The sequence below is a fragment of the Haliotis asinina genome, chromosome 14 (assembly GCF_037392515.1).
Source record: "Haliotis asinina isolate JCU_RB_2024 chromosome 14, JCU_Hal_asi_v2, whole genome shotgun sequence".
Taxonomy (NCBI): Eukaryota; Metazoa; Mollusca; class Gastropoda; order Lepetellida; family Haliotidae; genus Haliotis; species Haliotis asinina.
In genome coordinates, this window is record NC_090293.1 from 48,372,631 (window position 1) to 48,427,113 (window position 54,483).

General features: G+C 39.8%; 2 protein-coding genes and 1 long non-coding RNA gene across 3 annotated transcripts; 2 read left to right on the forward strand and 1 right to left on the reverse strand.

Moving 5' to 3' along the window:
- Positions 1-8,918: 8,918 nt before the first annotated feature.
- LOC137262256 (uncharacterized) lies at positions 8,919-15,153 on the reverse strand. The gene is made up of 2 exons (XR_010954906.1): positions 15,062-15,153; positions 8,919-9,207 (listed from the first exon to the last, which is right to left on the reverse strand). It is a non-coding gene; the product is annotated as an uncharacterized lncRNA (long non-coding RNA).
- Positions 15,154-28,018: 12,865 nt separating this feature from the next.
- LOC137260593 (uncharacterized) lies at positions 28,019-30,089 on the forward strand. The gene is made up of 3 exons (XM_067798186.1): positions 28,019-28,343; positions 28,653-28,772; positions 29,827-30,089. The coding sequence occupies exons 1-3, from the start codon at positions 28,019-28,021 to the stop codon at positions 30,087-30,089; spliced, it is 708 nt and encodes a 235-aa protein (XP_067654287.1).
- Positions 30,090-36,019: 5,930 nt separating this feature from the next.
- On the forward strand, positions 36,020-39,566 carry LOC137260598 (uncharacterized). The gene is made up of 3 exons (XM_067798192.1): positions 36,020-36,344; positions 36,794-36,913; positions 39,304-39,566. The coding sequence occupies exons 1-3, from the start codon at positions 36,020-36,022 to the stop codon at positions 39,564-39,566; spliced, it is 708 nt and encodes a 235-aa protein (XP_067654293.1).
- Positions 39,567-54,483: the final 14,917 nt, after the last annotated feature.

Sequence of the window (54,483 nt, forward strand, 5' to 3'; positions counted from 1 at the left end):
TATTTACAAATGAATTTTAATTTTAAACTTTAATTGCACCGTCATTCACTACTTTAGGTCCAGGTTGAGGCAGCATACCTTAACGATGGAATCACAGATTGCCCCTGTCTGATGAGGTCGTAAAACGATTTACAATCCATCTGGCTCACTGGTTAAACCTGTTATGTGTTGTTTTGCGCTTATTGAGCGTAGTTCTGTAACGCCCAATGAGGTTGATGTAATATCAGTTCCGTCAGAGACCGCTACACTTTTCTAGCAGCAGAACCTCGTTTTGATATTTCCACGGTTTCCAGGTTTCTGTTTATCAGAGCTCGCTATACGACATAGCACTCCGTACGACGTATTTACTAGGATTAGAAGGAGCTTAGTGTTGCTATATACTACTGCGTAGGCTTATCAAATCACACTGATTAATATTTACGCATCCAGTTAAATGACACAGTCTTATAATACTGGAATGATTATCGCATTAAGCTGCGCAATAGGACAGAACCAAGTAAACAGGAAAGGAAACTGTTCTGTAATCAATGTTTTGATATGGTCCTAGGTCGGAAATCTTCAGAACAAGGGGAACAACTCCTGTGTACTTATTTTTTCAACATCACATCGCGTCTCGTCACAACACTCACCACCAATCGTAGCTGCAACATTGCATTGCCGCACTGAGTACTATTTACTCGCTCACTCTCTCTACAATCAGCTTTTCCCTTGGTTGTTTTTCATGGCAATAAACATTCGCGTTATATGGAGTGAAAGGGCAATACTTGGTGTCTGACTTCACAACTGATAATGTAATATCGAATCCTTTGAAACTTTCAAACTTTCCCATACGAATGTCGCACAAAATGTGATTGATCGGGGTTACGTCATTGACGGCCTCACTGACGCTTTCAAAATGTTATGGCAGACGTGTCAAGGTCACATCCAAGTATAACTAATAATGATGAAGAATATGTCTGATTCAATTCAATATTATCACGTCAGTATTTTACTTCAATTTAGTTGTGTTTGTAACACCTGCAATTGTCGAGTCAGGGCATGTTTCCTTCCTTGCGAACACCTTGTAAAATCTCTGTTCTATAATGAGCTGAGGGTCGCTTTGTGGTTAAAGCGTTTGCTCGTCACGCCAAAGACCCGGGTTTGATTTCCCACAAGGGTACAATGTGTGGAGCTATTTCTGGTGATATTGCTGAAATATTACTTAAAGAAGTGGAAAACAAAACTTCTCACTTCAAAACATTATCGTGATTATAGATGTTTCGAATAAGAAATCTGTTTTGAAGCAATACCTGATTGTAGTTTAAATGATGTCTTTGTGGACACACTTGACAACAATTCACTAACGATAATGTATCATAAACAACAAGATTATTCGTCTTATCAAAATACCCTTTAAGAAAACAGATTTTGGGATTATTTAGTGAATCTTGTCTCTTGTATTTATAGACAGTTATTTATAGATAGTAAGTAGACTTGTTATGAAGTACAGACATGTACATTTCCTGTCTTGATGTGACAGGTCTTGGTTTGTGTGACAAATAGAGTATGACAGTTAGTAAACAATCCCTCTTTATTACATTTACACATATAGTTTACTTGGATGACTACACTGTAATCTTGACTGAGTTAGACGATCGCAAAATGTGATATATTGGAACAGTTTCTGTGGTTTTGATTTTTTCTGAACAAATGATTTTTGAGTGTATGATATTTTCTTTTAAGAAAAATACCATCAATAAAATTAAAATTAATAATAATAATAATAAATTTCATAAGGTAATGTTCATATGTTGCTTCTTGTGTCATACGGGGTAGCCTAGTGGGCAAGGCGTTCGTTCGTCCTGCTGAAAACCCGGGTTCTCTTCCTCACACAATGTGTGAAGCCACTTTCCCGACGCGATATTGCTTGAATGTTGCTAAAAGCGCCGTAAAACTAAATTCACTCACTCATTCCGCAAATACCATACAGGTTGGTTACAGGATAGTTTTATGTCCTAACTGGGTCTAATACTTTAGCCGAGATCGCGGTATCACGAAAACTAACCAAACAGTCCCATTTAATAACTCACTAGTATCATTTTAAGCGTAAGTCTCGCCACTTCAATGGTCGTGTCGTTGAAATGATCACAGCCAAAGACAGTTAGACTGTGATCCACTACAAGATTATACATGTCCAAGGGACGCTACTCATACCGTCCCTGACGAATCAAACCGAGGAACTAATGACGTTTAGTCAACTTATAGTAAGTATGAAAATTTGCATATCATATAATCACACGGTCAAAGCCAACCTATCCGGTACATTGTTGAGTCTTCAAAAAGACATGTTTATTTTAAGGACTGTGGTACCTGATGGACTCGCTGACTTGACTGATGGATAATTATTAACGTATCCCAACGATGTGAATTGATGCTCATTGCATCAACCACAGGATGGTCTGTTCCATTCCCAATTGTTCACCTACAGTCGTTGTTCTGTGCTAGACTTGTATGAGCGGTATTAGGTTAAGACAGTTGTCTCTGAATAATGTTTTTAAATAATTACACTACATCAACTTATGCTGTTCCTTCCAGATAATGATGGGAGATAGATAAAACATAGTGGGTAGGACAAACGATTGTGGAGGAGACAGACCCAAGAGGCGTGTTTTAATGCATACTGCCTTTGGTACAATCCCCTTTCTGCAAGAAGATGTCATATATATTGCTTAAAAAATTTAAATGTGGTTATGATTATATAGTGTCTAGAGGTTCCCGGTGCTCGTACATATATTAATCATACCACGTAACTGCTCCCATTTCAGTACTGTCTGTGGCAGGTAAATAACACCTGCATTACTGCGTATCCCCGACCTCATTTACAATCACCATGGCTACACCAGCACATTGTCCGGGTTACGAGTGATCTTCAGTAACCCATGCTTGTCGAAAGAGGCGACTAACGGGATCGGGTGGTCAGGCTTGCTGACATGGTTGACATGTGTCATCTTATCCCAGTTCCGTAGAGCGATGCTCATGATGTTGATCACTGGGTTGTCTGATCTCGATCATTTACAGCCCGTCTTTATTTAGATCGAATATTGCTCAGTGGGGCGTAAACCAACAAACAAATTCTTTGCTACATCACATCATAATATTACAGCAGAAATAAAACCGTTTTCCCAAGCTGACAACGTTGGCTCCACATAAACACAACAGTTAATCGAACAGGGCTAATCCTGTTTATGTGAAACGCATGGTGACACCTGCATACAAATTAACCGAGTTTGCGGTCACGTGATCACGATGCGGCGACGTCTTCCGCAGAATTTGTACTCGGTAGATTTGAGAACAGCGGAAAAAGCTAGCAAATACGCATCACTCCCGACTCTTCCCCATAAAGATGACACGAGCAGTTGATGGATAGTGTCATTTCATACTTCCTTACAAAGGCAGACGACAATTTAGCGCCGCCTAGCGGCATGATGAACAGTAATGGCGGAAAGCGAAACAGACCATATATCATGGCTGTCATACTTCGTCACATCTGTCACGCTTTGCCCTATACTCAACAGCACCTCTGTTTTGACGAGGGCATCTTGCATATTTGACTTATTAGCCAGGTAATTTATAATCCGAACGCCCATGTCGCTTCATCTACCTGGAAGCTGTAAGCTGATTGATTGATATGGGCACCGACAGCAGTTGCTATGGTAACGTTTCAAATTGATATGCAATAAACACGAAAAAAAATAAACCGTTAAATGAAAATATTTTGTTATGATGATCATAAATAACTATAAAATATGATCTGTATTGACATATGTTTCTCAATTATAAATCCCGCAGATTAAAATCCCATTTTCATAAAAGTGAATGAATGAGTATGTTTTTACGCCGCCTATAATCCCCCAATAACATGGCGGGGGACACCTGAATTGGGCATCACACATTGTATCCGTGTTGGAAATCGAACCGGGCTATTGGGCTAACCCACCATCCATTCTATGAGAGAGAGGGGTATTGGGCTAACCCACCATCCATTCTATGAGAGAGAGGGCTATTGGGCTAACCCACCATCCGTTCTATGAGAGAGAGGGCTATTGACTCTGTCTTGTAAGACACACTGTTTTGGGATCATATATGTTTCATACAAACGTTCAGACGTTCACACCGAAAACAAAGTTTATTTCCCCCTTACCGGCTTCTCTTCCTTATAACCGCTATTCATTTCGCATAATACGATAGGAAAAGAGTGAACCTGGTGCAGCATATCCACGGGTATTGATCCTTCTAGATTCCATTTGGTGCAAAGGGCAAATGGCTGTGAAAATTATTTAAATACATAACTGAAACCCAGCGATGAAACCACGGATTCACGAAAATGGAAAGCATGCCCTATCATCCACAATTCACACAGCTTATCCAAAATGTATTAACGATCCAAAGAGGTACAACAGTTCTCGACAAACTAGACAAACGAGTGATCGGGAGACCAGATTGAAGAGCTTATCTTTGAATCACGACTTCTGGATGGAGATGCTGAGATTCCAGAAATTGTTGTGATGGTGATGCATCTGATACTGATGTCCTGGACGTATTTTGACATTACGCTGGCAGTGTTTCGGCTACCGTTTCCTGTCCTGTAACGTTTGGTATAATTTGTAATATTTTGGTCAAAGCGACTCCCCAGTTGTTTAAACGCGTTCGCCTGGCAGTTTATTCCTTAATGTAGCCTGTGTTATTTTGAATAGTGATTTAATCATTAAATATTATTTTCAGAGCCATCATCTAAATAATCATCCTATGTACATATGTGTTGAAAGGTGTGGAGAGTGAGAACGGTTTTTCTCTGCCCGAAGATGTTTTATGTCCTGCGACCGTTTTACAGGCGACCACCCCGTTGTCTCATACAGACCCCATGCATGCATTAAATACAACATACACCCTCCTTGATCCTTCATCCCTTCCCACTACGTGTAGCCTTTAAACTAAACTCTTTGAGTCTCGTTCTCAAGTAAGAGAGTTAATTACCTTGGTTTACCACCGTTTTGAACAATTTATCGGTTACTTCACAGAGCGTCAACATGACTGGGTGAATATGTATGGTTTTATGCCGCTTTTAGCAATATTCCAGCGGGAGACACCAATAATAGGCTTCACATCTTGTATTGATGCGGGGAATCGAACCCGGGTCTTCGGCGTGACGAGCGAACGCTTTAACCACTAGGCTACCCAACCGCCCTGTGGCAACGTAATGTGAGCCCGACGCGAAGCATGCCTCAGATTTACAACTAGCTTAACTTGTTATCGTGCAGTGTGTACGTTTGATTTTGTACTTATGCTGACGTACGTACGTACATACACACACACGCGCGCGCGCGGGCGGGAGCGCGCACCAGCACTCACACACACGACGGACCTCTATCTCGCAAGACGTGGATACCTGACACAACTCTAAAAATGGCAAGACGTGGGTGCCTAACGAAACTCTACCTAACACAACGTGTATACCTGACGCAACTGTAATTAGCATGACATGGGTACCTACCACAACTCTACCTTATAAGACGTGGATACCTGACACAACTCTAAATGGCAAGACGTGGGTACCTGACGCAACACATATCTGATGCAACCGTAACTAGCAAGACATGGGTACCTGACTCTATCTAACAAGGCGTGGGTACCTGACGCAACTCTATGTAACAAGACGTGGGTCTGAAGCCACTCTAAATGACAAGCTGCCTACTCAGAAAAACAGATCTAGACCTGTGAGACAGACAGATAAATCGACTTTACTTAGCAAGCAGCAACAAAATTGAGACGCTGTGCAACTTGCCCACATCAGCCATAGGAAACACGTCAGGTGAGCGACATACAATGTTTAAACATGTAAACACCCCCATGTGTCATGGTTGTCCTTTACCTACATGTCTTTAATCATGCATGTGTGCCTCATTTTGTATGTCCTTTACCTGGCAATATCATATTTGTCATCACGAATACCTACACTGATTTGTTTGAAAGGAGACAAAGGTCAAAATGATATGTCATGACCACGCCCTTTATGTACATTGATATTTCTGCAAAATGTCAATGTGGTTTACGATGCTTAACATTACCTGTCCCCATATGCTCTCTTTAAATGTATCTCTGATACAATTATGAATACAAATATATAATAAATATATACATTACGTGCAATCATAAATAAATACATCGCGTAGTTCTAAGATTTGCTTGCATTAAACCAAGTGTTTATGAACATGCATACCCTAGCTGTCTGCCTACGCATTATGCATTAACAGTCTTTTTTGTTGGACCAACAATGGTGCTATACTTTGATCTTAGCTGGAATTGTCAACATACAAGTCAGCGTCTTAAAGGCACGTTATCATTTGTAAAACAAGAAATACAAGCGAAACATACCGGCAAACAATCACGTAAGTGTGTGATACCCAGTACCCTTTACGGTTTCATGATCATTTACGTCATTACTATAAGGCCGGATGCGCTATCTTATTGCAGTAACGTGGTATGATCACCGTTTTGCTTTGATGATCAATAGATCTCATCTTACAGTCGGAAAATTCCGATCGGTTTCAGTTGAAATGTGATTATTGAAATGAAAAGGCACAAGTAACAGCAATATTTGGAATTGAACAAGCGTCTGCGTATAAATATATATTTTTTAAAATTCTTTTGACGCCTTCTATAGACACTTTAGATCCATCTCCAGTTCGTTCATTCGTTCATGTTGTGTACGCTTTATGCAGAGGATACTATTGGCATAAAATTAATATCTGGAAAAAAAACGACTGTGCTTGAGTCCATACGGCTTAAGACAAAATATTAACATAAGTCACTGTTCAGGTATATTTTTTTATCTTAAATATAATAAGTGTATAGATTAAAATATTTAGCAATAAAATATAAACCCTCAGCACGGGAATTAAACGAAAGTGTATGCATGCACTCAGTCGACCATGAATACTTCGAAAAGTGGGATTCGTTTCACACGAAATTTTTACAGATATTTTGTGGTTATGATACCTTTATATTCATATCACGTTATATCTACGCAAAGACAAGAGAGAAAAAAGAGCCACAAACGACTGGGAAACTATTTCGCCGCGGGCTTATTGATAGCTTCAGCGGAGAGAAGTGACAAGTCTTGCGGAGTAATATGTCTGTTTGCTTCCACGCATGCCCAGAGGCAAATAAAATACCGGTCCCAGTGTATAAGCATTCATCATGGGTAAGGTCGGCTTAGCTTTATGTCACCCTGTGACTGTGTAGAGGATAAGTTGGTAGACTTTATTGCCAGAACAGGACTTAAACGTGTCGTTTAATCTTGTAACCTATAAAACCGTGTATTCATAATTTTATGACGCTAACCTGTCCCACAAACATAAACTGTTGTCGTTTGTTGTCAACAAAGACAGCATTGTTGAAATTACAGTCTGGTATTGTGTCAAAACAGATTTCTTATTCGAAACATTTTTAATGTCTTAGAGTGGGCGAGTGAGTATGGTTTTATGCCGTATTTCTCATTTAAGCGGCAATACTACGACGAGAGACATCAGAAATAGGCTTCGCATCTGGTACCCATGTGAGGAATCGAACTCAGGTCTTCGGGGAGAGGGGCGACCGCTTTAAACATTGGTCTACCCCAGCGCCCCCTTAATGTTTTAATGGCTGTTAGACATTGCAAGCATAGGGCTCAAATTCTCTTTGAAGATTTTAGAACAGCGTTATTGAAGATGAAGGGAATTTAGTTTAAGTACTAGTTATAAAGACTCACCACTGGCGTAAGCTAAAAAAGAGGAAGAGACATTTAGTCACTGTGCAGTGGATTAATGTAAATGTTAAAACTGTGCAGTATTTTAGTATGTAGTTTCTCTCTATATTGATGTTGGCGGCGCTATTGCGATCACGGATCTTGGGAAATCCACATTAGAATGTAAGTGTGGCGTTCTCATGGTCCGCGCCCACAACCACCGGCCATCTTCATCTGTGACGTCACTTCCGCTATTGGGGTCTCCGTGATAGGTTTTGAAGACACATACATGCAAGTGAAATCGTGCAGAGTGTTCACATGCTACTTGTAGGAACGTGAATTTTAAACTTGTGCCATTTTTAAAGAAGTTATTCTTGAATGTGCGGGACGTCGGAAATGTGCTGCTTAATTGGATAACTACGGAGTACATAATTTACATATTTAATAAAATGACGAACTGTGATGATCTTCAATTAAGTTGTAAAATTATAAGCTATGACAATCCTGCTTTACTAGTAAATTTGACAAGTGGCTAAACTGAAACTTCAAAATCAACGTGCACGTGCGGTCATTCATTGTTGAACAAATGTGTGTAACAAAGGGTGCGTTCTTGAGCCAAGATGCAATGGCCAAGGAAATTGTGTGTGCTAATAGCTCATGTCTTACAAACAGGGGCATCAGTGAACGGTAGCATGTACAGAGTGAATGGTAATCGAATGCTGCTTGGTGAGTGAGTGAGGGACGTTATACTCTATCACTTTAACTCAATAATGCTGTGGTGATGTTGACAGTGCAAATTATTCAAGTGTGTGAGTGGGCTTGGAAGCGGGCTGTGACATCAACGTTGTTAATATAATATAAAGATATACATAAACTCACCAAATTGTGAACCTGAATATTTCATTTTTGTTATTTTATTGTGAAAAAAAGGACGATTTGATCCTGGTCTTGAAATGTTTGACGTAGGCGGCGACATTGCGATCACGGATCTTGGGAAATCCACTGTCAAATAGATTGTGGCGCCCCCACGACCCGCGTCCACAACCACCGACCATCTTCTCAGACGTCATCATCTGTGATGTCATTCTTCTTCAATGACGTCATTTGTTTACAGACAATGCCTTACCAAAAAGCATAGTGAAAACAGCTGAGTTGATGGCGCTGTACAAGTATATTTGAAAGATCAATTACAGGAGAATAAGGTTTCCAATTTGGAAACAAATGTTTAACTCAGCTTGGGTGACCTTGAGAAAATGACATGGAACCTATGTGTCTCTGTTCGTCGTTGTCACGTTGTTGACGGATTGCACGAGCAAGTAGTTGACGTAGTCCCGGGATTATAGACAACCTGGGACCCCATCAACTTACTGCACGTAGAACCCAAACATCTCTGGAACGATGTGCCATCACAAAGGAACGATGCCATTTTATATCCACTGTTGGCCCTGAAACAGATTCATGCTCGATAACTCTTTTTGTTGCAAGCAATATCAAATATAATTAAAACCTCGCATGACAGAAACAGTTGACAATACTGGATACTGCTTGTTAACAAACTTATAAATGAATCATTAGAAGAAACACCGCAAGTTCTCAAAGTCTGACAGACATAAGGCACGTCCGACCACGTCTAACCGCACGAGAAAAGGACGCGATCTCGTAGCCTCTCGTCGAAAGACGAGATCCCGTTAATGTATGAGTGACAAGATTAATATTCTGGTTCTCGGCGCCGGAGGGAAACTGGAGGCAGTTCAAATAATAAAACCAGGCGACATTTAATGGGATGGGTTCGCGGACCTCAGGGCTGTGCACCGTGTCTCCTCGGCAACAGCGGTGTATTAATCATTTTGGAACACAAGCTGTGGACGCGAATTTGACTTTTAAATTTTGGTTAAGCTCTTAAGACAAAGACTGTTTATGAAATAATTAAACTCTATCTAAAACCTATGACTAAATGCAACAATTTAACACGTCACTTCAACATTCAATGCCGGTTTCATGTCTGACAGAGCAAATTTATTTCAAAATGTAAAATGTTTCAACTGTTTTCAGACCATTTCCAATACTGTGTTTGAAATACGTATGAGATACGCCTAGTGTAGCTTATAAATAATTTATATTTTTTTTTACAAAAGGAAGATTTTCTCTTATACGCAATATGTCTTTAGGCGATGTTACCATAGAAACAATGACATGGACTAAAAGATAAACATCTCATATACGAATATATCTTAAGGTGTCATGTGACGGTTAACGCATGGTCGCAGTTAAGTCGTCGATAAGCCTTTGGCTATGTACAACTATTCCCTCTAAGATAAAGATCCATGACTTCACGGAGTAAAGATGCTACAGTTTCAATGTTTGTGGCTCAATATACACTGTATATGCTCATTTCCGACATATCTAACACGGACTATATAAAATAAAACATATCTAACATTTTCCTAACAGAAATGGAAATGTACTTGAACACGTTTTAAACATATCTTGAGCTCGTTTGAAGTAAATACAGTTTAATCTTTCACCGACTTCGAATTTGGTGCATGTAATTGTCATTTTTAAGCATGTTTCATCTCCGTATTCTATCACTCCGAATAGCTGCACTGCTTTATATACGACTTAAAGCATCATTCACGTATATTTTAAATATAATGGGAGTAATATATTATGTTTCAACTCACCATACATGATCAAACTGTAGTAAAAGCAGCGGTAAGGGACAATATAGGAAATTCAGATTAAACGTGTCTGAAATACCTGTAGCAAACCTGCTCCTGGCTCCTGTGCTCATATCCGAATTGCTGAGAGGACTGGAGGAAGATGATGGTGAATACCGATACTCTACCCTTTTTATGCGAGACGCTCAAGTAATCCACATACCCGCCTCAAGGTATCACAGGTAAATCGACCACTGAGGATCGACCTTTTCGATCACGTTTGATCGTAATGATTGGCCATCAATCAATGGAAACATCGGTCCAGGCGATACGGTGGAGTTTAAGACATCCCCGAGGCTATCTATGTGACACAATGTAAGTAAGCGTAGGTACTGTATCTGACCCTGCCTTAAAACAATGGGATAATGGGGCTTTTGTCTTCTTAATATGCTTCCCCTTTGCAGAGTTTATTTATCATTTAAATCCCCTTGGGACTTGGAAGACTGACACTGGCGATTGTGGTGTGTTGTAAAACTGCCATTAGGTTTGGGGGCTAGGAAGTGATTATTTATATTATTTAAGAGTTTAACAGATTTTGTTTTGTTTTACTTTTATACAAATCGTGACTTCGATAATTAATTGAAACAACTTTGACATGCAGTATTTGCATTTGATATATTGTTGGTTATGCCTAATTCAGTTTCTTATTTAGACTTAGGTAGTGTTTCTTAAAGGTATCTCTCCACTATCAAATTATTGACATTTAATGATCATGAAAGACAACACTTTCATCTTTTATCAGTAATACAAATGTAAGAAGCAAGACCTCGTCAAGGACTTGACATGAATGTTTTCTGAATATTTATGCAGTTATTCCAACCGAGTATTTTGTATATGAACATTATTTCATACACTGATCGATCCAGAATATCCTGTTATAAAAGGGTAAGGGAGATCAAAATAGTTTATTGCAAAATATATTTAATAGGTCGGAATTTATTTGTTCTTGTGTTCATGGAGCATCTCATCTGTCAAAAGTTTACATCTGGTGATGTCCACATTCTGAACATGATAAATAAGCATAGCTTGCATGCCACACGGAACATCATACATCTTCGTCAGGCACATTCCAGGAATATGCCGTGAGAAAAACGATAAACACTACAAGTGCTATATAGTATGATCATAAATAAACCTACGCCATGTTGGTTGATATACTTTATCACGAAGATAATGACAACAGTGAAGAAACGGGTTATAAAGCACTGGCTTCAACTCGAGGTGACCACCAGTTTCTGTTGGTTACAACCGTAGTATGAACAAAATATGCAACAAATGTATGGGACACAAAAACAGTTTCATTTGTTTAGGAGGCAATAGTTATTGTCTTGTGTCGTCTCATTATATACAGTATGCTCGTACCTTCCTGACATATTCACTTGAAAATCCTATTTCTGGTGTCCCCCTAACATACAAGAACGTCCATATGCATGATTTATGATTTATGATTTATGATTTATGATTTATGATTTATGATTTATGATTTATGATTTATGATTTATGATTTTCAATCAAACAGTCTCATACATGAGCGTTATTATTCATTTAGTTTCATGATTACTCTCCAACAAGAATCTGAACTCTTAAATAAGTATCTGAAGTTTCCGAATCTGTACCGATTATGTAAACATGCCCACCAACGGAGGAATAGACTTAAGTCTCCAACAGCGGAATCATTTGCATAATAAAACTGCTAAAACTATCAGTCAATAAGAATCCGAACAGCAATTTGTTTTTTGTTTTTTTGTTTTTTGTTTTTGTTTTTGTTTTTGTTTTGTTTTGTGCATATACCGACAGATGTATACAAGTATACCTCATGGACTACCCTGAGTAATTATCTCTCTAGAAATTTATGAACTTGTATCAACTGGGTAATTAATGTTTTTAACACTCCTGAAATAAATATATACTGATGATATTGTCACCATTGTACAATCGACTCTGATTTTATCAGAGGTATTTAGTACTTTGTTTGTGTTGATGACATTGTTAAAAATGTTATGAGATGTATGTTTCTGAGGGATTCAGTATGAATAAACTAATATTTGTGCATAATCAATCGTAAGCATCTTAAACAGAATTGGTTTTAGTTAAGTCATACATGTTTATTTCACTTGAGGTCTCCAGTCCATTTACATTGGAGTTATTTGCGTGATACAATCACATACTGTTTGAATAGACAGATGATTTTAACAGAATATCAATCTTAGACACTGGACATTGCACTGTGAATGAATTGTGATAGTTTTAGGATGACACAGTTGCTATAAGCAGACAAGAATTGTTTAAATGCTACAGTAGGTGTCTTGGAGAGGTAACATTCAGGAATATAGTGTTTATGTAAAGCTATGTAAGATGGACAAACAAATAAAAGTGAATACAATAGATAATTTACACAACGAACACATTTCAATGCCTATAAATGGTAATACGTCTTCATTGTGATAAACATAATCTAAGTCGTATAATGAATTTCTCAACCTTTTGGATGTTAGGTGCGATAGGTACTTTCCGGGTTGAAGTTAGGGTTTTAAACATATCATGAGCTACTATCAAAACATAAATGCCAATTTTCATTAAATATATTGATAGTTGTCTCTCGGCATTAAAATCTAACGTGAAAATCACTACTGTGGTACTCCGTATCCAAGTTTTTACACATACTTTTAAACCTGAAGCGTGTTACAGCAAAAAAAATAATCGATTTATTTGAGACTTCAAGGTTGGACTAGTTGTATACTTCACACCTGCCAGTCACGACGTCATCACGGGTTGACTGATGACATCCGCTGACGGACTGTGACATATGCATATTGCATAACACATCGCCGTAAACATCAAAATATCACCACAGTAGGTACAATAGGTGATACAAGTACAGACAACGAGTTGCTGCTTTTTCCAGTAGTGTTAGGCTTGCAAACACGTAAGAAATGTAATTATGATATTGCGAAGCTGCAGCAATTTTCAAATGAGACAACTATAGCGGGCACTGAATATGTATTTTATTGTACAAGTCTCACCCAATAGCATTGTGAAATTATAATGAACAATGTACATGCTGCAAAAGAGTGAGCACTATATGCTGTTCACTATATTAAGGGATGTTACGCGTCATTAGGGGAAAATGACAAGAGCAGTGTAACTGTACCGTAATTAAAGTTAATGCCGTGGCATGAACAACATATTATCATCCTTTATTGCTGATCCAAAGATGTATGGATGGCTGAATTCCTTTGCTGAAGTGACCATGGAAAACGCATGTGTGAGAGAGAGAGAGAGAGAGTGTGTGTGTGTGTGTGTGTGTGTGTGTGTGTTTTGTTATGGCAGTTTGTTTCATAGTGCGAAGCCTTTTCTATAAAATACCAAATACACACCAATACACAAATATATACCCACACAGATATGGAGGCATGTTGGAAGTATGTGTAGCGGTTGGGTCACAAACAGAATATGTATTTCTATACATTTGCATTAAAATACAACCACTCCTTTTGGAGTGTGTGTGTGTGTTTGTGTGTGTGTGTCTGTATGTGCGTGTGTGTGTTTGTGTGTGCGTTTGTGTGTACAGACACAAACACACGAAGAGAGAGAGAGGGAGAGAGAGAGCTTGACAGGTATTGATTTGAACCAAAGTGTGCAAATTATAACAACACGTTTCTTCAAACTGTCACACGTTCGTTCATCTCCATATATGGTCTCGCTCAACTTAAATTCGTATTTTATAACATTAACATATACTGGACAAAATAAGTTAGTATTTATATGACTGATATATTCTATCAGTATGTCAGTGAAAAAATACACCATCATATATAATTTCAAAATTTACAAATACCCCTAACCATTTTTGTCCAGTGTATATAAATCATGTGCAGCTTGTAAAATATCATAAAATGAAATGTTCTCAAAATAGCATCTGTGTTGTCAGGCGGACTTGCCTAGATGGTTAGGCAGACAGTAGCCTGTACACGTCCCATTTACAAAAACGGATTTTACCTGGAGAAAATTTGTATTAAAAGTTTGCCTATTGATACTTACATATATCGACATCTAAGGAACATAAAGTTAAGTGTAATATTGCATTAAGCATTTTCTCGAAAATAAACCACGGGTTAGCACGGTACTTAACACTGTTTTGTGCATTTACTGGGATAATGTCATGATGCCTGCATAAGATTGCAGTTCTCAGGTACTGGACTATCGATACTGAACTATCCCCAGTTGATTAATTTGCACCCCCAGCCTCAAATCCCCTTCCAGGAACCAATGAAGCAATGACTCAGTTTAGTTTCGAATTGATTTGCCTAAATTAACAATTTCAGTGGTGTTTTCATGACTTTCTATGCAAATGTAGCAATATAGGGTGTATATCCTCTGTATGATTTATTTCCCTTGCACATAAATAAACAACGCCATGCTCCAAGTATTTCAAAATAAACACAGTAACTGACTCTCATTAACCTCAATATCGTCAAATCAGCTAATCAAGGGTAATTAATTAATCGCTTGAACTAATGCCCCCTGGCCATTCCAGTAATTAGAACCGGTGACCACCATGCACAGGTAAATCTGTACTTACCTGTAGATTGGATTGTACCGAACAATTGTTTTGGGACATTTAGCTTTTTCCGTCGATCCTCTGTCTGAATCTCAAAACACAAACCGGCTTCCTTTGCGATTCTCGGCGGATTCCAATCCGAGGGACTTGTGGGACTATTAATAATATGCCGTACTCTTGTCGCGGGGTTTTATGATAAGGAAATGGGTGACACTTTGGCTACATAAAATATATAAAAGTGGCAACTTGGTGACAGACCTGACGCTGGTTCTTGTGTTATTAATCATGTCATGTGATGAAATTCTTTTTATGCAAATTTTAGAATTTGCCTTTGAGAAATCGACAAAGGACAAAGAAAGGTTTTCTTAAAGTATGTCATATTTCGCTTAGCGTAAGGGCACTGTTACTTTTCGTTAACATGTTTTAGTAAAGTCACGTCATGATTTCTGAAATGCAAATATTGTGCTGATTTTGATATTATGTAATAGTACACCAAGAACTCAATTCTGTGTTTCCTGACAGAATATTGCTTATTGCAGTGATAATAATAAATTTTATAGATGACAAGATTAAGTTATTTCAAAATTAAGTTATTGCAAAAGTTCGAACCACATCGTGACAAAATAGTGTGTCTTTATTATCAGAATAATATTTAACATTTTCATTTTGAGATGTAATTGAAAGTTCAATGTTCAATGTATTTTCAACAAAAGGACAAGTTAAGGACAACCCCAGTATTTTTCAATATGAAAGTATTTTGTTAGTTTATGCGATGATCCAAATACGACATAAATATTGAATATTTGGGTGGTCCTTAATTTTTATTTTGCTGAGTATATCATATGTTCATAAACAGGTTACATATTAGATGCAGTATTTTCATTAATACTGGCAACATAAGTGTTAAATAAGGTATTCATTCAACAAAAAATGGTGGATATATGTAAAAAAAAAGATTACACGATTCTATTATTTCAGTAGTCGCATACTTAACTGTACCACCATTTGCAAATTGGTAATTGTGTATTTCATGTCACTCAGTATACATTACTTCAGTAAAAATGTTGCATGAATTAGCATATGTCTGTATTTATAATGCACACTGAGGCAGGAAGGTCAAATGCCCATATATGGCAGTACCCTTTTGGGCAAATGTCACGTGTAGATGAAGGTCAAAAAGTCAAACTGTACAAGTTGACAGGGAGATCCAACAAGCTTGGCAGGTCCGAAGGCGCACAGAAAGAACACGTTTATCACGAATTCCGAGGTGCACATGTATGCCATACCTTATGTGATTCAGTACCTTTATCGCCACGTCACTGTTTAGCGTCTACAGTTAAACATCTTTGTATAGAAGGTGAAGGAACATACTTCGACTTACCCAAGGTTCCAGATAGAAATGAGAACGGACCAATCAAACACTTTTGTGTCCATGTTGAATGTACCTATTTCGAGTTATCCAAGGTTCGACACAAAAAATAAGCGTTTAGTTCGAGACAAAAATATGTTCGACACATCGGTTAAAGTGAAGAAGGAGACCTGTATTTACAGTAAAGCTGGTCATAGATGCAGAAAGAAATTAAACAACGTGCAGCAAGTCATGTACTGTTTGGACAGTTGAAATATGCACGAATTTAAAACACAAAAGCAAAATATAAACGCATTCTTTACTCCACAATTTTGATACCTTTAAGACTATTTGGTTTTTTTGACATGTTGTTTTCCGCTGCACTCAGCAATATTCCAGTTATATGGCGGCGGTGTGTGAATAGTCGAGTCTGGACCAGACAATCCAGACATCAGTATCATGAGTTTCGATCTACGCAACTGGGATACGATGGCGTGTGTCCAAGTCAGGAGGTCTGACCACCCGACCCTGTTAGTCGCATCCTATAAGCATGAGTTCTGACGAAAAATTCTAACCCAGACCTTCACGGATCCCTTTTAGACAAAGCATACTTAGGGCCATGTTTAATATCTAATTATCTAAAAGTTGTAAATATTGTCTTTCTGATTGTGCTCAGCAGCTGGGCGTGTTCGGGACGGAACATCCTAAGGCTCTTGTCTAAAATAAAAAGATCTCTCATGAGTGTTTGTACAATATACTATGGCAAAACGATATTGCAGGTAGAGTGATATTTGAGGGAACACCTTTATGGTAAAGTACAGATTCAGGTATCTTTGGGGATAAGTTCCACCCAGATAGCAAGTACACAAAGTTAGCGTTCTAACCCACTTCGCCACCGGCTTCCACCAAAAATGAAGTAAACTCCATTTTTGGTAATGACTAATAATGAAAGAAAAAATAATAATATTCTGTGTTTCAGAGACTGTTTTCAACCTGCCATCATATTTGTGTTCGAAAATTGCGGTCAAAGCCAATCCTGTGCTTCCGATATCCCTACAGTTTACATGACGAGAACCGAGGCGGTACTATACACAGAGGCCCAAGCAAACGAATGGGTGACTGCATGAAGAACAAACCACGCAAAACCCTGCCCATCCGATCCACAATTTAGACTGATTTGCATATACATATGTTTTGTGTAAATCTCTGTATTATTTGCAGTTATCACCTGTCATCTGACAAGTGGGTTATGTAAAATGTTGTTTACAAAGTGGTATTCCTGCGTCACCGAAACAACTGAATCCGGGAGGCCAAACAGGTGGCTAATAACATGAGCATGGCACAACATGTATAGACATCCGTGGGCACAAAGTCTGACAAAGAATAGACCATCGTCTGCTTTTTTCCATATTAGTCATGGTGTTTTTTAAGAAGAAACTATGGGTCTCTGAATTGTGCAGTCATCAATCTGCGAATTATTGCCAATGACGTACTTTTAAAGCTGCAGTCTTCGTGCTGGGGGAGACACGAGCAAGATCAGAGGAGAATGACTTTAGCCATATGGGTGAATGGTGGGTGGGTGGGCGAGTGAGTGGTGAGTGAGTGGTGAGTGAGTGGTGAGTGGTGGGTGAGTGAGTGGTGAGTGGTGGGTGAGTGAGTGGTGAGTGAGTGGTGGGTGGGTGAGTGGTGAGTGGTGGGTGAGTGAGTGGTGAGTGGTGGGTGAGTGAGTGGTGAGTGCGTGGTGAGTGAGTGGTGAGTGAGTGGTGAGTGAGTGGTGAGTGAGTGAGTGGTGAGTGAGTGGTGAGTGAGTGGTGGGTGGGTGAGTGAGTGGTGAGTGAGTGGTGAGTGGGTGGTGAGTGGGTGGGTAGGTGGGCGAGTGAGTGAGTGTGTGAGTGTATGGCTGGGTGGATGAGTGAGTAGGTGGTTGGGTGGGTTAATGGGTGATGGTGGGGGGTGAGTGAGTGAGTGGATGGGCCGTTGAGCGCGTGTATGGGTTGGTTGGTGGGCGTTGGTGAGGCGAGTGACTGAGTGGTGGTTGGTTGGGTGAGTGTTGTTGGTGTGAGTGAGTGAGTGAGTGGGTGGGCGGCTAGGCGAGCGAATCGGTGGTGGGTGGGTGGTTGAGTGACTGAGTGAGTGAGTGGGTGGCTGTTGGGTTGTTGGGTGAGTGAGTGCAACTTTAGGCTTTAGATATACACAATCCCAGGATGGTTAAAATGTGACGACATTGCTTCAAATGGGAGGTAGGGTAGTCTGATGGTTAAAGCGTCATCACGCCGAAGATCCGAGTTCGATTCCTCACATAGGTAGAATATATGAAGACCATTTCATCTGATGAACTTAACGCATTATAACCATAACAATCAAACACGGGTCGTCGGCTTCAAAGTTGCACGATGACAGTAACACCAAGTATGCCTTTTACACATTGCGACCATAGTGAAATCGTACCAGTTCTCTCCCGTTTGTCCATTATACTGCCTCTTAATACGCTGAATAACCATTCAGTCAGAAAGTCAAAAACAATCAATTGATTTTATGTCGTTTCTGAGGGGTAATATTTCATCACTGTAGCTTCGGTGGACACCAGCTATCAACTTTACATAATGTCACAACATGGGAATCGACCTAGGGGGATCCGGCGTGACAACCTCTTCTGGGATAGCTAACAGCCGACAAATACAAGCAGTTAGCTTGACAATGACAGAATGGCGTATCTGTAATAAAACGTAAATAGATCACATAATCGCCTGATCGTGTAAACCTAAATTTATGCGTCACGCCCTGAAGTCAGCATTTCTGTCCGCAGATTCTTGCAGTGCATCGCAAGGTCTGGGCTTATTCTTCCCAGACCCCGTAAGTGCTTCAAGGTATGACGACATCTGTGTGCTCTGCACCTGACATACGTGGCACATTTCATTCTTTTCTTCTTGCGGGGGGTCAAAGGTTGTCTAAGCATGTCCTTATATAGTCCTCGTTTGCCATGTTTATTGCCTGAGATATTACACGAAGACAGAGAGATTTGATGACTTCCGCAACGCTCTGAAAATGTAGACTCAGTGAAGGCATCCGATTGGTAAACATTACATATTCATTGTACAGAGGTGACATCGGGCCCAATGGGTGAGCGATTAAGTTAAGATTTATAGTCGCCCAGTGGCGCAATATACACTGTATATGGTTCGTGTGGGAAGGTATCATAGGATCAGAACGGGTTGTGAATTCTGTATGTATTTATAACATGGCTTGTTTCCCAAAACGCAAAATGCAAACTGTACCAGACATCCATAGGTATTTGGCGGGATCAGGGGCGGAAACAGGGGGGTTGGAGGTGGCGGTTGCTGTTCAAGGTGTGAAAGCACCACCCACACCCCTACTCTACCTCCATCCTTCTGAAAATGAGCAATAGAGGTGGAATGTAGATTCCTCCTCCCTCTCCCCTTGAGAATTCCTGAATATCCACCTATATATGTTTACATATTCGTACAAAGTTCCGGGGTTTTATTGTCGATTTCAACGAGTGGAAAAGAAGTGTTTTACGCCCCTTTGACATAACACTGTACTACTACATCGCATATTATTATGTAAGGTAACACAAAATTCTGTCATTTGTTGAACAATGTTGCAGTATCATTTCCGTTTGTAGCTTTAAATGTGTTTTTCATTGAATTTTACTCTGCAGTGTCAGACAGAAGGGTATTGTCAAGGTCACGGAATTTGTACAATTGTCTGTTAGGGTTTGACAATGTACATCATGGCAGTTATTACATTTTGGTCATTTCGCTAGAACAGTTTAACTAGGCTGTGCCAGAGAAGGAAAATACAAGCCGCCCATAACTTAGCACGACGTCTAACTGACAGTAAGTGTCATGGTCTGTTTGTATGGTGTAATCCTCTCGGGGCAAGCGTGTCCACTCACCTATTCAAAGCCTAGAACTCTTTGATATAGGCGAGTGATTGTTCTTGCCTCAGGTAGGTCCGGCGCCGGTGCTGGCGGCTTGTGAAAGTATCCTCTCTTTAGAAATCACCAAATCAAAGGTTAAGCGTATTATGATCGCCCACGGTGGTGAGCCTTGAATCTGTTCAAGTGAGATACCGTTCCAAACACCTCAGTAATTTTATACATTACCTTGTCATGTCTTTCCAAATGTCATCGAACTTTGATAAGTAATGTATTAAATCTTGACCAGTCCTGATTTGCAAGCTAACATGCCTCAGCCTCTGTTTTACAAAATATACGGAAACCTGAAACTGCACCGCTGGTGAAGAGGACATGGTTCTGAAACATCATGCTTCAAATATTTGTAATTTCACTTTGTGTTTAAATTAAAGTCAGTCAGCGTTCTGATATGATTTTTAGCACTAAATACAGGAACCCAACCTCTCTGAGGTACCAAACACACCTTCTGTTTCAGACCACCAGAGCATGTGGATGTGTAATTCTTTCTTGCCTTCTTCACTCGGGGAGAGTTACAGCGTCATCTCAATGTCATTGAAAGCATCCCATCTAGCAAAGTGATTCAGACGATGCTGCAAAAATACAGAGTAGTTTGTTTTATGGAGCCGTATCCTCTTTTGCACAATGTATCCTATTCTTTCATAATTCACACATAATGTCAGTGTTAAGACATAGTATGAATTCATATTTCAAATTGCATCGTTTGGTGGTTTTTTATATATCAGTACATTAATTCTTACCGTGAATTGTGTAGTGATAGGGGTAGTGTAGTAGCAGAGTGGTTAAAGCCTTCGCTGGAGAACCGGGTTCGATTCCCCACGTGGTTGTAATGTGTAAAGCGCATTTCTGGTTTCCCCCACCGTGATGTTGCTTGAATATTGCTAAAAGCGGCAAAACCACACTCACTGTCTGGATGAAGATAAAAGTAAACAGAGAGAAGGGCAGGAATAAACAACAGAAGATATGACTTACCAATACATACTTTTGAAAGTAGTTAACTCGTCAAATGTAGAAATATTGGAACATCCAGTAAAGAGAAGTCGTTTGTAAATTAATCCAAAAATGGTTCACCTTCAGTTTCATAAATTGGTATTATTATGAAATAGTGGATATGTTGCTACAAATAAACACAACAGTGAAAAATCACTGTTTCTCGTAAGAGGGAGATAACAGCATCATCATTTGTCTGACCCTGGTCCTGTACTCATCTAATTTTATGTTTCAAAATAATATTAGCATCTCCTCCGTTAACGTCCCTCCGAAGAGCTCACACACAGCCACAGGTACATACCGAGCGGGTGTGAGGGAGAAGTGAGAGAGGGGGAGGGGAGAGAACAGAGAGGGAGAGAGGGTGGGAGGGAGGGATAGATAGAAGTCAGAGGGTGGAGGGGGAGAGACGGAGAGAGAGAGGCGACGAAGGGAGAGACACACGTACACGCACACGCACACGCACACGCACAAGCACACGCACACGCACACACACACGCACATGCACACGTACAGACATCTCAACTCGTGCACACACATATGCTCAACAACATGAACGCAAGAGTAACATTTCAGAGATGCGATAATCATACTCGTGTCTAAGGACGGTGGAACTAACTAACAAAATGTCATGTACTGTCAACGCCAAAGACTCATATATACTATTCCAAAAAAGAAAAGCACTGGCTAGAAATCTGTTGCGAAATGTTGTATTTTGAAACATGTATAACTCGTCCACAAATAAACTTTAGTGCATGATTTTTACACCAGTTTAGAAGGCAATGTTTATACAACCAAGTACATACTTTCAGATAACGGAGATGTTGCGCGTGATGGTGACGACGTAGCACGTCGGGATTCCTGACTCTCAGACCAATCCGCTTCAACGTGTTCCGTGCAGTTTGACCGGGTATGCTCCGAAGTAAAGGCCACCTGGCTGCTGTGTTCTCCCCATGGTAGTAGATCACGCAAATGTTATACCCCGATGTACCGATCTTCGGCTGCAGTGGTATCTCGAGATCTACGTACGGGGACGGTCTTTTCTTATACTTGTTTGGTTGCAACGAGCTGCAAGCCGTGCTATCTCGCTCAGACAAACATTCAGAGGCCTGGCAACAGAAGATTGGTAATGTCCAGCGTGCATTCTTTAAATGACGATGTTCCTTGTCGCAGAGTCAAAACGTGGTGTAGTTATTTGACCTTGAAAATCGTTAAAAGGAATGCCAATTTCCGAAAGTAATGTGGATTTTCATTGCCAGACAGTGAATGTTCTTTTCTGCACAACTTCAAGTGAAAGGTGATTTTTGATGCGTTTTGCCGATGCCTTTTTTCATCCTTGCAACAAATTTCATAAAAATTAACATTTTCAGGTAAAATCGATGTTTTACTTTTGCAGTTGTGTAAAATCATTTTATCAACGCTTTTGTTACACATTTTGACGATTGTTTGAGCACAACAGGTAATGAACAGATATTTTAAAATACAAATCGCATATGCGTTTCTTTTGGGGGATAGTGTAGTACTGTGAGTCAAAGTGAGTCGTGTGAACCTCGAACTTCATTCCCCACATCATCTGCATATCAGGAAAATGGCCATCTATGGGTTTCTGATATTGGATCGATAGTTCGCAGACGTCCGTTGTATATTGACTTGTTTAGATTCAATACAACAAACAAATATTATATGAAAGGAAACCTTGATGCGAATACAACGCAAGGTAAATTTCAGTGCTAGGCGTGTTGTGACGTCCACGGTGCTTACTGTGACCTTTGGTATCATAGACCTTTCTGTAAATGTCTTTAAAATCATTTTCAATATTTAAAGGAGATTCTCAGGCTCCATAAGTTTCAGCATATCTTACAGACTTACTGTATTACCGAAATTACTTTTACGAGTGACCCTTTGTACCACTTGCTTGATAACGTTCTTAGTACCTACGGGAGAGAGCTTATGTACTTTAAAGTGAAAGGGAGACCTGTGATTCGGGAGACTCAGAACCTGATTTTGAGTCTGACCCCGAGGAAGTTTAGACCTGTAGCATTGCAGACAGGGTTGAGTGCAAGGCAAAATTGTGTTGTATATGATTGTGAGACTGACAGTGAATCGGTATGGTTTTACACCGCGAACAGTAATATTGAAACAATATCACAGCTGGGACACCAGATATGGGCTCCAATGCTTTCACTAATCTGGGGGATCCAATCAGGATCTTCAGCATTAGGAGAACCATCAGGCTACCCCATCGCCGCTGACAGACGAAGGCAAGGTAGTTTGGTTCGGTTGATTCTGAGTCCTGATGGATTACAGAGAAGGACATCCCTTGTTTTCCAGTTTGGTGACACAACTGACAAGTGCCTTCTCCCGTGGATCGCTTCTAATACGTTCCGGAACATTGGATTTAACGAGGCACGGTTGGCCACGCTACGGCGGTACTCTGTTCAACAATATTCATCGACTCGCAGTTTCGGAAGGAAGCTGTCTGCCGCCGATGTAATGTTGAAATCAAGAGTATTTTAGGACCGCATCAACAACATGACCTGCCTGAATCTCTGTGGTGTCGTCTTAATCAATGTTGTTCAAATAAATACAATTCAGACGCTTAACAGCCACCTGTCCCGATAATGAGACGCAACATGGCGTCGAGAAACAATGGATTAATGAAAATTGACTGCAAGTGTTCGCGAAACGGGATCGGATGCCTTTCTTCACCAGGAGCGTCCTAAATGCGTTTGGATATAATTCGGGTGGTCTGTTTGATTAACGCCTCTCTCAGCAGTATTCCGGCTATATGACGGCGGTCTGTACATAATCGAATCTGGACCAGACAATCCAGAGATCAACAGCATGATGGTCGATCTGGTCAACTGGGAAACGATGACATGTGTCAATTAAATCGGCGAGAATGACCACCCGATCCCGATAATGGGCTCTTACGACAAGCATGGGTTGGTAAGCAGAAAAACTTTGAGTGCGGCGTACAACCTCACTCAATCACTCACTCACTCTAAAACTCTAAAAAGCAGATTACATTTGCCCATCGTCCTCGCACCTAACTTTACAGCAACCATGTTAGAATTCCAATCCTGCCACTAAAATCCGTACGTCCTTGAAAGTATTATCCTATTAGTAAATAAAAAGTATGCTACATTTGACTACATTCTAAATGCATACAAAGCTTTCTTCCGTAGGAGTCACGTCAATTCACTCTTGTCGGAAGGGTACACAAAGTACGTGATTGAAACCACCAGTTGTCCGGCTTTCATTTTGTAAAAGTCGCGGTAGGTGAATGGGGTTTGTGTGCTGACATGCAAGTATCTGACTCTGAGTATGTGGGTTCGAATTCCGAGTGAGTGAGTTTAGTTATACGCCGCACTCAGCAATATTTCAGCCATATGGCGCCGGTCTGTAAATAATTGAGTTTGGACCAGACAATCCAGTGACCAACAACATGAGCATCAATCTGCGCAATTGGGAACCGATGACATGTGTCAACCAAGTCAGTGAGCCTGACCACCCGATCCCTTATGGCAAGCAGGGGTTGTTGAAGGCCTATTCTACCCCGGAACCTTCACTGGTCTCGAATTCCGAATGGGACTCAACCAATCATAGTATAGAAACTTTACGTCTCTTAAAAAGTGTAATTTGATCGTCACACTGAAGACTGGTATTTCTCGCCTACATATTGTTTGAATATTATTCAACCTGGGTTAAAACCATACTTGACTTACTCACTTTAGCCTCCCATTGAAGAAAAACGATTATTATCATTGACAATTTGCCTTAACGCAATAATTGAAACTTTTAGGCCCACAGCTTTAAAACAGGACACTATATTGCCCTATAAGGAATATAAGTTATTGCTCATACATCGAAAACGTGGTGTTGCGGATGTTTGCCTACCTGGTTTCAGCCACAAGTTGTGTGTAGGATGTACGCCAAGAGCGCCCCAAGGGACATAACTCTGTTGGTTTGTTTGAAATAATGTTCGGTCGGTACAGGGCACGGGAGTTAAATTAAAGCAACGATACATTAATTTAATCAAACCATTTAATTTAATAGTGTAATCTAAATACGTAATATTTTTTTGAAAAATATTATACGGTAGCTTCCCCGAGGGCTAATAGTATTACTGACAAAAATGCATTATTTATTTTTAGAAAAGTGCCTTTTAGTCTTTTAGGTTATAACCAGCCGCAATGTACTTAGTACGTGACTAAACACGTGAACCCAACAACACGTGAGCGAGATCAGTAATCGTTATTTGGATACAATCAATAAAACCCATTACCTTCATTGGAAAATCAATATGACAAAACCCGGTATACCTGATGTTTGTCAACTTTGGGTGTGTAATCAATAAATACACCATATATAACACCCAGTATAACATTCCAGTTGGATATAAATCACGTGGTTACCTGATGTACCTGCAAGAAATGTACACATTTAGAAAACCTGGAAACTGCTTACCGAGAGAGAGCTCAGTTAACATATCGACATTTCTCGTCTTAAAAATCAACTTTACGGGAGTTTTCCTTCGCCTCTTGCTTTAGGTTCCAAGATTACTTTAAACTCGTGGAATGAATATTTTATTTGATTGCTAATTCATAAAAGATCATAGAATATGACCGCCGTGTATTTTGGTAATTCATAAAAGATAATAGAATATGAACGCCATGTGTTTCGATAAACGTTTCTGTGAATACTTTTGTTTTATTAAACAACTGGAAGTAATTTTGTAAGAACGAGCAAACAAAACTTTAAAAACCCGTGATGTAACCGTTTCATCGGTTTTATCACAGTAATTAAAACCTTTGTTTATGCCTTTTATACATTTAAATGTCATCCCTATTTCTTTGAGCACTATTGCAAACAAAACGTGCACGTCTCCAACAGAAATTTTCAGAGACGCAACTTGAATATCAATAGGGCATGCTTAGGATAACAAAGGAATATTGTTGGCAACTTGTACAGTCCTTATTTCTACCTTTGATGAAATCTACATTTTGTTTAAATATAAAACACCTGTGTGTTTTTTCGTAAAAATATCAAATATTTATTAAATGTGAAGTAGACAATGACAATCTTCTCTCATTGTAAAAGATGACCTGATGATTAAATATCGAAATTGATTTATTCCGTACAGTGTTGATACGAAATATTTGAATATTGGAACAGACTGTCGAACAAGCCTGTTCGGTGAAGACGAACTTCAAACCGTTTTATTTTTAAAGGGTTGTTTTGTTGGATTCATGTATACGCCACATGTATTTTATTGTGATAGTGGTATAGTCAATAAGTGATTTCTGATGATATCAATTCAATACATATTGTATTTATTCTTCTTTTTTAACATTCCCCGTGGTACTACGTAAACATCGGCATGTCACTCCTGCAGTACAGAGACAAGGGCGGTTGTCCCAACGGAAGAGTCACCGAAGGTCTGGACATCCGACTTTCACGTGTGACCGACTGCATGCAAGCTTCCTGGACAATGCTGCAACGTGGATAACGTCTCTGGACCAAGGGGGTCACAGGGGGTCACAACGGGGCATGAACATTAAATGAGACAGCGAGAACAAATGGGGTCGGTCTAAGTTAACACTCAACATGTGCCGCACATGCGTCTGTGTTACTGTTCCAACTACCGTGCTTTTCAGGCTGATATGTTTCCAATAACGGTTTAGATCATTGAAGTTACTGCAATTTGTTTCGTTGTTTCATTGTCACGTGTTGTCGTTCTGTTTGTTTTGGATTTTAAATAATCATTTCAATAACAGTGAACAATATGTGTATTTTATTCTCGGTCATATCCTTGATTTGTCATCAGAAATATGTATTTACCTTACATTAGACTCATTTACGACAACCACAAGCAGACAAAAGCAGTGCATCACTTTAAAATGCCCTAATCTTGAGAGCGTTTCGTGTCAAAGCCAAAACTAGTTCTCATTATATGCACCTACTTTAACAAAACAACACTTGTTGAATTTTGTTAATCCGAAGATGAAACCATTCCGGAAACTGAATTTCATACCATAAAATGTATTTAACTGATCAACTTTCTTGTTTTCAAATCTCAAATGAAGGAGCATTCATTCATCCAATGTAGTGACGTGTGTGTGTGGTTTGTACACACGCTTCAACACAGCAGCAAATAGCAGATTTTAGTAGACTGTTATTGCAGTTAAAATACAAAGATGGGATACCAAATTTCGAAAATTAGGATTTGTCTTTTCATGTGACAACTGTTGCGTAGAAGTATTGTATCGGTATGCTTTCCTGAACCTATCACTCAAATCCAATTATCCCATAGGATCGACTACAGTGAATGCTGTTTATGGGACAATTTCATGCAAACAATGAAATGATTTTCAGAATTCACGTGGTGTGGACAAAGTTGGAAAACGTGCTGCTGACGTTCAAACGGTCGATAATTCTGCTGTGGGTCCAATTCAAATGAATCAATAAAAAGTACAGTAAGTGCAATATACGGTGTGTTACGACATAATGCATGCCCGAAAGATAATATTTATTATATAATCATACACGAAGAACTGTTAAACCTTTTATCCATAAATAATACAAAGAGATTGAGCCTAATCTGAGTTTAAGCGGTAGCACTGCAAAAAATTGCAGTTTTCATTGCAAGGGAGTTGCTTGTGAGGAAAGACGTTGGTTGACAGTCATGACCAGAAGACAATTTCCACTTTTCTTCTTCATAACTTGTTGCGGGTTTGATATCGTCAGAAGTACCATCTGTGGTGCATGCCAGGTAGAGCCACTACCTCTATTCCTGAACAAGAGGGTCAGCGTCGGGGTTCACTGGACAAAGACAACGTCCAGCCGTGCAGAATGCGCTGCGCACTGCAGCCACTTTCACAGCATCAGGTCCTTTGGCTACAAGGGCAGCACTGGAGAATGTGTGGCCTACACCGAGCCTCTCACAACACCAGCGGACACAACGTACGTTGGTGAAACCGGATTCAACATGTTTTCAACATGTGCATCAGGTAACAGAAGACACATTCAATTCTGTCCTGTTACATTGTTTGTTGGACCTGACCATCTAATTCGAGCCCGGATCTCTACGGGTATCGTTGACTTGGTTGACTTGGTTGCCGTTGTGTCATGCTCATGATGTCAATCACTGGATTTTCTGGTCCATAACCGATCATTTACGTACTGCAGTCAAATAGCTGAAATATTGGGCTAATTTGAAGCTTAAACGAAACTGATGATGATACTTTTTTATGAAATTGTTTAACGTGTAACGTTATGTGTGCACGTTAGTAAGACTAACCACTTTTTGTACTTTTCAGTCAACCATTTTGGTTCTTGTGTCACCTCTGCAGACTGCACTGCTGCCCAGACTACTTGTAATGAGGGGCTGTGTGTGTGTAACATCATGCACGTGTACTCCCATGGCAGCTGTGTTCAAGGTAGGTTGATTCCTGGGTAATAAAAGCATGGAAGCATGAAACCCAACCTTACTTCAGATAATATACTCTTCAAAAAAGAAACTTGAAACGCTGTTTAGGAGTTTACTTACAGAGTGCACATAACGGATTCAAACATGGCAGCATTGTTTAAATAGAGTAAAATCATCACTTTACAAATGTCCACAACATGTTTATCCAGGAAGTGTTTGGTAAAACCACAGAGGACTATTAAAGTCACTTGGTGTGTGTGTGTGTAACATCATGCATGAGGGTGTGTGTGTGTAACATCATGCATGTGTACTCCCATGGCAGCTGTGTTCAAGGTAGGTCGATTCCCGGGTAATAAAAGCATTGAAGCATGAAACACAATGTTATTTTAGCTTATATTTGGCGCATCGTTTCGAGAATGCTGTTGGTTAACATATACGATGATAATGCTCTCAGAACTATTTCGGTGCAGTCAAAGGCACCAACCATGGGAAGATATACATCAAAAGTTAATTTAAGTACCCATTCCCCAGAACCACATGGCACATTATCATCTTTTTTAAGTCAAGAAGTCATTGCGAACATGATATTATGGCGAATATTGCAAATGACTTGAGCTCTTGAGCTCGCAAAAATATCGTGACACAATTTGCAGGTCAAACACATTAAACAATCAACAAATAACGTTTCATGATGTACAAACATCTGTTGCTCGCCACTCGCAAAAATATGGTAACGTAAAAATTTCTTTTGTATGTCACATTCATGACGTATAAAAAAACATGAGTTTTCGTGTAAGACATGTGTATTGCTCAAGGACATGTGCAACACGGCAGGCTAAGTAGTGATCTGTAAAGAAGACACTTTACTGTGAAACAAAGTATGTTTCAAATCCTAGAGTGTCATAAATGATATAAAGGCAGACACCCACTTTTCTTGATTTATCCATCATCGTTGCCCATTGAGTTTTAACACTTTCGACAAGACCAATAAAGTGATTCTAAGTCCATTTCGCCATGGTATGTGTTGGCCAAAGCTCAAACTCGATTTGATGATTGTATTTCAGGTTGTTCCATGTTTGGCACTGGATTCACGACATTTAAAAATAAGAACATTGATAACCACAACGACAAGATAATTACGAACGTGGAAACCGCAGAGACATGTATGTCTTTGTGCATAGCAGAAGAAGATTTCCTATGTGTAACAGCCGATTACGCACATACAGCAAACGGGTGCATTCTAAGTAGCACAACTTGGTACGAAGCCCCATCGGCATCCCATTTGGACTCTACCAACTTCGATGTAATCATACGTAATTGTGCTTAAATCATGTGAAACTGAGTGAATGAGTGTTCAGATGGAAAGGACTGAGTGAAGCTCCACCGGCATCCCATTTGGACTCCGCTAACGTCGATGTAATCATTCGTAATTGTGCTGAAATTATGTGAAATTAAGTGAATGACTGGTGTTCAGATGGGAGGGTCTGGGTGAATGTGTTGTGTTCAAATGGTAGGGTCTGGGTGAATGTGTTGTGTTGAGGTGGTAGGGTCTGAGTGAATGAATAGTGTTCAGATGGTAGGATCTGGGTGAATGATTGGTGTTCAGATGGGAGGGTCTGGGTGAATGATTGGTGTTCAAGTGGTAGGGTCTGAGTGAATGATTGGTGCTTAGGTGGTATAGGACTGAGTGAAGGAATTGTGTTCACATGTGAGCGGCTGAATAGTGTTCATGTAGGAGCGGCTGAGTGAAAGTGTGAAAGGTCTAATGGAGAGAGGACGTGAGTAAGTGCTGGGTTCAGATGATAGGGTCTGTGTGAATGAGTGGTGTTTAGGTGGGAGGCCGTGAGTGAATGGCTGGTGTCCAGGTGAGAAGGGTTGAGTGAATGGTTGATGTTCAGGTGAGAGACACTGACTGAATGGTTGATGTTCAGGTGAGAGACACTGACTGAATGTGTGTGTTCAGGTGAGAGACACTGACTGAATGTGTGTGTTCAGGTGAGAGACACTGACTGAATGTGTGTGTTCAGGTGAGAGACACTGACTGAATGTGTGTGTTCAGGTGAGAGACACTGACTGCATGTGTGTGTTCAGGTGAGAGACACTGACTGAATGTGTGTGTTCAGGTGAGAGACACTGACTGCATGTGTGTGTTCAGGTGAGAGACACTGACTGAATGTGTGTGTTCAGGTGAGAGACACTGACTGAATGTGTGTGTTCAGGTGAGAGACACTGACTGAATGTGTGTGTTCAGGTGAGAGACACTGACTGAATGTGTGTGTTCAGGTGAGAGACACTGACTGCATGTGTGTGTTCAGGTGAGAGACACTGACTGAATGTGTGTGTTCAGGTGAGAGACACTGACTGAATGTGTTTGTTCAGGTGAGAGACACTGACTGAATGTGTTTGTTCAGGTGAGAGACACTGACTGAATGTGTTTGTTCAGGTGGAAGTGAATAATAACAATAACTGTTTATAAAGCACCTGTACATGTTTCCACACACATGTAGATGCTCAAAGTGCTAACAGATTATTATCCCGGATAACACAAGCTGCCTCTGAGGCGCTGGAGGGTAAACATTGATATAACTTATTTCACCGAGTTCATCTTCTGCTGAGGAACAGAGACAATATTGAATGAAATCTCTTGTGTAAATGGAGACCACAAGTGTTGCGTGTGCTCCGTTGCGGGACAAGTCCTAGAAATTCCCAGGAATCAAGCTGCCAAACACGGTCAACCATCCAAGGGCTCTCCACACCTAACGCTGCTTTTTCAACTGATTTGTGACATGAGCTGTATGCAAAGGACTACCACCACAATGAGTCGTGTTCGGTTGGGAAGGGCTGGATGTTAAGTTTTGTTCAGTTTGGGAGGACCGAGCGTGTGGTGTTTGGGTGTTTCCTGCCTGCATGTCAACACGTTCACATTGCAATTCTACATAAGTATAATAGCCGCATTGACGTCAATCCCCCAACCCATTTTTTTGTCGAAGAAGAGGTCATGTTTAAATATTGCGCTAACATTTAGTTATACTAACTTTCCAACAAGCTTTTTGAGCATCGATATCAGGTCACGTCTTTGTGAAATCGGAAGGACACCCTCATGAAAACTTTTGTTTTTCACTTCGACCTACGCTAGCGGGCTTGATCACCCGATCCTCTTAGTCGCCTCTTACGACAAGCTTTTTGTTAATGAAGGTCACTTCTGACCCGGATCTTCATTGGTTTTATAATAGATTGATGGATTGTTGTTTAACCCTGCACTCGCCAATATTTAAACTACTCCAATATGGCGGCGGTCTTTAATGGTCTAGTTCAGACCAAAGATTCCAGTGACGAACAACATGAGCGTCGATCTACGCAATGGGGATCCGATGGCAACTAGGCGAGCCTGACCACCCGGATCAGGTTAGTGATCATTTACGACGAGTATGGACTGATAAGACCAACACTAACCCGGATCTTATTATCACACGGAAGTTGCGGGATAGGAAGTACTTATCGATTTATCATCCAAAAGTGACTCCCACAGCAGATATCGTTTGTGTGATACCAAGTGATATCTACATTATAGATATCGCAAAAAATGAATTGTGATATTGGTATTACATCGTGAATGCCCCCACAATGGTTTGATACCTCAAACTGCACAGCTCACAATGCTATGACGTCACATAGGTGATGACATCACGTTACTATGACCTTACAGGAATCACTGCTCAAGAATTTTATTGGCAGTTACGTGTTCAGATAAATTCATTCTTTCACTAATCGCAACCCAATGTGTTCTGATATCAAATATATCTACTCTCAATGATTAAATATAAACTATAAATTTGTAACTTTAAACAACTTGTGCTGATATATTTGGCATCAGAAGGGTGGGATTATCTTTATAACGCATACATGTTTTTTGTCTGCGCCGTTTTAGATGGCATCAGGTGAAATTACTATTACAAAGGTCAGAGCAACAGTTTGGGCGTTATAGGTCCAATAAGTGCAGGAACACTCTTTCGTAGCCGGTTCATTCATTGCTCCAAACCAATTAACATTTATTTGATGCTGCTTACAGACCAACACTTGACAACGTTGCAATAGCGAAATTAGTGTGATAAAACTCTCAGTAGACATAAAATGTTGAACCATTACTGTGTTTGTGAGTTTAGTTTTACGCCGCACTCAGCCATATTCCAGCTATATGGCGGTGGTCTGTAAATAATCGAGTCTGGACCAGACAATCCAGTGACCAACAACATGAGCATCGATCTGCGCACTTGGGAACCGATGACATGTGTCAACCAAGTCAGCGAGGCTGACCACCCAATCCCGTTAGTCGCCTCTTACGACAAGCATTGTCACCTTTTATGGCAAGCATTGTGTTTTAATATAATCAGACCTCAAAAACGAATTTAAAAGCAATCTATTAACATCGAAGTTAAGCCTCATGTCATTTCACCTAGGTGGCCAAATTGCATCAAAGTAGTGTTCACACACGTCCATCACCTAAATAACAAAAAGTATCACATAAATTCTTATTTCCACACTTCATGCATAATCTTTTAAACTGATGTCAATCTTCTAAACAATAGATGTTTTAGTCACACCTTGATGCGTTCATGAACTCAATTCTGTCCAACTACAGAATGTTTGGCGCAACTACAGAAATATGTTGCAGTGAAGTAGTATACGTATTTTGCATGTCTTTACTTTATGTCTTTTGTCATCATACTTTTTGCTCCAATTCAAATCATTTAACTTAGACATGTATTACTAAAGTCAAGATAATTTTATGCAACTGTCCAAGGACAGAGGTCAAAGACCTTGACTACATCAAGCCATCATTTAAACGGATGCCCCAAATCACAATCCAAATAGTGGCATATGGGAAACTCAGTCACCATTATAACCATTTGGGGTGAACAGTAAATCACACAGGAATTATGAGTTTCCTTACACACACGCGCGCGCGCATTTAAAAGCTTCAGCAGTTTTGGAAAGTGGAGAGACACTGGTTTACACGTCCTTCCTTCGATTCCTAGTGTGCAATGACATTGAGGACCACGAAACAGTTCATGGAACCAATATAATACGCAATATGTTTCATGTCGTTTGTAAAGTCCAAGCAGTGGGTTATGAAATTAACATTGTATTAAGAAACACGTATAATTCGTTTCGTTCATTGTCAAAGTTGTCAAAAAACTATTTTCTTTGTCCTTAAATGTGTATTTTTCTCCACCTTCATGTTTTAGAATCGTCGATCTTGTTGAAACTGTATGTGATATGTGATTTTAAGTGTTTTGTAATAGAAGGCATGTAAGCATGCCCTGAAGGCAGTGTTCAGGATGTTCTTACTCATCGGATCAAGATATTCCAAATGTTTCGCTATTTGAATCATGTTTTGATACAAGGGTGTTTGTTGCCAGGATGAAATGATACCAGATTCATTTATCCAGTCAGCTGCCTTGCCTTAACACAATTTCTTGTGGTTGTGTAAACCTTTCCCATTTCGTTATTTGCAATATTGCTCTCCTTGGAATATCGTCTTTGCGAGTGATCACCTGTCTCTACTTTTAAAACGCTGTAGAATCAGTGCAGTATTTATATTTACAGCTGAATGCATTTATGTGTTGTATTTGTTACTTCAGACCATGCTAAGTGATGACACTAGGCAATGACTGTATTGCTTGAAGATGGTATGTGGGTTCATACTGAAACGTTGCGTTAAAATATACTCTTCAAAACATGTGGGGGAACTGTTCTTTCAATGTAAGATTGTCCAAATTGGGAGATATATGGGATTAAATCAATATTGATACAATAATAATGGAGTTTTTCAGAATGCATCACCTTATGGATATCATTCAAAGTATAGCTGTTCGTTCAGTTATCCCCCTTGTTAGGTGACTGGAGTATGACAAAATTTCAGGTTTACAAATTTCAGTCAGTAGTGTGTGATTTGACCCTGAAAATCATGACCACGCACAGATGCAAGAAACGTATCGGAAAAAATGGTCTAGAGTCATTTATCGACCAGCCTGAAAGACTTCAAGATTCATAATGACACCATGCACGTGTATAAGACTCCCACCATGAGCACGTGTTTCCCATGCATTGTGTTTGTGTGTGGTGATAACGTGAAATGATGCTGCATACACAAGATGAATGTCATTGTAACGTTCCTCAATGGGTTTTCGTTCTACCAAACTTCAATGTTCAGGTTAACCTACATTTTTGAAGAGTATAGAATGAACGGAGCAGTTACCAAATTTAACAATAACAAACAACTTTTGAATTTGGTTCTGTGATTTGTTATTGCTCTATCAAGTGATAATATTTGTCACCTTTGTGTTACATGACTAAAATTGTTTGCACATTACAGTTTTGTTTGTTTCACTAGTAATGCATCAGGATAAGATTAAAACCGACATCGCTACGATAATAGAAGCAAAGTATAGCAGAAGAAAGCTAGTGTGTTAAATCAACATTGTTATAAAATGATTTGTAACACGATGGTTTGTCAACCCCGTAACAATGTTTGTATTAAGATATGAAAGCATGAATCTTATGGTCAGAAGGGGTCAGCGTGCAGATGGCGTATCTCTTATTCTGGCCTCTCAGCCCGTTATTCAATGATCCTTGTTGTGTAATCACTCGGTGCTTGCTCAAGGCGCTGGTATTTGTTTCCCTCGATCACTGGATGTCCGTCTTAACGTCACATCGTATTATGAATATCAACTCCCTGCGGAGTATACAACTCTTGCTAACACAAGACGCACCGAGGTTTATTGTGGCTCTTTCATCCTAACGAGGTACCCAATTCACAGCTGGGTGGACCGGGACAGATAGTCACAGTACTTTCCCCAGTTTACTACATGTTGCTGTACACGTAACTAGGTGTGTGCACGTATTCATGTTCATAAGATATTGAATGCATTTACACGGATATGTAATATCTTCTTTCCGTGGACAATATACAGTGTTTTTAGAATGAAAGCGGCGGTAGACAAAATTGGAAAAATGATGCTCAACAGTCGATTATTCTATTGCGTCTCTCCAGATACAATGAATCAACAAAGAATGCAGGCAATTCCATTTGCGCAGTGTTAGTTCCACGTAACACGCATCCAAATCGTATTTAATTGATCGACTCGTTCACGTTTCTTTATCTATGAATTATGAAAAATCAATGATCGGGAATGAAAATTTCACTCCGGTTTTAATTGAAGGTAGTTGTCTGTGGAAAGACGTTGGTTGACAGTCATGACCAGAAGACAATTTCCACTTTTCTTCTTCATAACTTGTTGTGGTTTTGATATCGTCAGAAGTACTATCTGTGGTGCATGCCAGGTAGAGCCACTACCTCTATTCCTGAACAAGAGAGTTAATGTTGGTGTCCAATGGACAAAGACAACGTCCAGCCGTGCAGAATGTGCTGCGCACTGCAGCCACGTTCACAGCATCAGGTCCTTTGGCTACAAGGGCAGCACCGGAGAATGTGTGGCCTACACCGAGCCTCTCACAACACCAGCAGACACAACGTACGTTGGTGAAACCGGATTCAACATGTTTTCAACATGTGCACCAGGTAACAAAATAGCACACAATTCTAAACATTAATGTCAGCTGTATCACGTTGTTTGTCTCCTGTTTCACGCCTCAGTCAGGCGTGTTACAGCTAGACGACGGCGGTCAGCAAATAATCGAGCCTGGCCAGACAATGGTCATCAACAGCATCAGCACAATTGGGATAAGCTAACACGAGCCAACCCAGTCAGTAGGACTTGTGATGACACAGGTTAGAATTGGTCTTCAGCAACCACTACCTGTCATACGGGACCAGTGGGATCGGGGATAAGGCTCGGTGATTTGGTTGGTGTTTGTCATATCCAAATTGTGTAGATCAATGTCTGACCGGTTGTCTGGTCATTTTATGTTAAAGAATGAATTTATCCATCTGAAAACCCAAAGATGTTATGTTGATTGCGGATCACTCCTACAGTTCAAGCTAGAACAAACACTTCTTGTACTTTTCAGTCAACCATTTTGGTTCTTGTGTCACCTCTGCAGACTGCACTGTTGCCCAGGCTACTTGTAACGAGGGGCTGTGTGTGTGTAACATCATGCACGTGTACTCCCATGGCAGCTGTGTTCAAGGTACGTTGATTCTTGGGTAATAAAAGCATGGAAGCATGAAACCCAACCTTACTTCAGATTATATACTCTTCAAAAAAGAAACTTGAAATGCTGTTTAGGAGTTTACTTACAGAGTGCACATAACGGATTCAAACATGGCAGCATTGTTTAAATACAGTAAAATGATCACTTTGCAAATGTCCACAACATGTTTATCCAGGAAGTGTTTGGTAATTTAAAAACCACAGAGGTTCTATTAAAGTCACTTGGTCTGAGAACAATGTGAGTATCTGGCGTGACCACCATTACCAGCGGTAACAGTATGGCAGCGGTGACTCTTACAAGGGCTGATCAAAACGTCCTATGCCTAAATAACGTGACACCAACTAATCGTAAGAGTGTTGTTGGACAGTGGTCTTCATCAGCATTTCCAGTTATCTTACTCAAATAGATGAACTGGTTCGAAAGCAACAGGTCCTTGAAGCATGCTGGGGTATACATAACAGTACAGCAGATTTGATCTTGTTATTACCGACAGAGCGTTTTCACTCTTGCTCAAATGTAGTGTGTGGTTCTTGTAGAATCACTGGCGGCGGATTACGCTGAAGCAAGCGTCGATCAAGAGTATCCCATACAAGTTCAATAGGGTACAAATCGGTTGATCGAGAAGGCCAATGTAACAGCTGAAAATTGTCTTTTCAAGTACGCGCAACGTCAGGTCGAGCATTGTCACGCTCCAAAGATCAGCCGCTGACGTTGCTGAAAGGAACGACGTGACGTTGAAGTTGTTCTCTGGCAAAAACTAAATCTGGGTTTCCTATAGCCAAATGCACACTGTCTGGTTAGAGGTTCGGTGCACTCCATGGGTTTGGTTTTTTGTTGTTATCGTTGTTGTTGTTGATACGGCAGTGGTGTTTGAACCGATAGCTCAGCCGGAATTAGCGTTCCTGGGTGGAGGTGGAAACGTTAGGTCGACCTGACCTGGGTTTGTCATTAACATTCCAAGTATTGTTGTATCGGTTCCATTGGCAGTATCTGTCTGGGCACGCTAAAGTGCCTTGCCACCTCATGCTGCAATGCCCGTCATTGTACACGTCCGATGGCGTTGTGTCGTTGAGATTCATTCATTTCATTCTTTTCATTCTCTTGTCGTCTGTGGTGGCTTAAGGCAAGGCATATGGAGTACCATTGGTGTGGCTTTTTAACGTCTGCAGTGATAGTCTTTAGCATCATTTCATGATGCACGTGCATTTCATGTAGGGCGCGTTTTAGCGATTCACTACAGACGTGAGTGTAACGCTACGTTTTTATTCAACATTTTCCTTTTTTCAAACCTTTGTTCGTCTACAACCAATCCCTCAGACGACGGGATTCAGCATTGAATAATTTGTGTCAAATATTTCCAAAATATTCAGATTGTTGCTATGTCAAATTTCTTTTCTTTTTCTTTTTTTTTTCGATGAGTATGTTTTATATCTTAGAATCGATGAGCGTAAATGTATTGTTTAGTTTTAAATTTCGTTTCACCCATCTTCTTGCAATAGTCTAGCAATATCATGACGGGGAATACCAAAAATGGCCTTCACACATATAACTATGGAAACTAGGGGCTCCTTTCACGAATCTACTTCCATGCTTAAATATTGCATTAAGGTTATCTTAGAGACTAATAGTGGCTTAGTTCCTTAGTGGTCTGTGAACACAGGCCCTGCTCTTGGCTTGACGAGCGAATGCTTTAAACACTAGGCTTTCCCAACGCCCCTACAGTGCATGATTACTAATACAATTTTATCGGCACATCATATCTTGACCATTTGTTTGGCATTACCAGTTTTCATTCCGATATTAAATAAGAAATGACAGTTTACAAACTATCTGATTAAAAAATAGTTAGCATTGTGAAATATATCAGCTCATATAATGAAAATGCTGTTGAATTAAAATTTTCATTTAACCTTATATTAACATATCGCTTTGCCGTGAGATTATTTCGTATGTTAATTGTGATTTGTTTACCTTTGTATATAATATTGGAGCGTCATTAATTAAAACTCCCAAGCCAACCCATTTTTCATGGAATAAATATGTTTAAACCCTAAATGTGACGTGTTTAGGCATACGAAACATTCTTTCTAGACAACACTGCGTCACCTCTGTATTCCACATTCCTTACGTATCAACAATATTAGTTGTTCACTGGTCATGAGGGGAACTTATGGGTTGATGTACCCTCAATGTTTGTTTATGCTCCCTGAGCCCAAATGGCGAGGTGGACATAAACAAACGTCGAGGGTACATCATTGAATAACAGGGAACATAAACAAACATAGAACCCGGATCTTCACTGATACTCATAAACATGAGCAACATGTCCACCTCACATAGTGATTCACACAACATTATTTTTTCAGGTTGTGCTCTGTACGGTACCGGATTCACGATTTTCAAATATAAGAACCTTGACGGATACAACAGCAGGATCGTAACCAACGTCACAACGATAGAAGCATGTATGTCTTTGTGCCTGGATGAATCTGACTTTCTGTGTGTAACAGCTGACTACAGCTTGGGATTACAAAGATGTCTTCTCAGCGTCATGGCCTGGTATGAAGCGTCATCAGCAGCCTATGTGGACACTACCGTTTTCGATCAAATCATTCGTAATTGTGCTTAAAACATGGAAAGGACGCTCCTGCTGCAGATTACATGCTTGGTTTCCTTTCCAAAAGATATACCTGAAAGGTTTTGGTATTTAGGAATCACTGTGCAAACACACAGATTTGCACTATCCAGGTGCAAGCTTTGTATCATTTGTCAGACTTAAGTAATATGGTGTTCTCACATTGATGGGGAACGCTGAAATTTGAAAATGGTTTCAGTTGTGAAACTGAGTGAGTCACTGGTGTTAAGGTGGTGGTGGGGAGTGGGGAGGATCTGAGTGAATAAGTGGTTTTAAGGTTGGAGGGTCTGAGTGAATAAGTGGTTTTAAGGTTGGAGGGTCTGAGTGAATACGTGGTTTTGAGGTTGGAGGGTCTGAGTGAATAAATGGTTTTAAGGTTGGGGGGTCTGAGTGAATTTGTGGTTTTAAGGTTCGGGGGTCTAGGTGAATAAGTGGTTTGTCACTTTTAAATTGTAATTTTACCCTCATTTGAGTGTCGTCTCTTTAAATAGCTGACGAGCCATGATCTAGTGGCGAACGCCCTCTGTAGTATACAGTCAGTTCAGCATACACTTTGTACACCAATGTCTTATAGCGGGAATACATTTGTGTTATGTTACTTCTGAGCATGCTAAGTGATGTAACTATGTTTTGTGTGACAACGCTATTTGGATTTATACTGAAAATTTGCTTTAAAATAGAAATAACAAATAATTTGCCGTTGTTGTAGGCTACCAACGTTTACAAGAACTTTGGGGGTTATTTTTCTCGTTAGTGTTTAGCCTAGTGATAACCGATTTTATCATATAGGTTGTATTTTTCCTGTACCACGATTGGTCGACGTGAGTTTTCTGGTAAATTACGATATTGACTTGGGTTACTAAAAAATAGACAAGAAACCCCGTACGAAGAGTCTTCCCTTGTTTTTCAGCCAATCAGATCACTCGGTTTGACGTCATTTTCCCCCACGAGCTATTATTAGCCGCTGAGTGATGGCTGCTCCTTCCGTAAACAGAAATCAGCGTTTCGCTCATATTGCAGAAGATAACAGAACGAGATCTTGGACAATATTGATTCAAGGAATGCTAAAAGGTCAAACTAAAATGCGTTATGGTGCAACTTCTTTATTGTACAAGGTCACAACGTTTCGAGACAGTTCCTAGTCTCTTCTTCAGGTGAAGTGCTTTACCCTTTGGTTTTAGACATTCACTGGAAACCTTCACAGCACTGTTAGCAAGTTGTTGTTTCAAACGCATGTAGAAGTTGGTAGAATCAAACTAAAAATGCTTTATGGTTCAACTTCTTTATTGTACAAGGTCACAACGTTTCGAGACAGTTCCTAGTCTCTTCTTCAGGTGAAGTGCTTTACCCTTTGGTTTTAGACATTCACTGGAAACCTTCACAGCACTGTTAGCAAGTTGTTGTTTCAAACGCATGTAGAAGTTGGTAGAATCAAACTAAAAATGCTTTATGGTTCAACTTCTTTATTGTACAAGGTCACAACGTTTCGAGACAGTTCCTAGTCTCTTCTTCAGGTGAAGTGCTTTACCCTTTGGTTTTAGACATTCACTGGAAACCTTCACAGCACTGTTAGCAAGTTGTTGTTTCAAACGCATGTAGAAGTTGGTAGAATCAAACTAAAAATGCTTTATGGTTCAACTTCTTTATTGTACAAGGTCACAACGTTTCGAGACAGTTCCTAGTCTCTTCTTCAGGTGAAGTGCTTTACCCTTTGGTTTTAGACATTCACTGGAAACCTTCACAGCACTGTTAGCAAGTTGTTGTTTCAAACGCATGTAGAAGTTGGTAGAATCAAACTAAAAATGCTTTATGGTTCAACTTCTTTATTGTACAAGGTCACAACGTTTCGAGACAGTTCCTAGTCTCTTCTTCAGGTGAAGTGCTTTACCCTTTGGTTTTAGACATTCACTGGAAACCTTCACAGCACTGTTAGCAAGTTGTTGTTTCAAACGCATGTAGAAGTTGGTAGAATCAAACTAAAAATGCTTTATGGTTCAACTTCTTTATTGTACAAGGTCACAACGTTTCGAGACAGTTCCTAGTCTCTTCTTCAGGTGAAGTGCTTTACCCTTTGGTTTTAGACATTCACTGGAAACCTTCACAGCACTGTTAGCAAGTTGTTGTTTCAAACGCATGTAGAAGTTGGTGGAATCAAACTAAAAATGCTTTATGGTTCAACTTCTTTATTGTACAAGGTCACAACGTTTCGAGACAGTTCCTAGTCTCTTCTTCAGGTGAAGTGCTTTACCCTTTGGTTTTAGACATTCACTGGAAACCTTCACAGCACTGTTAGCAAGTTGTTGTTTCAAACGCATGTAGAAGTTGGTGGAATCAAACTAAAAATGCTTTATGGTTCAACTTCTTTATTGTACAAGGTCACAACGTTTCGAGACAGTTCCTAGTCTCTTCTTCAGGTGAAGTGCTTTACCCTTTGGTTTTAGACATTCACTGGAAACCTTCACAGCACTGTTAGCAAGTTGTTGTTTCAAACGCATGTAGAAGTTGGTGGAATCAAACTAAAAATGCTTTATGGTTCAACTTCTTTATTGTACAAGGTCACAACGTTTCGAGACAGTTCCTAGTCTCTTCTTCAGGTGAAGTGCTTTACCCTTTGGTTTTAGACATTCACTGGAAACCTTCACAGCACTGTTAGCAAGTTGTTGTTTCAAACGCATGTAGAAGTTGGTGGAATCAAACTAAAAATGCTTTATGGTTCAACTTCTTTATTGTACAAGGTCACAACGTTTCGAGACAGTTCCTAGTCTCTTCTTCAGGTGAAGTGCTTCACTTCATTTTGCATTCAAGGAATAGAGAACGTCATTTTGAAACATTTCATTTGTGTTGTATTTCCTAAACTTTAAATCATTCAAAGAAAGAGTGATCAATACGAATATCTAATTCTAATATCTAATGCTTATAATAATGAACACACATTGTCAGATTACGTTTTGTTGGTTTTGGTATTGTGAAATGGTCAATGTATTATATCAACTCACTGATTCCTTAAAATTTGTCTTTATTATTCGCTGTGGGGCGGTGGGGTAACCTAGTGGCTAAAGCGTTCGCTTTCCACGCCGAAGACCCGGGTTCGATTCCCCACATGGGTGCAATATGTCAAGCCCATTTTCTGGTGTCCCCCGCCGTGATATTGCTGGAATATTGCTAAAAGTGGCGTAAAAGTAGACTCACTCACTCACTATTATTATTCGCTGGTGATGCATTAACTCCATCAGACATACGCACGGAGTTACAGCTTCAAAAGAATATTAATATTCTGTGCAGAAATAAGAATAAAGGTTAATCTGAACAAACGCAAAATTGTAAGTTTTAGAAATGGTGGTCTCTCCGTTATCTTGAAAAGTGAGTTTTAAACGGGTGATCAATTAGAAATTGTGAACATGCAGATTGTGTGGCGCTGTTTTTACGCCTAAACTGTCATGGACTAAATCATGTTTACCAGCTCAAACAAGTAAAGGTGCACTTTCCATTCATAATTACCCAAACGATTTGGGATGTGGTTTAAATATATTTATTCGTGAATCGAATGGATTGGCAAACAAACTAGAAGCTTATGTCAATGCCTCTCCAATACAATTTACAAAGGTAAACAAACCGCATTTATAATACAATATAATCATATATGACAAACCATTTTGGATATGTTAATCACAATGACATTTATTACACATTTGAGGCTATGATTACACGTATTCATACGTGAATACGGCCATCGTTACTTTCAGTGTTGGAAAACGTTATTTAAGCAGTTTCGAGACACGAAAATCGTCGTTAAGGCGATATGTAAACAATGACACACCTCCTACTTTCATCACCGACATGTGCTTTGATATTTCGTGTCAGCTCGCTATTACCACGAAATCGTACACATAAAACATAGATCTGAACAACCACACTGATTGGAAATAGTTAGCATCTTCATTTTAGCACATTTGATGACGAAAATATCGCCCATTACGTCCCGTGTCATCCATCGCGTCAGGGTAGGTTTAGCGGATACATATTTTTGACGGCCTTGTGAAATTACAAGGTAAAGCGCTTAGATTGATATGAATGAGGTTAATGACAGGTAGGGTTTGGCATTCTGATATTTAGCCTCTGCAAAAGAAAATGAAACAGTTAACGTATATGCCAGTATCATTCAGAAATGTTTATTATTATAAGAAACATAATGAATCAAATTATCAATCTACAAAAATACACACACATCTACAGCTCAAAAAATGGTACTTTATATTCCTAAACTGAATACACAAAAATAATGGTATGATTAGTATGTTAATACATTGGCATACATATAAGGGAAGAATAAGATGGATAAACATTCCAATGTTTCTGAACTCTTGAATTAAGGGTGATTTTTACCTATGAAACCTGACATGAGAACTGTATTTTTTGTGGCTTGAAGCCAGTATCAGTGCGCTGTACTTTGATTATTTTGAGCATGATAACCCTGGTGTTCTTAGAGTACATCTGACACAAATCATCTGACATCAGCAATTATTCAGATAGATATCAGTTAATAAACAAAATAAAAAGGTTAAAGGCTGCTCTGGACTTTTTGTTTTACTTTATTATACTTTACATTAGTGCATACATAAATTGGCTCACCATCAGTGATTTTGCTTTTGAATTTTGAGTATTGTGCTCAGTACTTGTTGACCAGTTCATTATTGTGATTTTATTTTTTTTTTTACATCTTAATTTTATGGGGTGTATCAAGAAATTATATCTTTATATAGATACTGGATAGTATGTTAACACCTAAATTTATTTGTACTAAAGCACTAACTACTCTTGTTGCACACAGTAAAAAGGATGTTATGGCATTGTACACATGCCAAAAGAAAGCTGAAAATAAAATAACCGCAAGATTAATAGGATATTTAATGCTATGATTGTTCCTATGGTGTGTAAGTGTGCAGAAGTATAGGGTACCTCATGCTGTGAAATTATTGAAGATGTACAGCAACAATGTGTGAAAGGTTTCTCAAAACTGCAAAGAATGCTATTGTTTGAGGAGAATGTGGCAGAACCCCTCTCCAAGTTAAAACGTTTGTGCACACCACGAGGGCTGTAAGGTACTGGTGCAGATTGCTGTAACTGGATGAACGCAAACTGTCTCGCCAGGATGGGCTGCTCATTAAAATATTCTGTTTAGATTTGAATTTGAACATACGTGATTAGCACAGGGTGTGAAGATAATTATTCACTCTTTGAAACAAAGATCATTTTAAAACCTACAACAACAATGATGTAGTTCTATCAATAGTTTGTCTGATTCCTTCTATTACAAGCATTTTAAATCACTGTTAAGTGTGGAAAAGAATCTTACATTCCCTATCCCTATACACTTTAGACCACCCACGGTTCTTTTCAGGTGTAGTAGGTTTAAACTTCTAGTCGATTTTGGAAGATACACAAATGTCCCAAACACTGAATGACTGCAAATTTTGTATATTAAGGGGAAGATATTTTGTTGCTTGTATGTGACCACTACTCGACCATAAGAATTTTGTATGTGTCTTAAACAATTATATGTAGAGTCCTGCATTATAACATTTTTAGAGCCGAGTGCAGCCTTAAACAACAAACCAACCAACATCTTTTATCCGAAAACTTTGACAGACAGACCTCTGATGCTGTATATAACTCATGTCTATATTTATGTTAAAAAGCCAAGGGAATTGTAATAGATTGCTTCACTGCCATGCTTGTGTCATGCAATCCAGCATTGTGTGTATTAAACTGTTTATTGTGATTTTAATAACAAGAGGTATCAAAATTGAATCTATCCCTCTCCCCACCCCTCTCCAACCCCAGATATAGCTACAGTGTTTTTATGTAACAGGAAATGGACACATTATGAAATAGCAATGACCTTATAAATATAATATAGTAAAATATTAATAATATAATAAAATAGCATGTTTTTTACTTAACATGTCTTCAACAAACATGAGCCCCATCTTGGAGTGTTGTGTATCAGTGTCTTTCAGACAAGCACACTTTCCTTTTATGAATGGGCTCTTTCAAAACAAGCAAATACACACACAGTTATGAATATTTCATGATGTACCTGTTTTCCTATTGTATACAAAACTGTAGCTATATATGAGTTGGGGAATTGGGTATATTCAATGTTATATATATTGCTTCAATATGTAATCAACCTCCCAGTAGCATCACCCAGATATTGCCATACCATGAGTACTGATAAACTTTTGAAGATAAATGCCACTATGATGTGGCCCAGTGTTATATTGAAATGATATATACCAAATGAATACCAATAATGTACCAAATGAATACAAATAATAAATGCAAAAACATTGTTGAGTGAATCATTTATGTGTTTCAAAAGTGTTACATCTAATTATTATTACTTATAATAATGTAAAGTAAAAACCATTTTCTAGTTACAATGATTGGGCTTTCAGTTTGTTTCCATCACACATAACAGGAGGAGAAAATAGGGCCAAATCAACGAATTACACGTCATCAGATTCCCCCAAAATGAAAATGCTAACTATTTCCAATCAGTGATGAAAGTAGGAGGTGTGTCATTGTTTACATATCACCAATGTAACGACGATTTTCGTGTCTCGAAACTGCTTAAATAACGTTTTCCAACACTGAAAGTAACGATGGCCGTTCTTCTGGTGACGTACACTTTGCCACTGTATCGATGAAAATGCTATGAAAAACTTCTAACCACCCGTCCTCGGATTTTTCTATAGTAAATGCATGGCGCGTCTCCCTGCAGTGAACGACGCCATGCGGCAGTGGTTGCCTGGGTCAGTGTTGGAGCGTTAGGGCAGGCGCATCAGACCCATGGAACCAGGCTGATGTTATGACCGCTTCCTTCAATACTGGCGCTCCTCGCTTGATTACATCGAAGTGTAAATATTATTCACGATTAAAGCTTTACCAATGGCCTATGTTATTGAAATACAATGTCAGTGTCTGACAGTTTGCAAGCAATAGACAATCAGCATAGTTCACATTTGTAAGTATTAGTTAGATCATTTCAAAACCGAGATCTGTGCACGTATACACCACAGTTTTGCCTGAGTTGATTGACAGATGGGAGACGCAAGAGCTTTGCTCGAGCTTCATCAACACCTGTATATCAACACCGGCAAAACTGTGGTGTATACGAGCACAGATAGAGGATTGGATGAGCTAACTGACTTGTTCCGCGCCTATTATGTACGGGAAGCAGGAAACATTTAAAATTTTAACGACCGTTTCATTCTCAGTCAAGTTGCCAAAATGAGTGCATATGTAGTGTGGGCCGAGGGCATAGACGACTTGACACTGTCGCAGATCGCATCAGTCATGGAAAATGAATTCTATGCATTTGAGGAACTTTCCCAGCTCACTCTTTCACAAATAGCGAAATAGTACGATGTAGACACGTTGATGGTGGGTGACTTTCAGGTGAAATCGGATATATTTGATGATATGTGTTCATTTCCCGCCAAAAGCGAAGACGAATCAATACGCCAAGATTTGGCGAGCCAGTGAATAGTGAGGATATTCAGAAATAAAACATAAAGTACATGTATACGTTCAATACTTTTTCATTTTATTACAGCGCTGAGTTGGGCAAATTCAGCTTGTAAATTCATTTAAAACGATTAAAACTATAGAAGTTACATTTCCTTGTTGCAAACCTTGACTTACATAAATTGTGTACAATGTTGAACAATGATTTGTTCAGTCCTCTTGTCGTGGGGTGTGGCTTTTAGGAGCAAATGGCAGACGAAATCTGCCTTCAAAACAAAACTGTTGTCTTCCAGCACATACACCACGGGTAAGATCAAAGGAACCGACACTTGGGAGTGGTACAATAACAATAATGCCTGTTTGTATTGTGTTGGATTCCATCCACCAATGTGTATGCTCATCGCGCTACAATATTCACACATGAAAACTTCTCGCTAGGAGATACTTCCTTGGGAGAGAACTTTCTGGACAGAGAGGTTTTTAGGTTGGTTTTGAATGTGTCAAGGGTGTCTGATTCTTCAATGTTAGCTGCAACTTGAAACAATCTGATGCCGTGGGGCTTTAATCTGAGGTTGGTACTGCAAGTAGGCGTTGGTGCCCTGATCTTAGACGTCGTGAAGGTTGGCATGGGGTGATCAATTCTGATATATAGATAGCTCGGCGCTGAACCAGAAGGCATATGTATTTCGCATATACATTATTTTAATATATTTCGAGCGTGTGAGCTTGGTACTTGAGAACCTAATAACTGGTAAAAACCACGCAGCATTGTGTTGTATCGCACAGATCAGTTTCATTTGAAACATTTGTAAATTTTAAAACCACTTACCTGAGAGAAGTTTCTGAATGACAAGGTCTCTGCTGCTCATCACACCGACGGCACGGGTTCGAGTCCCCACATGGGTACAATGTGTCAAGCCCATTACTAGTGACCCCGCCATGATATTGCTGGAATATTGATAAAGGGGGCGTAAACCCATCATCATCATCATCATCATCATCATGCAGTGAACACGCTTGTAACGAACTGATGGATATAACGAACGTAGTTTAGTCGCAATGCGTGTAACGAACCACATTTACGACTAACTTCAAATACGACTATCGTACTTTACAGGATATTCAGTTGCTGCAGATTCTCGACTGCCTCCGTGGTGTTGGGGTGAGAGTGTCTGCCCGTAGAGAGGAAAGTCGCGGGCTCGATCCCCGGCCATGTCATACCAAAAGACGTTAAAACATGGTACTTGTTGGTCTCTGCCTGGCACTTGACATTAAGGGGCACAACAAGGATTGGTCGGCTCGGAGTCAGTATAATGTGTCTGAGTGGGATAGTTATGCTTAAGCACGGCGTGGTATCTCAGAACGTCAGCGCTATAAACCAGCTTACGTCTGTGCTTTTACAAGCAGTCACATGTGCACGTCGTCACGTAAAGGAAATATTCTCAAGTGCGACGATGAACCCCATTTCAACAGACCTCACTGTAGACTCTCAAAATTGACCTCAAGCAATATCCAGCATGTCAATCCCACCAATCAGAGATTTTAGAGCCGCCTCAGATGGTTGATTTGAGAGAAATTCCAGTCAAGGGAGAAATATGTTTTACTCAAAACATTAAAACATATGGATAAAATACATTCATGGAAAAGTCAAGCCTAAATTGTAATTGAAAATTACAAACACGTTTCCGAAAGTAGGCCAGCGAGGAACTGTTCCTGGAGGATGGACACAGTACCAGACTTACTTCTAGCCCATTTATGTTACCTTGTTTTCTTTGTCACACATGGTATATAACTTGCCTCCACGTGCACTTCATGTAACGTTCCTGCTGGACAACAGTACAAGACGCCTCTCTCATGAAATAAGGAACTTGTCATCCTTGAAGTTTGTCTATATTGCACTTCCCAGCTTCTGAATTATTAACACCATACACTTAACCCTGGCTTTCGTCAAAGAATTAGATATCTAATTGTACCGTCAGGCAAGTATGTGCAACGGGGGTGACTGACAGCTTCACACCTTAAATACTGTGTATATTTTACAACCTTAACAGTGTGCATGCATCGAATACTATACTGGAGAAATTAAGTTAGGGATATTGATATTTTCATGATGTATATTTCATCATAAACACGATTTACATACATGTATATCCCGAACTATTTTTGCACAGTATATGTGAACCAAATACACAAGGAGATGTATCACCGGAGGCACCAGCACTGTGTAGTAGTCATTTCCTGTTGGAAGTCAACTGGCTAACAGAGCCGTTATTAGGAATACGCCTAAGGCCTCTGTAAATGTTTTGACAAACTCATTTCGAAACTCTTGAGGTACATTGGATCATGCTGTTTCACAGAGCGCCATACAACACTTGTGCAGAACGTCTTTGGTCACGTGTACAACATTCAAGGTCACTGTAAAGCTAAGAAAGGGTTTGAGGCGGTGGGGTAGCCTAGTGGTTAAAGCGTTGGCTCGTCACTCCGAACACCCGGGTTCGAATCCCCACGGGTACAATGTGTGATGCCCATTTCTGGTGATGTTGCTGGAATATTGCTAAGAGCAAACTCACTCGCTCAGTCAGTAAGAAAATGTTTTGGTGAGGATGTAGACAATTTAAAATTTACATTAAAGGTATATTAAGTGACGGTGGCCCTATTTAAAGGATATACTGAGTGTCACTGTCAGTACATTAAGGTTGTGCCAGGCGTCAGTGCTGGCAGTTTACGTTAAGTACCATGTCTGTGATTCCTAGCTGTTCACGGTAACAGTGCTGTGATTGCAACCATAGTTATAGCCCAGGAAAGACACACTGGAGAAAAACAGATTTGAAAATGATGTTTCTCAACCGGCAGTGGGCATGGCTGAGTGATTATGACTGTTACTTTCCCGGCAATGCGCTAATAGCTCATCCATGTTACCGTACATAATGTGAAATATTCATTTTGTTAAATCACGAAATCGTGTTGAATTATTCGTGGGGAAAAGATCCCGGAAATTACTCTCGTAGGTATTCAAAAACGTTTTAACGAAATATTCATGATTATAAATATAACAATTTCTCTGAAGCATTTTAACTTATGGGAGGTTCAATTCAACGTTCTTTTCTGGTACTTGTTTGAGATGAGAAATATTGTTGTCTCAATTATTATGAATACATTCATGCAAGAAAATAAACAAGACTAAACTTTAGAAGATTGAACATTCATTGTACAAAGAACTACACATGTGACGCTTAACACTTTCCATTTCATACGGCTTGACAAGTATTAGATGAGCCAGCTCAGTAGACGCGTTTGTGACAAATGCAAGCAGGAGAGACAAGTAATCTGGACGAATGCATTTTTGGCTACAGGCAGATTGGCGATTAAGCATGTGCAATACATGCTAGCCGTGGCTTGAAAGCAATACCGCTACTGTTTATCACGTGTCTCGTAGAGCGATTTAGTTCAGCAAAACACCATCACGACACGCTTCGCATGAGGAAATTGAACTTGTCAATATTTAGGCGACAACCCCTTGTTTCAAATGGAATGTTCTATGCAAATTGGGGTCATATGTCAGGTCGTGGCTCATCTAATACTTGTCAAGCAGTAGCTGTTTTTAAGCAAAATTTATTACTAGATTTTCCAAAATCAGTATTTTTGCAGCCGCAGCTGTAATGACATTTTGACCTAAAGTTTTAAAAAAGTATTTAAAAATTTGATGGAAAATCCTTGTGCAAACTTTTCTGTTGATGCACAGTCGGTTCCATGAAAGCATTCGCGGCACCGAGACCTGTGCTTGAAATGCGGCTTTAGCGGCAATTGTTATTTTCCAGATGTGGCTTTCACGGGCGGATATCGTCTTGTAGGTGACATCGAACTCTATTTTGAAGATCGGGATACTTTAACACATGTCATATTTTCTTTGGTAAAACTTTACTAAATTCTTTAGTACAAATTCCAGAATCCCATCTGGGACCGCTTAGCCTGCTCAGCCACCGCGACTTCCACTAAACATTGAGGTCACGGTGACTGAGCAGGCCAAGTGGCTGACTTTGTGTGCTGGCGATTAGGTGTCTGACTCTGAGGGTGTGGGTTCGAGTCCCGGGTGGGATTCAGCAAAACAAAAGTAGTAGAATTTGTACTTTACTAGTGAGTGAGTTTAGCTCTACGCCTCACTCAGCAATAATCAAGGTATATGACGGAGGTCTGGAAATAATCGAGTCTGGACCAGAGAATCCAGAGATCAACAACATGAGCATCGATCTGTGCAAATGGGAACCGATGACATGTGCCAACCAAGTCAGAGAGCCTGACCACCCGATCCCGTTAATCGCCTCTTAACACAAGCATAGTCGCCTTTTATGGCAAGCATGGGTTGCTGACGGCCTATTCTACCCCGGACCTTCACCGGTCTGTACTTTACTAAGATAGTGTAATCCCTAATACGACATATGTTGCACTTGACAACTTTCTAAATGGCATTGCGTAACCATCGGGATACTGTGCACAAAAAGGATCACGTGGTAACCACAGACCATTATCGACATATCTATCGATTCGGCTGTAGAAGAATGAGGGTACAAGTCTCTGAAAAAGCTAACGTACCATCATTTGATGTTTTCCTATCCTGAAATAAATGTATTTGAAGTTTTAGCTGTTACATGCAGTATTTCGTGGCGCGCAGTGAACGTTATCGTCATTAAAGCGCGGCGTTGAAGTGTTTAACGAAGTGTTGAAACGTGACTTTTTAATATTCATGAACAGAAAATTGAAAACAAAATCTTCTTTGTACTGTGTGCATTCTGATAATTATGTTGCCTCACAGAGTGTCTGCCTGTGTTTGTTTGTCCTACCAAGAATGGATTTAGCAAGCATAATTATACTCTTCAGAAAAAGTAGGGGAACCTGAACTTTGACGTGTGGTAGAAAGAAAATCTGCTAAGGAACGTTACGATGACATTCATCTTGTGTATGCAGCATCATTTCACGTTATCACCACACGTAAACACAATGCCTGAGAAGCACGCGCACAACGTGGGAGCCTCCTACACGTCATTATGAATTTTGACGTTTTTCAGGCAGGTTCATGAATCACTGTAGGCAATTGTTTCGATAATTTTCTTCCATCTGTGAGTGATCAGGTTTTTCAGGGTGAAATCACACTCTACTAACTGAAAATTGTAATCCTGAATTTTTTATGTCACACTCCTGTCACATAACAAGAGGGATGACTGAACGAACAGCTTTGCTTTGAATGAAATCCATGTGGTGATGCATTCTCACAACATCCATTATTAGTATATCAACATTGATTCAACCCCATATATCTCCCAATTTGGACAATCGTACATTGAAAGTACAGTTCCCCTACATTTTCGAAGAGCATTATTTATTGTGATTGTCCCCTTTTCAACTACGAAGATAGGTAAATGAGTGTATAGCAACAAACATCGATCGTCAAATACACGAATTCACTTTGATCTGGAATTTCTTCTCAGTTAGCAGCCTCGATCGTGTGGTTCAGTTGCTTCAATTGCATCATAAAACTTCCACAACGTGTTCGTAAATGCCTTGCATTTACTAGCAGCGTTAACACTCCTACATATTTTATGATTTTTGGTGTTTTAAAGACATTTTCGTCAGACATGACATACGATGCATGAAAACGGTATTTTTCTGTTTGTGATGATTCTGTATGCCGGCGTTTACGATATTTAACTACCTTTATATTTAAACTGTCAATGTCTGCAACGTCTCCGTTTCTCGCACGTGACGATGTACTTTGTGAGGTCGAAAGGGACGCGCATCAAGTAGATGCAGCGAAGGTCGTGTGAAACAATTTATAAAGGACAAGTCACTACAGCAATATACGGTCTTCCCCTGCGAGGGCAGTAGGCTGTGCTTTCAGTGGCTTGGAAAGAACACGTCACTGAAACAATTTGCGGTCTTCCTCTGAGAGGACGGTCGGCTGTGCTTGGACTTGTTGGAACGTGTATTGCCATTTTCATGGAATATGCACAAAAACCTCGTCACATCATTACTTTAGTAACTACGTTTTGAAGACATGTTTTTTTATAAAAAAACAGCAACTGAAACCATTTCTTTAACATTGGCTGCGAACCAGGTCTAGTTAAAATATTAATTTGTGAAAAACATGACATATATCCGGCAAAACGTTATGTAGGGTGACGTTTCTGTTGCTGTTCAGAGTAGTTTATCTTAGGTGTTGAAGACGCTGACTTGTGTCGGTTTCGCGAAGGTGACTTTATCGTTCCATATGACAACACGGCCATGTAACTTCTATGAAAGGCATTTTTGAAGTTGCACGGATGAAGGGAAACCAAGTTCTATGGATAGTTAACTTATCTATTGCGATGAGTGTGACATTTCGGTGAGTGCGATGTTTCACTTGCTTGATAGCGGTGTTAATAGCTACACCGAAACGCCGCACTCATCGCAATGAAGAAGCTGACTATCCGTAGGACTTAATTTTCCAGCACGGCCATGGTTGATTTTCTTTGAACTTTCTTTCTTGAACTTTTGAGTAATAAGAGTATATTTCCTGTTCACAAGTGTTACAAATTATATTCTACCGAATGGTGAAGTCTAGTCTTTGCAAACGTTGCCGTAAACAGAACAGTTGTGATGGAAAGCTGGAAGATTGGGATGTGATACAATAATACATGATGTGGTAAATCTTTGTGTGTATAAAACATAAAAGTTATATAAGAACATTAAGTATTTTCTACATTTACATGGACCAAGTAGCTGTCAGGCGAGCACAATGAGTGTAGACCAGTGAAGGTCCCGGGGTAGAATAGGCTTTCAGCAACCCATGTTTGCCACAAAAGGCGACTGTACTTGTCGTAAGAGGCGACTAACGGGATCGGGTGGTCAGGCTCACTCATTTGGTTGTCATCGGTTCCCAATTGCACAGATCGATGCTCATGTTGCTGGTCACTGGATTGTCTGGTACAGACTCGATTTTTTACAGACTGCTGCCATAAAGCTGGAATATTGCTGAATATTCCACTCACCCACTCACTCACAATCTATGGACTCCAATTTATTAATACAAATTTGTGTCGCTTATGTCCCATTCTTGACGAGAGGTGCTTAGGATAGTGGTTAAACCATACGTCTGTCACGCAGAAGATTCGGGTTCGGTTGCCAACAAGGGTGCAATGAGTTAAGCCCATTTCTTGTGTCCTCTGCCGAGAAATTATCCGAGATGTTATCCATGTATGAAACCGAACGGGCTGTTTGTGATCGGAACATTGGTCTAACAGTCTGAATTAAGTCTACAGGCTTCTTTCAAATACTGGTTTCTTTCTGATCTTACGATCAAAGGGTAGTGTCTGAACAGAGAGCAGTAGGTGCATTCCGTTGCCATTCT

Coding starts and splice junctions, on each gene's coding strand:
- LOC137260593 (XM_067798186.1), top strand. CDS start 28,019: ATGACCAGAAGACAATTTCCACTTTTCTTCTTCATAACTTGTTGCGGG. Junction 28,344..28,652: donor GTTTTCAACATGTGCATCAG/GTAACAGAAGAC, acceptor TGTACTTTTCAG/TCAACCATTTTGGTTCTTGT. Junction 28,773..29,826: donor CCATGGCAGCTGTGTTCAAG/GTAGGTTGATTC, acceptor ATTGTATTTCAG/GTTGTTCCATGTTTGGCACT.
- LOC137260598 (XM_067798192.1), top strand. CDS start 36,020: ATGACCAGAAGACAATTTCCACTTTTCTTCTTCATAACTTGTTGTGGT. Junction 36,345..36,793: donor GTTTTCAACATGTGCACCAG/GTAACAAAATAG, acceptor TGTACTTTTCAG/TCAACCATTTTGGTTCTTGT. Junction 36,914..39,303: donor CCATGGCAGCTGTGTTCAAG/GTACGTTGATTC, acceptor TTATTTTTTCAG/GTTGTGCTCTGTACGGTACC.